At 49.1% G+C, this 72,089-nt stretch overlaps 1 protein-coding gene across 2 annotated transcripts; it reads right to left on the bottom strand.

The window, feature by feature from the left end:
- Positions 1 to 14,726: 14,726 nt before the first annotated feature.
- On the bottom strand, positions 14,727 to 45,092 carry LOC141113798 (uncharacterized). Of its 2 annotated transcripts, XM_073607087.1 has the most exons (10): positions 44,878 to 45,088; positions 42,917 to 42,994; positions 41,042 to 41,074; positions 38,634 to 38,717; positions 36,806 to 36,903; positions 28,442 to 29,133; positions 21,085 to 21,159; positions 20,045 to 20,125; positions 19,118 to 19,561; positions 14,727 to 17,858 (listed from the first exon to the last, which is right to left on the bottom strand). In XM_073607087.1, the coding sequence occupies exons 1-10, from the start codon at positions 44,980 to 44,982 to the stop codon at positions 17,767 to 17,769; spliced, it is 1,782 nt and encodes a 593-aa protein (XP_073463188.1). In that variant the 5' UTR covers positions 44,983 to 45,088; the 3' UTR covers positions 14,727 to 17,766. The 2 variants fall into 2 exon arrangements, with proteins under 2 accessions (XP_073463188.1, XP_073463189.1); XM_073607088.1 differs by lacking the exon at positions 21,085 to 21,159 and having other exon boundaries at positions 44,878 to 45,092.
- Between the last annotated feature and the right edge of the window lie 26,997 nt (positions 45,093 to 72,089).

Genomic DNA, 72,089 nt, shown 5'->3' with positions numbered 1-72,089 from the left:
GAGTGGATTGGGGTATAATAAAAGAACAGAGGGAGGATTGGGGTATAATAGAAGGACAGAGGGAGGATTGGGGTATAATAGAAGGACAGAGGGAGGATTGGGGTATAATAGAAGGACAGAGGGGAGGATTGGGGTATAATAGAAGGACAGAGGGGGGATTGGGGTATAATAGAAGGACAGAGGGAGGATTGGGGTATAATAGAAGGACAGAGGGAGGATTGGGCTATAATAGAAGGACAGAGGGGGGGACTGGGATATAATAGAAGGACAGAGGGGGGATTGGGGTATAATAGAAGGACAGAGGGGGGATTGGGGTATAATAGAAGGACAGAGGGGGGATTGGGGTACAATAGAAGGACAGAGGGAGGATTGGGGTATAATAGAAGGACAGAGGGAGGATTGGGGTATAATAGAAGGACAGAGGGAGGATTGGGGTATAATAGAAGGACAGAGGGGAGGATTGGGGTATAATAGAAGGACAGAGGGGAGGATTGGGGTATAATAGAAGGACAGAGGGAGGATTGGGGTATAATAGAAGGACAGAGGGAGGATTGGGGTATAATAGAAGGACAGAGGGAGGATTGGGGTATAATAGAAGGACAGAGGGAGGATTGGGGTATAATAGAAGGACAGAGGAGGGATTGGGGTATAATAGAAGGACAGAGGGGAGGATTGGGGTATAATAGAAGGACAGAGGGAGGATTGGGGTATAATAGAAGGACAGAGGGAGGATTGGGGTATATTAGAAGGACAGAGGGAGGATTGGGGTATAATAGAAGGACAGAGGGAGGATTGGGGTATAATAGAAGGACAGAGGGGGGATTGGGGTATAATAGAAGGACAGAGGGGGGATTGGGGTATAATAGAAGGACAGAGGGGAGGATTGGGGTATAATAGAAGGACAGAGGGAGGATTGGGGTATATTAGAAGGACAGAGAGTGGATTGGGGTATAATAAAAGAACAGAGGGAGGATTGGGGTATAATAGAAGGACAGAGGGGAGGATTGGGGTATAAAAGAAGGACAGAGGGAGGATTGGGGTATAATAGAAGGACAGAGGGGAGGATTGGGGTATAATAGAAGGACAGAGGGGAGGATTGGGGTATAATAGAAGGACAGAGGGGGGATTGGGGTATAATAGAAGGACAGAGGGGGGGACTGGGATATAATAGAAGGACAGAGGGAGGATTGGGGTATAATAGAAGGACAGAGGGGGGGACTGGGATATAATAGAAGGACAGAGGGAGGATTGGGGTATAATAGAAGGACAGAGGGGGGGACTGGGATATAATAGAAGGACAGAGGGGGGATTGGGGTATATTAGAAGGACAGAGAGTGGATTGGGGTATAATAGAAGGACAGAGGGAGGATTGGGGTATAATAGAAGGACAGAGGGGAGGATTGGGGTATAATAGAAGGACAGAGGGGGGATTGGGGTATAATAGAAGGACAGAGGGAGGATTGGGGTATAATAGAAGGACAGAGGGAGGATTGGGCTATAATAGAAGGACAGAGGGGGGGACTGGGATATAATAGAAGGACAGAGGGGGGATTGGGGTATAATAGAAGGACAGAGGGGGGATTGGGGTATAATAGAAGGACAGAGGGGGGATTGGGGTACAATAGAAGGACAGAGGGAGGATTGGGGTATAATAGAAGGACAGAGGGAGGATTGGGGTATAATAGAAGGACAGAGGGAGGATTGGGGTATAATAGAAGGACAGAGGGGAGGATTGGGGTATAATAGAAGGACAGAGGGGAGGATTGGGGTATAATAGAAGGACAGAGGGAGGATTGGGGTATAATAGAAGGACAGAGGGAGGATTGGGGTATAATAGAAGGACAGAGGGAGGATTGGGGTATAATAGAAGGACAGAGGGAGGATTGGGGTATAATAGAAGGACAGAGGAGGGATTGGGGTATAATAGAAGGACAGAGGGGAGGATTGGGGTATAATAGAAGGACAGAGGGAGGATTGGGGTATAATAGAAGGACAGAGGGAGGATTGGGGTATATTAGAAGGACAGAGGGAGGATTGGGGTATAATAGAAGGACAGAGGGAGGATTGGGGTATAATAGAAGGACAGAGGGGGGATTGGGGTATAATAGAAGGACAGAGGGGGGATTGGGGTATAATAGAAGGACAGAGGGGAGGATTGGGGTATAATAGAAGGACAGAGGGAGGATTGGGGTATATTAGAAGGACAGAGAGTGGATTGGGGTATAATAAAAGAACAGAGGGAGGATTGGGGTATAATAGAAGGACAGAGGGGAGGATTGGGGTATAATAGAAGGACAGAGGGAGGATTGGGGTATAATAGAAGGACAGAGGGGAGGATTGGGGTATAATAGAAGGACAGAGGGGAGGATTGGGGTATAATAGAAGGACAGAGGGGGGATTGGGGTATAATAGAAGGACAGAGGGGGGGACTGGGATATAATAGAAGGACAGAGGGAGGATTGGGGTATAATAGAAGGACAGAGGGGGGGACTGGGATATAATAGAAGGACAGAGGGAGGATTGGGGTATAATAGAAGGACAGAGGGGGGGACTGGGATATAATAGAAGGACAGAGGGAGGATTGGGGTATAATAGAAGGACAGGGGGGAGGATTGGGGTATAATAGAAGGACAGAGGGGGGATTGGGGTATAATAGAAGGACAGAGGGGGAATTGGGGTATAATAGAAGGACAGAGGGGGGATTGGGGTATAATAGAAGGACAGAGGGGAGGATTGGGGTATAATAGAAGGACAGAGGGGGGATTGGGGTATAATAGAAGGACAGAGGGGAGGATTGGGGTATAATAGAAGGACAGAGGGAGGATTGGGGTATAATAGAAGTACAGAGGGGGAGGATTGGGGTATAATAGAAGGACAGAGGGGGGATTGGGGTATAATAGAAGGACAGAGGGGGGGATTGGGTTATAATAGAAGGACAGAGGGGAGGATTGGGGTATAATAGAAGGACAGAGGGAGGATTGGGGTATAATAGAAGGACAGAGGGAGGATTGGGGTATAATAGAAGGACAGAGGGAGGATTGGGGTATAATAGAAGGACAGAGGGAGGGTTGGGGTATAATAGAAGGACAGAGGGGAGGATTGGGGTATAATAGAAGGACAGAGGGAGGATTGGGGTATAATAGAAGGACAGAGGGAGGATTGGGGTATAATAGAAGGACAGAGGGAGGATTGGGGTATAATAGAAGGACAGAGGGAGGGTTGGGGTATAATAGAAGGACAGAGGGAGGATTGGGGTATAATAGAAGGACAGAGGGAGGATTGGGGTATAATAGAAGGACAGAGGGAGGATTGGGGTATAATAGAAGGACAGAGGGAGGATTGGGGTATAATAGAAGGACAGAGGGAGGATTGGGGTATAATAGAAGGACAGAGGGAGGATTGGGGTATAATAGAAGGACAGAGGGGAGGATTGGGGTATAATAGAAGGACAGAGGGGAGGATTGGGGTATAATAGAAGGACAGAGGGAGGATTGGGGTATAATAGAAGGACAGAGGGAGGATTGGGGTATAATAGAAGGACAGAGGGAGGATTGGGGTATAATAGAAGGACAGAGGGGGGATTGGGGTATAATAGAAGGACAGAGGGAGGATTGGGGTATAATAGAAGGACAGAGGGAGGATTGGGGTATATTAGAAGGACAGAGAGTGGATTGGGGTATAATAAAAGAACAGAGGGAGGATTGGGGTATAATAGAAGGACAGAGGGAGGATTGGGGTATAATAGAAGGACAGAGGGAGGATTGGGCTATAATAGAAGGACAGAGGGGGGGACTGGGATATAATAGAAGGACAGAGGGGGGATTGGGGTATAATAGAAGGACAGAGGGGGGATTGGGGTATAATAGAAGGACAGAGGGGGGATTGGGGTACAATAGAAGGACAGAGGGAGGATTGGGGTATAATAGAAGGACAGAGGGAGGATTGGGGTATAATAGAAGGACAGAGGGAGGATTGGGGTATAATAGAAGGACAGAGGGGAGGATTGGGGTATAATAGAAGCACAGAGGGGGGATTGGGGTATAATAGAAGGACAGAGGGGGGATTGGGGTATAATAGAAGGACAGAGGGAGGATTGGGGTATAATAGAAGGACAGAGGGGAGGATTGGGGTATAATAGAAGCACAGAGGGGGGATTGGGGTATAATAGAAGGACAGAGGGGGGATTGGGGTATAATAGAAGGACAGAGGGAGGATTGGGGTATAATAGAAGGACAGAGGGAGGATTGGGGTATAATAGAAGGACAGAGGGGGGATTGGGGTATAATAGAAGGACAGAGGGAGGATTGGGGTATAATAGAAGGACAGAGGGAGGATTGGGGTATATTAGAAGGACAGAGAGTGGATTGGGGTATAATAAAAGAACAGAGGGAGGATTGGGGTATAATAGAAGGACAGAGGGAGGATTGGGGTATAATAGAAGGACAGAGGGAGGATTGGGGTATAATAGAAGGACAGAGGGGAGGATTGGGGTATAATAGAAGGACAGAGGGGGGATTGGGGTATAATAGAAGGACAGAGGGAGGATTGGGGTATAATAGAAGGACAGAGGGAGGATTGGGCTATAATAGAAGGACAGAGGGGGGGACTGGGATATAATAGAAGGACAGAGGGGGGATTGGGGTATAATAGAAGGACAGAGGGGGGATTGGGGTATAATAGAAGGACAGAGGGGGGATTGGGGTACAATAGAAGGACAGAGGGAGGATTGGGGTATAATAGAAGGACAGAGGGAGGATTGGGGTATAATAGAAGGACAGAGGGAGGATTGGGGTATAATAGAAGGACAGAGGGGAGGATTGGGGTATAATAGAAGGACAGAGGGGAGGATTGGGGTATAATAGAAGGACAGAGGGAGGATTGGGGTATAATAGAAGGACAGAGGGAGGATTGGGGTATAATAGAAGGACAGAGGGAGGATTGGGGTATAATAGAAGGACAGAGGGAGGATTGGGGTATAATAGAAGGACAGAGGAGGGATTGGGGTATAATAGAAGGACAGAGGGGAGGATTGGGGTATAATAGAAGGACAGAGGGAGGATTGGGGTATAATAGAAGGACAGAGGGAGGATTGGGGTATATTAGAAGGACAGAGGGAGGATTGGGGTATAATAGAAGGACAGAGGGAGGATTGGGGTATAATAGAAGGACAGAGGGGGGATTGGGGTATAATAGAAGGACAGAGGGGGGATTGGGGTATAATAGAAGGACAGAGGGGAGGATTGGGGTATAATAGAAGGACAGAGGGAGGATTGGGGTATATTAGAAGGACAGAGAGTGGATTGGGGTATAATAAAAGAACAGAGGGAGGATTGGGGTATAATAGAAGGACAGAGGGGAGGATTGGGGTATAATAGAAGGACAGAGGGAGGATTGGGGTATAATAGAAGGACAGAGGGGAGGATTGGGGTATAATAGAAGGACAGAGGGGAGGATTGGGGTATAATAGAAGGACAGAGGGGGGATTGGGGTATAATAGAAGGACAGAGGGGGGGACTGGGATATAATAGAAGGACAGAGGGAGGATTGGGGTATAATAGAAGGACAGAGGGGGGGACTGGGATATAATAGAAGGACAGAGGGAGGATTGGGGTATAATAGAAGGACAGAGGGGGGGACTGGGATATAATAGAAGGACAGAGGGAGGATTGGGGTATAATAGAAGGACAGAGGGGGGGACTGGGATATAATAGAAGGACAGAGGGAGGATTGGGGTATAATAGAAGGACAGAGGGAGGATTGGGGTATAATAGAAGGACAGAGGGGAGGATTGGGGTATAATAGAAGGACAGAGGGAGGATTGGGGTATAATAGAAGGACAGAGGGAGGATTGGGCTATAATAGAAGGACAGAGGGGGGGACTGGGATATAATAGAAGGACAGAGGGGGGATTGGGGTATAATAGAAGGACAGAGGGGGGATTGGGGTATAATAGAAGGACAGAGGGGGGATTGGGGTACAATAGAAGGACAGAGGGAGGATTGGGGTATAATAGAAGGACAGAGGGAGGATTGGGGTATAATAGAAGCACAGAGGGGGGATTGGGGTATAATAGAAGGACAGAGGGGGGATTGGGATATAATAGAAGGACAGAGGGGGGATTGGGGTATAATAGAAGGACAGAGGGGGGATTGGGGTATAATAGAAGGACAGAGGGGGGATTGGGATATAATAGAAGGACAGAGGGGGGATTGGGATATAATAGAAGGACAGAGGGGGGATTGGGGTATAATAGAAGGACAGAGGGGGGGATTGGGGTATAATAGAAGGACAGAGGGGGGATTGAGGTATAATAGAAGGACAGAGGGAGGATTGGGGTATAATAGAAGGACAGAGGGAGGATTGGGGTATAATAGAAGGACAGAGGGAGGATTGGGGTATAATAGAAGGACAGAGGGAGGATTGGGGTATAATAGAAGCACAGAGGGGGGATTGGGGTATAATAGAAGGACAGAGGGGGGATTGGGGTATAATAGAAGGACAGAGGGGAGGATTGGGGTATAATAGAAGGACAGAGGGAGGATTGGGGTATAATAGAAGGACAGAGGGAGGATTGGGGTATAATAGAAGGACAGAGGGGGGATTGGGGTATAATAGAAGGACAGAGGGAGGATTGGGGTATAATAGAAGGACAGAGGGGAGGATTGGGGTATAATAGAAGGACAGAGGGGAGGATTGGGGTATAATAGAAGGACAGAGGGGAGGATTGGGGTATAATAGAAGGACAGAGGGGAGGATTGGGGTATAATAGAAGGACAGAGGGAGGATTGGGGTATAATAGAAGGACAGAGGGAGGATTGGGGTATAATAGAAGGACAGAGGGGGGATTGGGGTATAATAGAAGGACAGAGGGGGGATTGGGGTATAATAGAAGGACAGAGGGAGGATTGGGATATAATAGAAGGACAGAGGGAGGATTGGGGTATAATAGAAGGACAGAGGGAGGATTGGGGTATAATAGAAGGACAGAGGGGGGATTGGGGTATAATAGAAGGACAGAGGGGAGAATTGGGGTATAATAGAAGGACAGAGGGGGGATTGGGGTATAATAGAAGGACAGAGGGGGGATTGGGGTATAATAGAAGGACAGAGGGGAGGATTGGGGTATAATAGAAGGACAGAGGGAGGATTGGGGTATAATAGAAGGACAGAGGGAGGATTGGGGTATAATAGAAGGACAGAGGGGAGGATTGGGGTATATTAGAAGGACAGAGGGAGGATTGGGGTATAATAGAAGGACAGAGGGGGGATAGGGGTATAATAGAAGGACAGAGGGAGGATTGGGGTATAATAGAAGGACAGAGGGGAGGATTGGGGTATAATAGAAGGACAGAGGGGAGGATTGGGGTATAATAGAAGGACAGAGGGGAGGATTGGGGTATAATAGAAGGACAGAGGGAGGATTGGGGTATAATAGAAGGACAGAGGGGAGGATTGGGGTATAATAGAAGGACAGAGGGGGGATTGGGGTATAATAGAAGGACAGAGGGAGGATTGGGGTATAATAGAAGGACAGAGGGGAGGATTGGGGTATAATAGAAGGACAGAGGGGAGGATTGGGGTATAATAGAAGGACAGAGGGGGGGATTGGGGTATAATAGAAGGACAGAGGGGAGGATTGGGGTATAATAGAAGGACAGAGGGGGGATTGGGGTATAATAGAAGGACAGAGGGGGGGATTGAGGTATAATAGAAGGACAGAGGGAGGATTGGGGTATAATAGAAGGACAGAGGGGGGATTGGGGTATAATAGAAGGACAGAGGGGGGGATTGAGGTATAATAGAAGGACAGAGGGAGGATTGGGGTATAATAGAAGGACAGAGGGGGGATTGGGGTATAATAGAAGGACAGAGGGAGGATTGGGGTTTAATAGAAGGACAGAGGGGGGATTGGGGTATAATAGAAGGACAGAGGAGAGGATTGGGGTATAATAGAAGGACAGAGGGAGGATTGGGGTATAATAGAAGGACAGAGGGGGGATTGGGGTATAATAGAAGGACAGAGGGGAGGATTGGGGTATAATAGAAGGACAGAGGGAGGATTGGGGTATAATAGAAGGACAGAGGGGAGGATTGGGGTATAATAGAAGGACAGAGGGGGGATTGGGGTATAATAGAAGGACAGAGGGGAGGATTGGGGTATAATAGAAGGACAGAGGGGAGGATTGGGGTATAATAGAAGGACAGAGGGGAGGATTGGGGTATAATAGAAGGACAGAGGGGGGATTGGGGTATAATAGAAGGACAGAGGGGAGGATTGGGGTATAATAGAAGGACAGAGGGGAGGATTGGGGTATAATAGAAGGACAGAGGGGAGGATTGGGGTATAATAGAAGGACAGAGGGGGGATTGGGATATAATAGAAGGACAGAGGGAGGATTGGGGTATAATAGAAGGACAGAGGGGGGATTGGGGTATAATAGAAGGACAGAGGGGAGGATTGGGGTATAATAGAAGGACAGAGGGGGGATTGGGATATAATAGAAGGACAGAGGGAGGATTGGGGTTTAATAGAAGGACAGAGGGGGGGATTGGGGTATAATAGAAGGACAGAGGGGGGATTGGGGTATAATAGAAGGACAGAGGGGGGATTGGGGTATAATAGAAGGACAGAGGGAGGATTGGGGTATAATAGAAGGACAGAGGGAGGATTGGGGTATAATAGAAGGACAGAGGGGGGGATTGAGGTATAATAGAAGGACAGAGGGAGGATTGGGGTATAATAGAAGGACAGAGGGGGGATTGGGGTATAATAGAAGGACAGAGGGAGGATTGGGGTTTAATAGAAGGACAGAGGGGGGATTGGGGTATAATAGAAGGACAGAGGAGAGGATTGGGGTATAATAGAAGGACAGAGGGAGGATTGGGGTATAATAGAAGGACAGAGGGGGGATTGGGGTATAATAGAAGGACAGAGGGGAGGATTGGGGTATAATAGAAGGACAGAGGGAGGATTGGGGTATAATAGAAGGACAGAGGGGAGGATTGGGGTATAATAGAAGGACAGAGGGGAGGATTGGGGTATAATAGAAGGACAGAGGGGAGGATTGGGGTATAATAGAAGGACAGAGGGGGGATTGGGATATAATAGAAGGACAGAGGGAGGATTGGGGTTTAATAGAAGGACAGAGGGGGGGATTGGGGTATAATAGAAGGACAGAGGGGGGATTGGGGTATAATAGAAGGACAGAGGGGAGGATTGGGGTATAATAGAAGGACAGAGGGAGGATTGGGGTATAATAGAAGGACAGAGGGGGGATTGGGGTATAATAGAAGGACAGAGGGGGGATTGGGGTATAATAGAAGGACAGAGGGGGGATTGGGGTATAATAGAAGGACAGAGGGAGGATTGGGGTATAATAGAAGGACAGAGGGAGGATTGGGGTATAATAGAAGGACAGAGGGAGGATTGGGATATAATAGAAGGACAGAGGGGGGATTGGGGTATAATAGAAGGACAGAGGGAGGATTGGGGTATAATAGAAGGACAGAGGGGGGATTGGGATATAATAGAAGGACAGAGGGAGGATTGGGGTATAATAGAAGGACAGAGGGAGGATTGGGGTATAATAGAAGGACAGAGGGAGGATTGGGGTATAATAGAAGGACAGAGGGGAGGATTGGGGTATAATAGAAGGACAGAGGGGGGATTGGGGTATAATAGAAGGACAGAGGGGGGATTGGGGTATAATAGAAGGACAGAGGGGGGATTGGGGTATAATAGAAGGACAGAGGGGGTGATTGGGGTATAATAGAAGGACAGAGGGGAGGATTGGGGTATAATAGAAGGACAGAGGGGGGGATTGGGGTATAATAGAAGGACAGAGGGAGGATTGGGGTATAATAGAAGGACAGAGGGGAGGATTGGGGTATAATAGAAGGACAGAGGGGGGATTGGGGTATAATAGAAGGACAGAGGGAGGATTGGGGTATAATAGAAGGACAGAGGGGAGGATTGGGGTATAATAGAAGGACAGAGGGGGGATTGGGGTATAATAGAAGGACAGAGGGAGGATTGGGGTATAATAGAAGCACAGAGGGGAGGATTGGGGTATAATAGAAGGACAGAGGGGGGATTGGGGTATAATAGAAGGACGGAGGGAGGATTGGGGTATAATAGAAGGACAGAGGGAGGATTGGGGTATAATAGAAGGACAGAGGGGGGATTGGGGTATAATAGAAGGACAGAGGGGGGATTGGGGTATAATAGAAGGACGGAGGGAGGATTGGGGTATAATAGAAGGACAGAGGGGAGGATTGGGGTATAATAGAAGGACAGAGGGAGGATTGGGGTATAATAGAAGGACAGAGGGGAGGATTGGGGTATAATAGAAGGACAGAGGGGGTGATTGGGGTATAATAGAAGGACAGAGGGAGGATTGGGGTATAATAGAAGGACAGAGGGAGGATTGGGGTATAATAGAAGGACAGAGGGAGGATTGGGGTATAATAGAAGGACAGAGGAGGGATTGGGGTATAATAGAAGGACAGAGGGAGGATTGGGGTATAATAGAAGGACAGAGGGGGGGATTGGGGTATAATAGAAGGACAGAGGGAGGATTGGGGTATAATAGAAGGACAGAGGGGAGGATTGGGGTATAATAGAAGGACAGAGGGAGGATTGGGGTATAATAGAAGGACAGAGGGGAGGATTGGGGTATAATAGAAGGACAGAGGGGAGGATTGGGGTATAATAGAAGGACAGAGGGGGGATTGGGGTATAATAGAAGGACAGAGGGAGGATTGGGGTATAATAGAAGGACAGAGGGGGGATTGGGGTATAATAGAAGGACAGAGGGATGATTGTGGTATAATAGAAGGACAGAGGGGGGATTGGGGTATAATAGAAGGACAGAGGGGGGATTGGGGTATAATAGAAGGACGGAGGGAGGATTGGGGTATAATAGAAGGACAGAGGGGGGATTGGGGTATAATAGAAGGACAGAGGGGGGATTGGGGTATAATAGAAGGACAGAGGGGAGGATTGGGGTATAATAGAAGGACAGAGGGGAGGATTGGGGTATAATAGAAGGACAGAGGGGGGGATTGGGGTATAATAGAAGGACAGAGGGGGGATTGGGGTATAATAGAAGGACAGAGGGGAGGATTGGGGTATAATAGAAGGACAGAGGGGAGGATTGGGGTATATTAGAAGGACAGAGAGTGGATTGGGGTATAATAGAAGGACAGAGGGGGGATTGGGGTATAATAAAAGGACAGAGGGGGGATTGGGGTATAATAGAAGGACAGAGGGGGGATTGGGGTACAATAGAAGGACAGAGGGGGGATTGGGGTACAATAGAAGGACAGAGGGGAGGATTGGGGTATAATAGAAGGACAGAGGGAGGATTGGGGTATAATAGAAGGACAGAGGGAGGATTGGGGTATAATAGAAGGACAGAGGGGAGGATTGGGGTATATTAGAAGGACAGAGGGGGGATAGGGGTATAATAGAAGGACAGAGGGGGGATTGGGGTATAATAGAAGGACAGAGGGAGGATTGGGGTATAATAGAAGGACAGAGGGAGGATTGGGGTATAATAGAAGGACAGAGGGAGGATTGGGGTATAATAGAAGGACAGAGGGGAGGATTGGGGTATAATAGAAGGACAGAGGGAGGATTGGGGTATAATAGAAGGACAGAGGGAGGATTGGGGTATAATAGAAGGACAGAGGGGGGATTGGGGTATAATAGAAGGACAGAGGGGAGGATTGGGGTATAATAGAAGGACAGAGGGAGGATTGGGGTATAATAGAAGGACAGAGGGGGGATTGGGGTATAATAGAAGGACAGAGGGGGGATTGGGGTATAATAGAAGGACAGAGGGGGGATTGGGGTATAATAGAAGGACAGAGGGAGGATTGGGGTATAATAGAAGGACAGAGGGGGGATTGGGGTATAATAGAAGGACAGAGGGGAGGATTGGGGTATAATAGAAGGACAGAGGGAGGATTGGGGTATAATAGAAGGACAGAGGGGAGGATTGGGGTATAATAGAAGGACAGAGGGGAGGATTGGGGTATAATAGAAGGACAGAGGGGAGGATTGGGGTATAATAGAAGGACAGAGGGGGGATTGGGGTATAATAGAAGGACAGAGGGAGGATTGGGGTATAATAGAAGGACAGAGGGGGGATTGGGGTATAATAGAAGGACAGAGGGGAGGATTGGGGTATAATAGAAGGACAGAGGGAGGATTGGGGTATAATAGAAGGACAGAGGGAAGATTGGGCTATAATAGAAGGACAGAGGGAGGATTGGGATATAATAGAAGGACAGAGGGGGGATTGGGGTATAATAGAAGGACAGAGGGGGGATTGGGGTATAATAGAAGGACAGAGGGGGGATTGGGGTATAATAGAAGGACAGAGGGGGGATTGGGGTATAATAGAAGGACAGAGGGGGGGATTGGGGTATAATAGAAGGACAGAGGGGGGATTGGGGTATAATAGAAGGACAGAGGGGAGGATTGGGGTATAATAGAAGGACAGAGGGGAGGATTGGGGTATAATAGAAGGACAGAGGGAGGATTGGGGTATAATAGAAGGACAGATGGAGGATTGGGGTATAATAGAAGGACAGAGGGGGGACTGGGGTATAATAGAAGGACAGAGGGAGGATTGGGGTATAATAGAAGGACAGAGGGAGGATTGGGGTATAATAGAAGGACAGAGGGGGGATTGGGGTATAATAGAAGGACAGAGGGAGGATTGGGGTATAATAGAAGGACAGAGGGGAGGATTGGGGTATAATAGAAGGACAGAGGGAGGATTGGGGTATAATAGAAGGACATAGGGAGGATTGGGGTATAATAGAAGGACAGAGGGAGGATTGGGGTATAATAGAAGGACAGAGGGGGGATTGGGGTATAATAGAAGGACAGAGGGGAGGATTGGGGTATAATAGAAGGACAGAGGGAGGATTGGGGTATAATAGAAGGACAGAGGGGAGGATTGGGGTATAATAGAAGGACAGAGGGAGGATTGGGGTATAATAGAAGGACAGAGGGGAGGATTGGGGTATAATAGAAGGACAGAGGGAGGATTGGGGTATAATAGAAGGACAGAGGGGGGATTGGGGTATAATAGAAGGACAGAGGGAGGATTGGGGTATAATAGAAGGACAGAGGGAGGATTGGGGTATAATAGAAGGACAGAGGGAGGATTGGGGTATAATAGAAGGACAGAGGGGGGATTGGGGTATAATAGAAGGACAGAGGGGGGATTGGGGTATTATAGAAGGACAGAGGGAGGATTGGGATATAATAGAAGGACAGAGGGAGGATTGGGGTATAATAGAAGGACAGAGGGGAGGATTGGGGTATAATAGAAGGACAGAGGGGAGGATTGGGGTATAATAGAAGGACAGAGGGAGGATTGGGCTATAATAGAAGGACAGAGGGGGGATTGGGGTATAATAGAAGGACAGAGGGGGGATTGGGGTATAATAGAAGGACAGAGGGGGGATTGGGGTATAATAGAGGGGAAGAGGGAGGATTGGGGTATAATAGAAGGACAGAGGGAGGATTGGGGTATAATAGAAGGACATAGGGGAGGATTGGGGTATAATAGAAGGACAGAGGGAGGATTGGGGTATAATAGAAGGACAGAGGGAGGATTGGGGTATAATAGAAGGACAGAGGGGAGGATTGGGGTATAATAGAAGGACAGAGGGAGGATTGGGGTATAATAGAAGGACAGAGGGGAGGATTGGGGTATAATAGAAGGACAGAGGGGAGGATTGGGGTATAATAGAAGGACAGAGGGGAGGATTGGGGTATAATAGAAGGACAGAGGGGGGATTGGGGTATAATAGAAGGACAGAGGGAGGATTGGGGTATAATAGAAGGACAGAGGGGAGGATTGGGGTACAATAGAAGGACAGAGGGGAGGATTGGGGTATAATAGAAGGACAGAGGGGAGGATTGGGGTATAATAGAAGGACAGAGGGAGGATTGGGGTATAATAGAAGGACAGAGGGAGGATTGGGGTATAATAGAAGGACAGAGGGAGGATTGGGATATAATAGAAGGACAGAGGGGGGATTGGGGTATAATAGAAGGACAGAGGGGGGATTGGGGTATAATAGAAGGACAGAGGGAGGATTGGGGTATAATAGAAGGACAGAGGGGGGATTGGGGTATAATAGAAGGACAGAGGGGGGATTGGGGTATAATAGAAGGACAGAGGGAGGATTGGGGTATTATAGAAGGACAGAGGGAGGATTGGGGTATAATAGAAGGACAGAGGGGAGGATTGGGGTATAATAGAAGGACAGAGGGGGGATTGGGGTATAATAGAAGGACAGAGGGGAGGATTGGGGTATAATAGAAGGACAGAGGGAGGATTGGGGTATAATAGAAGGACAGAGGGGGGATTGGGGTATAATAGAAGGACAGAGGGGGGATTGGGGTATAATAGAAGGACAGAGGGGGGATTGGGGTATAATAGAAGGACAGAGGGGGGATTGGGGTATAATAGAAGGACAGAGGGGGGATTGGGGTATAATAGAAGGACAGAGGGAGGATTGAGGTATAATAGAAGGACAGAGGGGGGATTGGGGTATAATAGAAGGACAGAGGGGGGATTGGGGTATAATAGAAGGACAGAGGGGAGGATTGGGGTATAATAGAAGGACAGAGGGAGGATTGGGGTACAATAGAGGGGCAGAGGGAGGATTGGGGTATCCAAATAAAGAACATCTGGAAGTTATGAAGATACAATCGTATTGTTTATTGAGTGATTGGAAGTATAATACATGTGAAGTGAAAGTTGCTGTTAAACAATAATACAAATTAGAAAACAATGAAATACCGATCTGCCTGGCTCCCTCTCTCCTGTGCCTTCCTCATACTCTCCTCTGGATTTCTGTGCCCTGTATATGACATGTACAGTAGATCCTCAGAGGGGGGTATCTGGTGCTGAGGAGTTGGAGATATCACATGAGGACCCCTGAGCTTGGACAATGGGGGGATTATATGACATGAGGACCCCTGAGCTCGAAAAATGGGGGGATTATATGGCATGAGGACCACTTAGCTTGGACATTGGGAGGGGGGATTGTATGACATGAGCACCCCTTAGCTCGGACAATGTGGGGGTTATATGACATGAGGACCCCTGAGCTCAGACAATCGGGGGAGTTGTATGACATGAGGACCCCTTAGCTCGGACAATGGGGGGAGTTGTATGACATGAGGACCCCTGAGCTCCGACAATGGGGGGATTATATGACATGAGGACCCCTTAGCTTGGACAATGGGGGAATTGTATGACTTGAGGACCCCTTAGCTTGGACAATGGGGGAATTGTATGACATGAGGACCCCTGAGCTCGGACAATGGGGGGATTATATGACATGAAGACCCCTGAGCTCAGGCAATGGGGGGAGTTGTATGACATAAAGACCCCTTAGCTCGGACAATGGGGGGATTATATGACATGAGGACCCCTGAGCTCGGACAATGGGGGGATTATATGACATGAGGACCCCTGAGCTCGGACAATGGGGGAGTGGTATGACATGAGGACCCCTGAGCTCGGACAATGGGGGATTGTATAACATGAGGACCCCTGAGCTCGGACAATGGGGGAATTGTATGACATGAGGACCCCTTAGCTCGGACAATGGGGGAATTATATGACATGAGGACCCCTTAGCTCGGACAATGGGGGAATTGTATGACATGAGGACCCCTGAGCTCGGACAATGGGGGGGAATTGTATGACATAAGGACCCCTGAGCTCGGACAATGGGGGGATTGTATGACATGAGGACCCCTGAGCTCGGACAATGGGAGAGTTGTATGACATAAAGACCCCTTAGCTCGGACAATGGGGGGATTATATGACATGAGGACCCCTGAGCTCAGACAATGGGGTGATTATATGACATGAGGACCCCTGAGCTCGGACAATGGGAGAGTTGTATGACATAAAGACCCCTTAGCTCGGACAATGGGGGGATTATATGACATGAGGACCCCTGAGCTCGGACAATGGGGGAATTATATGGCATGAGGACCCCTGAGCTCGGACAATGGGGGGAGTTGTATGACATGAGGACCCCTTAGCTTGGACAACGGGGGGATTATATGACATGAGGACCCCTGAGCTCGGACAATGGGGGGAGTTGTATGACATGAGGACCCCTTAGCTTGGACAACGGGGGGATTATATGACATGAGGACCCCTGAGCTCGGACAATGGGGGAATTATATGGCATGAGGACCCCTGAGCTCGGACAATGGGGGGAGTTGTATGACATGAGGACCCCTTAGCTTGGACAACGGGGGGATTATATGACATGAGGACCCCTGAGCTCGGACAATGGGGGAATTGTATGACATGAGGACCCCTGAGCTCGGACAAAGGGGGGATTATATGACATGAGGACCCCTGAGCTCGGAAAATGGGGGGATTGTATGGCATGAGGACCCCTGAGCTCGGACAATGGGGGGATTATATGACATGAGGACCCCTGAGCTCGGACAATGGGGGAATTGTATGATATGAGGATCCCTGAGCTCGGACAATGGGGGATTGTATGGCATGAGGACCCCTGAGCTCGGACAATGGGGGAATTGTATGATATGAGGATCCCTGAGCTCGGACAGTGTGGGGATTATATGACATGAGGACTCCTGAGCTCGGACAATGGGGGGATTATATGACATGAGGACCCCTGAGCTCGGACAATGGGGGAATTGTATGATATGAGGATCCCTGAGCTCGGACAATGGGGGGATTATATGACATGAGGACCCCTGAGCTCGGACAATGGGGGAATTGTATGACATGAGGACCCCTGAGCTCGGACAATGGGGGAATTGTATGACATGAGGACCCCTGAGCTCGGACAATGGGGGAATTGTATGATATGAGGATCCCTGAGCTCGGACAGTGTGGGGATTATATGACATGAGGACTCCTGAGCTCGGACAATGGGGGGATTATATGACATGAGGACCCCTGAGCTCGGACAATGGGGGAATTGTATGACATGAGGACTCCTGAGCTCGGACAATGGGGGGATTATATGACATGAGGACCCCTGAGCTCGGACAATGGGGGAATTGTATGACATGAGGACCCCTGAGCTCGGACAATGGGGGGATTATATGACATGAGGACCCCTGAGCTCGGACAATGGGGGAATTGTATGATATGAGGATCCCTGAGCTCGGACAATGGGGGATTGTATGGCATGAGGACCCCTGAGCTCGGACAATGGGGGAATTGTATGATATGAGGATCCCTGAGCTCGGACAGTGTGGGGATTATATGACATGAGGACTCCTGAGCTCGGACAATGGGGGGGGAGTTGTATGACATGATGACCCCTGAGCTCGGACAATGGGGGAATTGTATGATATGAGGATCCCTGAGCTCGGACAATGGGGGGAATGGTATGGTGGAGAAGGTGCAGTCACAGGGGAGAGGACCGGGGGGGAAGCAGGGGGGATTTATATGATGATCTTGAAGAGAAGGTTTGTATCCTTTCTGGACGTTCTTTATATAAGAATGGTCATCTGTTTTTCCATGTCAGGGAGGCGGGGTTATAACTCTCAGCGGGGCGATTGGGTATGTAAAGAAAGAAAGCTGCACCTGGAGGTGAACAGGAGGGGGCTGGTCCGGGACAGTTCTTGGGCCATTGTCACCCTCCTTCATCTTCTTTTCTCTCGGCCAAACAGAAGACAGTTTAGTGGTCATCGGGTTGTCGCTCGCTGTACGACTCCAGAAGCCAAGCTCAGTCAGGTGAGCTCTCCTCTGCAGGACTCTCCGGAACGCAGGCGGGCGAGGAAACGTCCGGAACTTCTGTAGACACCTTCAGCACCACTCCTGAAAGTTCAAGAGCAAAACACCACGTTTCTGTGACATCATGACTACATAACCCACTACTGGCTGTGAGTGACCACATGATATTGTAAAGTGACAGTTTTCACTACACTGGCTGTGAGTGATCATGTGACAGCGGCAGCACTGTCACCACAAAAAGGAACACAAGGGGGCGCCAGCTAAGTGCAGCATCCATGGGTTTATTATGATTAAAAAGCCAAATGCAAATTCATAGAAATATAAAATCAAAGAGCTTATCTGCAGCCAGGCCACATTGGATGGAAGCCGACCACCAGAAGAGATGCTGGTGACAGCAAACCATGTGTTGTCGGTGAGGAAACCAAGTCCAATGTTCCAGGAAATGAGGAGAGACACTGGGGACACAGAGCAGGATGTGACATCACACCTGGGTTGGGCTGATTGTTACCACATCCTGCTCTGTGTCCCCAGTGTCTCTCCTCATTTCCTGGAACACTGGACTTGGTTTCACCATTTCACTCTTCCGGTGGTCGGCTTCCATCCAATGTGGCCTGGCTGCAGATAAGAGCTTTGATTTTATATTTCTGTGAGTTTGCATTTGGCTTTTTAATCATAATAAACTCATGGATGCTGCACTTTTAGCTGGCGCCCCCTTGTGTTCCTTTTTGTGGTGACAGTGCTGCCGCTGTCACATGATCACTCACAGCCAGTGGCAGGATGTGACATCACACCTGGGGCAGGCCAATTGCTACCATATCCCACCCATTGATGCTGCACTTAGCTGGCGCCTCCTTGTGTTCCTTTTTGTAATTTCAGAGATTGGTTCCTGTCTCAGGTGGAGATGCCTACTGAAGTACAACACTCTTCTTATGGGGTTTTTATGAACTTCTTAGGAACAGTTTATGGAGTAGCTATGTTACACGAGTGTATCTTCATATTTATTGTATCTAAATGGGGGGGTGGGGGGCGGGGTTAGAGGCTCCCTCATGTATTAGCATTTGTTTGCACCTCTCTTTAATTTGTTGTTTCACCGCTGTCACCCCATATTGTTAGATACAGGAAGGGGGCGCACCGTCTGTAGTACGCAGTGAAGAGAACCTGTCATGTAGTATTTAGAAGTCTTTCAACGTGACAGAAGAAAGAAAACAAAAAAGTTAGTTTGAAACCCAAAGCGATAATGAAACTTTCCGCGTAGGGCTGTCCCTGTAGCACTTTATGGCGTACAGTTCAGTGATGTCATAAAGCAATCCGAAAAAAAAGGTTCTCTATGGTAACAAACTGACCTGAGACGTCTGTGTTGGCAGCGTCTGAAGAAGGGGGGTCGTGCAATTGGAGGTGACTCAGGGCTGTGCGTTGCTGCTTCTCCTCCCCTGCGGTGCGTTGCTGCTCCTCCTCCCCCGCGGTGCGTTGCTGCTTCTCCTCCCCCGCGGTGCGTTGCTGCTCCTCCTCCCCCGCGATGCGTTGCTGCTCCTCCTCCCCCGCGGTGCGTTGCTGCTCCTCCTCCCCCGCGTTGCGTTGCTGCTCCTCCTCCCCTGCGTTGCGTTGCTGCTCCTCCTCCCCCGCGATGCGTTGCTGCTCCTCCTCCCCCGCGGTGCGTTGCTCCTCCTCCCCCGCGGTGCGTTGCTGCTCCTCCTCCCCCTTGGTGCGTTGCTGCTCCTCCTCCCCCGCGGTGCGTTGCTGCTCCTCCCCCACGATGCGGTGCTGCTCCTCCACCCCCGTGGTGCGCTCTGCAGACACAAGACGGAAGAACTTTAGTAAGGTCCCTCATCATCCTGAATACACAGCCATTGTTCTCTCATCATTTCCCCATTTCTGACACAACCAGAGCAGGGGAGAAGGTGGGAGAAGGTGACCCGCATACACATCCAGGTCTTCCTAATTGTTTCATTGAGGACAGTAAAGGCAGGACTAATCACCAGACACGAGCAGGTTGTCTGCTCTATATATACCTTCATTGGTTGCTGATTATTGCTCCTGGATCAGTGCTGGGACAAATCAAACACAAAAAGGTCAAAGTGTACCGCACTCCCCCCTAAACCGTTTTTTGTGCCCACCTCTAATGAAGTGCCCAAGGCAGCTGCCTGTTCTGCCTACCCCTTTGTCCAACCCTGGTTTGGATATCTCTATACACAGCCCGGAGGAAGGTCTGTGCACCGGGCAGCTAATCAGAGTACAGGAGGGGGATGGGGTACAGGAGTCTTCTGTATTACCCGAATAAGCAGTTAAGTTCATGGCCTGTGGGCGAGGAACGTCATAGATGTCTTCATCAGAACTCTGATCGCTGTTCTCACCTAAAACAGAGAAAATGTATGATTCAGAGGGGTCTTCAGGTCCCAATTTGCACCCCTCCCCCCCTTCGCAACCAGGACATATACAAATATCTGGTTTTGGTAGATGATAAGCTCAATAATAACATGCAATGCCAAGCTGCGGTTTCCAAAGCGAGCAAAGTCCTTTCTTGTATAAGAGAGGTATGGACTCCAGAAAGAGAGACATCATCTGTACAAATCATTAGTAAGACCTCATCTGGAATATGAAGTTCAGTTTTGGGCTCCAGTTCTCAAAAAAGATATCAGGGAACTGGAGAAAGTGCAGAGAAGAGCAACCAAACTGATAAGAGGCATGGAGGAGCTCAGCTATGAGGAGAGATTAGAGGGACTGAATTTATTCTCTCCTGAGAAGAGGAGAATAAGGGGGGATATGATCAACATGTTCAAATATATAAGGGGTCCATATAGTGAACTTGGTGTTGAGTTATTCTCTTTACGGTCAACACAGAGGACAAGGGGGCACTCTTTACGTCTAGAGGAAAAAAGATTTCATCTCCAAATACGGAAAGGTTTCTTCACAGTAAGAGCTGTGAAAATGTGGAATAGATTCTCCCGCCAGAGGTGGTTCTGGCCAGATCAGTAGATTGCTATAAGAAAGGTCTGGATTCTTTCCTAAATGTACAGAATATAACTGGGTACTGACATTTATAGGTAAAGTTGATCCAGGGAAAATCCGAATGCCTCTCGGGGGATCAAGAAGGAATTTTTTCCCCTGCTGTAGCAAATTGGATCATGCTCTGCTGGGGGTTTTTTGCCTTCCTCTGGATCAACTGAGGGTATAAAATTGGGTATATTGGATTGTACAATATTTTTTATTTTATTTATTTATTGTTTTTAAGGTTGAACTGGATGGACTTGTGTCTTTTTTCAACCTGACTATGTAACTATCTGGTAAAACCCATCCGTATGATTCCTCTTACCAGTGTAGAGCGGCTGCGCAGAGCAGAGGAATTGTGGAAGGACATTTGCAGCATCAGGACCGCCATCATCAATCCCTACAGAAAGAGGAGAGCAGACATCAGTCCACAGATCACACACTGAACGGGACCAATGTGGGGCTTCCCGAGAAAGGATCACTGGGGTTTATGGGGTCTGTACTTGGACCCATTGTCTTAGCGGCAGCTCAGTTAGGCAGCCCATAGATTATGCAATTCTCTTTCTTTCCTCAATGGATGAAAGGACAGAAATTTGCTCAGTTCCCCCATCAGTTAGAGGACTCCTTCACGCATTGATATTGTGTTCTGCCGGCAGGCTGCCTTCCCTTTCAGCAGAGCCCAATGATAAGTGTTACAAATAATAAGTGTACTTGGACAATTTTTTTGAAGCAGGAAGAAGTCCACTCACCCAACTCATTTACCAACACGTTTTGTCATAAACAAACGTCTTCCAACGAAACGCGTAGGGAAGAGCTTCCCTGTGATGTCATCAAGTACAGGAAGTAAACCGGAAGTTGCTGTTTTGCTAGCTGGTGATTATACTGATATCCGCAGTGCGGTTTTATGTATAATAAACGTTCTAAATATTAAATGATCAGGGATTTCTACATTTTGAGAAGCGTAGATTTGTTTACTTTTTGCATGATCCTAATTGCTTGGGGACAATAAACAACTTGTTTGAGGTATAGCACAAATGGATGGTTCCAAGACGCATATGAAGAGATATCATTGATCCTGGGCTTGTAGACCACTCTAAATAAGGGGGGCGTTTTTATCTGGTAAGCCGGCATCCTATCTACTACTCCTGGTGACGGGTGACGCTGGTGATACTTGGACACTTTTTTTGAAGTCCACTCATTCGATATGTTTAAAGGGGACATGTTTTCACTTGCACTTTATTTGTGTTAAATACTTGTTGTATGGATAGCTCTTAAACTTAATTTGTTTGTTTTTTTATCTTTTTTCTTGTGTTTGAAGATTTATTAGTGCAGCACTATATTAGAGAGGATATCCTCTTTTGTGTTTGCAGCTCACTATTATTTTATGCACAACTTTGCGCGGTTTCCAGTTTGTGTTTAATAATTATTTGTGTTGCTGGCTATAGCCAGCGGCAATAATCATTTGAGGAAAACCTGACAGGCTGGTTGTACACAAGTTGATCAATAAACTTGTGTACAACCAGGGTGTCCATACATGGATCGAAATCCCCCTATCACCCTAATGAACCAGCTGAATTTCAATCCATGGATGGCCGGCTTAAGTGGAAAGCTTGTGCTTTACAGAGCAGTGCGACATAAATACCGATATCTTGGTTAGTAGATTAGTGATGTGTGAAGAGACTGAGGAGGTGAGGAGTAGAGAGATAGATCTGGAGGTGAGGAGCAGAGAGATAGATCTGGAGGTGAGGTGAGGAATAGAGAGATAGATCTGGAGGTGAGGAGCAGAGAGATAGATCTGGAGGTGAGGAACAGAGAGATAGATCTGGAGGTGAGGATCAGAGAGATAGATCTGGAGGTGAGGAGCAGAGAGATAGAAGGAGGTGAGGAGCAGAGAGATAGATCTGGAGGTGAGGAGCAGAGAGATAGATCTGGAGGTGAGGAGCAGAGACATAGAGCTGGAGGTGAGGAGCAGAAAGATAGATCTGGAGGTGAGGAGTAGAAAGATAGATCTGGAGGTGAGGAGTAGAAAGATAGATCTGGAGGTGAGGAGCAGAAAGATAGATCTGGAGGTGAGGTGAGGAGTAGAAAGATAGATCTGGAGGTGAGGAGCAGAAAGATAGATATGGAGGTGAGGAGCAGAGAGATGGATCTGGAAGTGAGGAGCAGAGAGATAGATCTGGAGGCGAGGAGCAGAAAGATAGATTTGGAGGTGAGGAGCAGAAAGATAGAAGGAGGTGAGGAGCAGAGAGATAGATCTGGAGGTGAGATGAGGAGCAGATAGATAGGTCTGGAGGTGAGGAGCAGAGAGATAGATCTGGAGGAGGAGCAGAGAGATAGATCTGGAGGTGAGGAGCAGAGAGAAAGATCTGGAAGTGAGGAGCAGAGAGATAGATCTGGAGGTGAGGAGCAGAGAGATAGATCTGGAGGTGAGGAGCAGAGAGATAGATCTGGAGGTGAGGAGCAGAGAGATAGATCTGGAGGTGAGGAGCAGAAAGATAGAAGGAGGTGAGGAGCAGAGAGATAGATCTGGAGGTGAGGAGCAGAAAGATAGAAGGAGGTGAGGAGCAGAGAGATAGAAGGAGGTGAGGAGCAGAGAGATAGATCTGGAGGTGAGGAGCAGAGAGACAGATCTGGAGGTGAGGAGCAGAGAGAAAGTCTGGAAGTGAGGAGCAGAGAGATAGATCTGGAGGTGAGGAGTAGAGAGATAGATCTGGAGGTGAGGAGTAGAGAGATAGATCTGGAGGTGAGATGAGGAGCAGATAGATAGGTCTGGAGGTGAGGAGCAGAGAGATAGATCTGGAGGAGGAGCAGAGAGATAGATCTGGAGGAGGAGCAGAGAGATAGATCTGGAGGTGAGGAGCAGAGAGAAAGATCTGGAAGTGAGGAGCAGAGAGATAGATCTGGAGGTGAGGAGCAGAGAGACAGATCTGGAGGTGAGGAGCAGAAAGATAGAAGGAGGTGAGGAGCAGAGAGATAGATCTGGAGGTGAGGAGCAGAAAGATAGAAGGAGGTGAGGAGCAGAGAGATAGATCTGGAGGTGAGGAGCAGAGAGATAGAAGGAGGTGAGGAGCAGAGAGATAGATCTGGAGGTGAGGAGAAGAGAGATAGATCTGGAGGTGAGGAGCAGAGAGATAGATCTGGAGGTGAGGAGCAGAGAGACAGATCTGGAGGTGAGGAGCAGAAAGATAGAAGGAGGTGAGGAGCAGAGAGATAGATCTGGAGGTGAGGAGCAGAAAGATAGAAGGAGGTGAGGAGCAGAGAGATAGATCTGGAGGTGAGGAGCAGAGAGAAAGTCTGGAAGTGAGGAGCAGAGAGATAGATCTGGAGGTGAGGAGCAGAGAGAAAGATCTGGAGGTGAGGAGCAGAGAGATAGATCTGGAGGTGAGGAGCAGAGAGATAGATCTGGAGGTGAGGTGAGGAGCAGTGAGATAGATCTGGAGGTGAGGAACAGCGAGATAGATCTGGAGGTGAGGAGCAGAGAGATAAATCTGGATGTGGGGAACAGAAAGATAGATCTGGAGGTGAGGAGCAGAGAGATAAATCTGGATGTGAGGAACAGAAAGATAGATCTGGAGGTGTGGAGCAGAGAGACAGATCTGGAGGTGAGGAACAGAGAGATAGAAGGAGGCGAGGAGCAGAGAGATAGATCTGGAGGTGAGGAACAGAAAGATAGATCTGGAGGTGAGGAGCAGAGAGACAGATCTGGAAGTGAGGTGAGGAGTAGAGAGATAGATCTGGAGGCGAGGAGCAGAAAGATAGATCTGGAGGTGAGGTGAGGAGTGGAGAGATAGATCTGGAGGTGAGGGGCAGAGAGATAGATCTAGAGGTGAGGAGCAGAGAGATAGATCTGGAGGTGAGGAGCAGAGAGATAAATCTGGAGGTGAGGTGAGGCGCAGAGAGATAAATCTGGAGGTGAGGTGAGGAGCAGAGAGATAAATCTGGAGGTGAGGAGCAGAGAGATAAATCTGGAGGTGAGGAGCAGAGAGATAAATCTGGAGGTGAGGAGCAGAGAGATAAATCTGGAGGTGAGGAGCAGAGAGATAAATCTGGAGGTGAGGTGAGAAGCCTAGAGATAAATCTGGAGGTGAGGAGCAGAGAGATAAATCTGGAGGTGAGGTGAGGAGCAGAGAGATAAATCTGGAGGTGAGGTGAGGAGCAGAGAGATAAATCTGGAGGTGTGGAACAGAGAGATAGATCTGGAGGTGAGGAGCAGAGAGATAGATCTGGAGGAGGAGCAGAGAGATAGATCTGGAGGTGAGGAGCAGAGAGATAGATCTGGAGGCGAGGAGCAGAGACATAGATCTGGAGGCGAGGTGGGGAGTAGAGAGATAGATCTGGAGGTGAGGTGAGGACTGGAGCAGAGAGATAGATCTGCAGGTGAGGTGAGGAGCAGAGAGATAGATCTGGAGGTGAGGAGCAGAGACATAGATCTGGAGGCGAGGAGCAGAGACATAGATCTGGAGGCGAGGAGCAGAGACATAGATCTGGAGGCGAGGAGCAGAGACATAGATCTGGAGGCGAGGTGAGGAGTAGAGAGATAGATCTGGAGGCGAGGAGCAGAAAGATAGATCTGGAGGTGAGGTGAGGAGTGGAGAGATAGATCTGGAGGTGAGGGGCAGAGAGATAGATCTAGAGGTGAGGAGCAGAGAGATAGATCTGGAGGTGAGGAGCAGAGAGATAAATCTGGAGGTGAGGTGAGGCGCAGAGAGATAAATCTGGAGGTGAGGTGAGGAGCAGAGAGATAAATCTGGAGGTGAGGTGAGGAGCAGAGAGATAAATCTGGAGGTGAGGAGCAGAGAGATAAATCTGGAGGTGAGGAGCAGAGAGATAAATCTGGAGGTGAGGAGCAGAGAGATAAATCTGGAGGTGAGGAGCAGAGAGATAAATCTGGAGGTGAGGAGCAGAGAGATAAATCTGGAGGTGAGGTGAGGCGCAGAGAGATAAATCTGGAGGTGAGGTGAGGAGCAGAGAGATAAATCTGGAGGTGAGGTGAGGAGCAGAGAGATAAATCTGGAGGTGAGGAGCAGAGAGATAAATCTGGAGGTGAGGAGCAGAGAGATAAATCTGGAGGTGAGGAGCAGAGAGATAAATCTGGAGGTGAGGTGAGAAGCCTAGAGATAAATCTGGAGGTGAGGTGAGGAGCAGAGAGATAAATCTGGAGGTGAGGTGAGGAGCAGAGAGATAAATCTGGAGGTGAGGTGAGGAGCAGAGAGATAAATCTGGAGGTGTGGAACAGAGAGATAGATCTGGAGGTGAGGAGCAGAGAGATAGATCTGGAGGAGGAGCAGAGAGATAGATCTGGAGGTGAGGAGCAGAGAGATAGATCTGGAGGCGAGGAGCAGAGACATAGATCTGGAGGCGAGGTGGGGAGTAGAGAGATAGATCTGGAGGTGAGGTGAGGACTGGAGCAGAGAGATAGATCTGCAGGTGAGGTGAGGAGCAGAGAGATAGATCTGGAGGTGAGGAGCAGAGACATAGATCTGGAGGCGAGGAGCAGAGACATAGATCTGGAGGCGAGGAGCAGAGACATAGATCTGGAGGCGAGGAGCAGAGACATAGATCTGGAGGCGAGGAGCAGAGACATAGATCTGGAGGCGAGGAGCAGAGACATAGATCTGGAGGCGAGGTGGGGAGTAGAGAGATAGATCTGGAGGTGAGGGGCAGAGAGATAGATCTAGAGGTGAGGAGCAGAGAGATAGATCTGGAGGTGAGGAGCAGAGAGATAAATCTGGAGGTGAGGTGAGGCGCAGAGAGATAAATCTGGAGGTGAGGTGAGGAGCAGAGAGATAAATCTGGAGGTGAGGTGAGGAGCAGAGAGATAAATCTGGAGGTGAGGAGCAGAGAGATAAATCTGGAGGTGAGGAGCAGAGAGATAAATCTGGAGGTGAGGAGCAGAGAGATAAATCTGGAGGTGAGGAGCAGAGAGATAAATCTGGAGGTGAGGAGCAGAGAGATAAATCTGGAGGTGAGGTGAGGCGCAGAGAGATAAATCTGGAGGTGAGGTGAGGAGCAGAGAGATAAATCTGGAGGTGAGGTGAGGAGCAGAGAGATAAATCTGGAGGTGAGGAGCAGAGAGATAAATCTGGAGGTGAGGAGCAGAGAGATAAATCTGGAGGTGAGGAGCAGAGAGATAAATCTGGAGGTGAGGTGAGAAGCCTAGAGATAAATCTGGAGGTGAGGTGAGGAGCAGAGAGATAAATCTGGAGGTGAGGTGAGGAGCAGAGAGATAAATCTGGAGGTGAGGTGAGGAGCAGAGAGATAAATCTGGAGGTGTGGAACAGAGAGATAGATCTGGAGGTGAGGAGCAGAGAGATAGATCTGGAGGAGGAGCAGAGAGATAGATCTGGAGGTGAGGAGCAGAGAGATAGATCTGGAGGCGAGGAGCAGAGACATAGATCTGGAGGCGAGGTGGGGAGTAGAGAGATAGATCTGGAGGTGAGGTGAGGACTGGAGCAGAGAGATAGATCTGCAGGTGAGGTGAGGAGCAGAGAGATAGATCTGGAGGTGAGGAGCAGAGACATAGATCTGGAGGCGAGGAGCAGAGACATAGATCTGGAGGCGAGGAGCAGAGACATAGATCTGGAGGCGAGGAGCAGAGACATAGATCTGGAGGCGAGGAGCAGAGACATAGATCTGGAGGCGAGGAGCAGAGACATAGATCTGGAGGCGAGGTGGGGAGTAGAGAGATAGATCTGGAGGTGAGGTGAGGACTGGAGCAGAGAGATAGATCTGCAGGTGAGGTGAGGAGCAGAGAGATAGATTTGGAGGTGAGGAGCAGAGAGATAGATCTGGAGGTGAGGAGCAGAGAGATAGATCTGGAGGTGAGGAGCAGAGAGATAGATCTGGAGGTGAGGAGCAGAGAGATAGATCTGGAGGTGAGGAGCAGAGAGATAGATCTGGAGGTGAGGAGCAGAGAGATAGATCTGGAGGTGAGGAGCAGAGAGATAGATCTGGAGGTGAGGAGCAGAGAGATAGATCTGGAGGTGAGGAGCAGAGAGATAGATCTGGAGGTGAGGAGCAGAGAGATAGATCTGGAGGTGAGGAGCAGAGAGATAGATCTGGAGGTGAGGAGCAGAGAGATAGATCTAGAGGTGAGGTGAGTAGAGAGATGGAGCTGGGTGTCATCAGCATAGAGATGCATTGAAAGGTTATTAACTGGCCTAGGGAGGAGGTGTGCAGGTAGAATAAAAAGGTTCCAAGGAGGAACAGAGCCTGCCCCCCAGCCCCACAGAAAGAGGAATAGAAGAGGAGGAGGTAGAGTTGTAGGTGACATTGATGCAGCTCTTAGGTAGGTAGGAGGAGAACCAGCAGAACAGAGTCTAGGAGGCCGAGAGAGTGGAGGTTTTTTTTGAAGAGGAGCTAGAGCTGACAGAGGGACTTTCTTTTTTGGGGATCTGGTCTGAAGTCTTCACAGGTGAGGGCTATAATAAAATAAAGCATCAAAAAGAGACTGATCATTGAGCCGGAAGAGTGACTATGACAGTTTTCCTGGCTGCTGGTACACATACTGGGAAAGAACCTCGGGACCCAAACAGTGGGCTACATGTCTATGGAACAGAAGGAAGCAAAATGTCAAAGTAAAACGTAAATGTTACAATAACTTGGAATAGAGCCGATAGTGGTTATGTGTGTAGTGTTAGTGTAAACAGCAGTGCTGGAAGTACTCAGTTTTATATGCTTACCAGCAGCCTGTACTGCTCCTGGAGGCTGTTCAGAGATGTCATCGGTGACCACCACAGGCTGACCATTGTCTTTCATATTGTTTTCATTGGTGACCACCACAGGCTGACCAACACTCCTAAGACTCTTGTCATCAGTGACCACCACAGGCTGACCAATCTTCAGATTGTTGTCATCAGTGACCACCACAGGCTGACCGATCTTTAGACTGTTGTTCTCAGTGACCACCACAGGCTGACCGATCTTCAGATTGTTGTCCTCAGTGACCACCACAGGCTGACCGATCTTCAGATTGTTGTCCTCAGTGACCACCACAGACTGACCGATCTTTAGATTGTTGTCCTCAGTGACCACCACAGGCTGACCGATCTTCAGATTGTTGTCATCAGCGACCACCACAGGCTGACCGATCTTCAGATTGTTGTCCTCAGTGACCACCACAGACTGACCGATCTTTAGATTGTTGTCCTCAGTGACCACCACAGGCTGACCGATCTTCAGATTGTTGTCATCAGCGACCACCACAGGCTGACCGATCTTCAGATTGTTGTCCTCAGTGACCACCACAGGCTGACCGATCTTCAGATTGTTGTCCTCAGTGACCACCACAGGCTGACCGATCTTCAGATTATCATCAGGTTTATCATCTTTGGAGGAGAAGCTGAACTTCTTGATCAGTTGTGGGATGTCGTACCTAAAATGAGGCCTCACTGGTCAGTGCTGAGTCTATCAGGGAATGTGAATGTTAGAATCAGAATTTATATACATTTTAAATGGTGTGTCTGTGATTTCAACTGTCCTCCATTGTAAATATACAGTGGGTAAAATAGGTATTGAACCTGTCACCATTTCTCTAGGTAAATCTATTGGTAAAGGTGATCTTGACATGAAATGTTCCCCACATGTCGGTAACAATCCATGCAATCTATACATACAAAGACACCAAAACAAATCCCTTCAGAAATGAAGTTCTGTGTAATAAAATGGAAGGACACAGAAAATGTATTGAACCCGCTAACTGAAATGTACTTGGTACAAAATCCTTTGTTGGAAATGATGGCTTCAAGACGCCTCCTGTATGAAGGAACGAGTCGCATGCGTTGCTCAGGTGTGATTTTGGTCTTCAAATCTTGAAGGTTCCGTGGGCCTCTTCTATGAACTGATCTTTAGTTCTTTCCATAGATTTTCTATTGGATACAAGTCAGGTGATTGGATGGGCCATTCTAGCAGCTTTATTTTCTTTCTCCTTGGCTTTGTGTTTGGGATCATTGTCCTCCTGAGATGTCCTCCCGAGATGTCCTCCAGAGGTGTCCTCCCGAGATGTCCCCCCGAGATGTCCCCCCGAGATGTCCGCCCTCGTTTCATCTTCATCATCCTGGTAGATGGCTGCAGATTTTTATCACCACTCATCCTTCCTTCAATGATATGAAGTTTGCTGAAAAACAGCCCCGCCCACACCATGATGTTTCCGCCTCCAAACCTCACTGTTGGTATGGGGGTGTTTTTGGGGTGATGTGACCTCCAAACATGGGGTGTATTATGGCATCCAAAGAGTTCCATTTTGGTCTCCTCTGACCAGACTATATTCTATAGGCCATCAGGTGAGACTGAACCAGCTGATATCTTGGCTTTCCAAGCCTTTGTGCACCTCTCTTTCTTCATGTGTTCAATACTTTTTCTGTGTTCTTCCATTTTATTACACAGAACTTCATTTCTGAACGGATTTGTTTCGGTGTCTTTGTATGTATGGATTGCATGGATTGTTACCGACATGTGGGGAAAGATTTCATGTCAATATCACCTTTACCAATAGATTTACCTAGAGAAATGGCGACGTGTTCAATACTTATTTTACCCACTGTATATGACACTTTGGGGGAGATTTACTAAAAGTGGAGTGTGCAAAATCTGACACAATGTTCCACAAAAACCAATCAGCTTCCAGTATTTATTTTAAAAGCTTAACTGAACAAGCTGAAGGTAGAAGCTGATTGGCTGCCATGCAGAGCTGCACCAGATTCTGAGTGCTCCAGTTTTAGTAAATCTCCCCCTTTTAGTTCTCAGACATGAGCTATGGAGACGTCGGGAACAATGACCTTTCATCTAGTTAACCTCTTCCAGACCACCCCACGCACATATACTGCGGCAGGGCAGCCCTCCTACATACGTACCGGTACGTGATTTCCTGCACTGGGTCTGGGGCGCGTGAGCGCAACGCCGCCGCCGACACACTCCTTCTGTGATTGGACACATCGGGAGCCAATCAGCGGGTCCAGCAGACCCGATGTAGGCCGGCACCCAGTGATCGTTCTCAGGAGAGGCAGATCGCCGCTCTGCCAGGGAGGAAAATGGAGATCTTGTGTTTCTGCTAAGCAGTCTTCCCACAGTTATAGCACCTCCCCCACACTTAGCAACCACTCCCCTAGGAGCACATTTAACCCTTTGATCGCCCCTGATGTTACCCCCTTCCCTGCCAGTGTCATTAGTACAGTGACAGTGTATATTTTTAGTTCTGATCACTGGTCCCCAAAAAGTGTCTAAAGTGTCAGTTAGTGTCCGATTTGTCCGCCGCAATGTCGCAGTCCCACTAAAAATCACTGATCGCCGCCATTACTAGTGAATAAAAAAAAAAATCCGTAAAATTATCTCATAGTTTGTAGATGCGATAACTTTTGTGCAAACCAATCAATATACACTTATTGGGATATTTTTATATATATATATATATGGAGCAGAATACATATTGGCCTAAATTGATGAAGAAATTTGATTATTTTACATTTTTTTATTGGATGTTTTATAGCAGAAAGTAAAAAAAAAAAAAATGTTGTTTTTTTTCAAAATTGTCTGACTTTTTTTGTTTATAGCGCAAAAAATAAAAACCGCAGAGGTGATCAAATACCACCAAAAGAAAGCTCTATTTGTGGGGAAAAAAGGACATTAGTTGTATTTGGGTTCATCGTCGCACGACCGCGCAGTTGTCAGGAAGGCTGCAATCACACCTGAGGGTTTCGTTTTTAGGCTCTGTTCACATCTAGGCGTTTTTAGGCGTTTTTGGGCGTTTTTCTGCTGTAAGCCTCAGCTCTAAAAACGCTCAACAAGACAAATCCCATTCATTTCAATGGCCCCCGTTCACATCTGAGCGTTTTGTCATCTGAAGCAATACGCCTGAAGCTCAAAAAAAGTACAGGGGCTTCTTTTTTGGGCAGATTACAGGCGTTTTCTGCTTATTAATGGAAAGGCGTGGATCCTCTGATTTTTTAGAATTAGTAATAAATAAATGGAAACCAGATAATAGGGACCTGCAGCAGAATCCCCGTGAAAAATCCTTTTTAAAGAGAAAAAAAAGTGCTAATTCAAGTGCTACTGTTGTGGGGTGTTTAAAGTGCGAAGTGTTCCGCCTAATGCAATTGGGTCTTGATAATAAAAAAATAAAAACGAAACCAGAATGAATTGCGTGCTGAAGTGTGTTACACCCTCTGTATTGTTCAGGGTGTCAGAGGTGTATGGTGTGGTGTATGGTGTGTTGTTAGCGGTGTATTGATGTGTACGAGGGAACAAATACAATATTGGTAAATCCTATTGTATGCCAAACAACATGTGTGTTTGACCCTCTGCTACAAAAGCTCACTGCATAACCGTGCAATCAGGCGTGTAGCAGGAATATGATAAACCAAAAACCAGATAATAGAATAAATAGCGTACCACTGTATAAAACAGAGTTTAGCTGTGAAAATGCTTTTTACATTGGTGACCTTTTGACCTGTACAAAAACACAGCAAAAAATGCGGCACAAAACGTGCGACTTCCCGCCTGAAAAAAAAACGCCTAGGTGTGAACAGAGCCTAAAGTAATGCAGTGCCATATTGTAAAAAATGGTCTGGTCATGAAGGGGGTTACTTAAATCTTCCGGGGCTGAAGAGGTTAAAGTGTTCCTGTGCCCGGATCATGCACACTAGATTCCCCGATCATGCACACTAAAGTGATCCTGTGCCCAGATCATGAACACTAGAGTGATCCTGTGCCCGGATCATGAACACTAGAGTGATCCTGTGCCCAGATCATGAACACTAAAGTGATCCTGTGCCCGGATTATGAACACTAAAGTGATCCTGTGCCCGGATCATGAACACTAGATTCCCCGATCATGCACACTAAAGTGATCCTGTGCCCGGATCATGAACACTAGAGTGATCCTGTGCCCGGATCATGAACATTAGAGTGATCCTGTGCCCAGATCATGAACACTAAAGTGATCCTGTGCCCGGATCATGAACACTAAAGTGATCCTGTGCCCGGATCATGAACACTAGAGTGATCCTGTGCCCGGATCATGAACACTAGAGTGATCCTGTGCCTGGATCATGAACACTAGATTCCCCAATCATGCACACTAAAGTGATCCTGTGCCCGGATCATGCACACTAGAGTGATCCTGTGCCCAGATCATGCACACTAGAGTGATCCTGTGCCCGGATCTTGCACACGAGAGTGATCCTGTGCCCGGATCTTGCACACTAGAGTGATCCTGTGCCCGGATCATGCACAATAAAGTGATCCTGTGCCCAGATCATGCACACTAGATTCCCCGATCATGCACACTAAAGTGATCCTGTGCCCAGATCATGAACACTAGAGTGATCCTGTGCCCGGATCATGCACACTAGATTCCCCGATCATGCATACTAAAGTGATCCTGTGCCCGGATCATGCACACTAAAGTGATCCTGTGCCCGGATCATGAACACTAAAGTGATCCTGTGCCCAGATCATGGACACTAAAGTGATCCTGTGCCCGGATCATGAACACTAGAGTGATCCTGTGCCCGGATCATGAACACTAGAGTGATCCTGTGCCCGGATCATGCACACTAGATTCCCCGATCATGCACACTAAAGTGATCCTGTGCCCGGGTCATGAACACTAGAGTGATCCTGTGCCCAGATCATGCACACTAGAGTGATCCTGTGCCCAGATCATGCACACTAGAGTGATCCTGTGCCCGGATCATGAACACTAGAATGATCCTGTGCCCAGATCATGAACACTAGAATGATCCTGTGCCCGGATCATGAACACTAGAATGATCCTGTGCCCAGATCATGTACACTAGAGTGATCCTATGCCCGGATCATGAACACTAGAATGATCCTGTGCCCGGATCATGAACACTAGAATGATCCTATGCCTGGATCATGAACACTAGAATGATCCTGTGCCCGGATCATGAACACTAGAATGATCCTGTGCCCAGATCATGCACACTAGAGTGATCCTGTGCCTGGATCATACACACTAAAGGGATCCTGTGCCCGGATTGTGCACACTAGAGTGATCTTGTACCCGGATTGTGCACACTAGAGTGATCCTGTGCCAGGATCATGCATGCACACTAAAATGATCTTGTGCCTGGATCATGCACACTAAAGTGATCCTGTGCCCAAGTCATGCACACTAAAGTGATCCTGTGCCCGGATCATGCACACTAAAGTGATCCTGTGCCCCGATCGTGCACACTAAAGTGATCCTGTGCTCCGATCGTGCACACTAAAGTGATCCTGTGCCCGGATCGTGCACACTAAAGTGATCCTGTGCCCGGATCGTGCACACTAAAGTGATCCTGTGCCCGGATCGTGCACACTAAAGTGATCCTGTGCCCGGATCGTGCACACTAAAGTGATCCTGTGCCCGGATCGTGCACACTAAAGTGATCCTGTGCCCGGATCGTGCACACTAAAGTGATCCTGTGCCCGGATCGTGCACACTAAAGTGATCCTGTGCCCGGATCGTGCACACTAAAGTGATCCTGTGCCCGGATCGTGCACACTAAAGTGATCCTGTGCCCGGATCGTGCACACTAAAGTGATCCTGTGCCCGGATCGTGCAAACTAAAGTGATCCTGTGCCCGGATCGTGCACACTAAAGTGATCCTGTGCCCGGATCGTGCACACTAAAGTGATCCTGTGCCCGGATCGTGCACACTAAAGTGATCCTGTGCCCAGATCATGCATGCAAACTAAAGTGATCCTGCGCCCGGATCATGCATGCACACTAAAGTGATCCTGTGCCCGGATCATGCATGCACACTAAAGTGATCCTGTGCCCGGATCATGCACACTAAAGTGATCCTGTGCCAGGATCATGCAAACTAAAGTGGACCTGTGCAGGAAATAAGATTTTTGTACTCACTGTATAATCCTCATCTTGCAGTCTTTCACCTTCATGTTATACCAGAGGGTCCCCAACCCCTGGGCTGTGGACTGCTACAGTCTGTGGCCTGTTGATAAGCAGCCCGCCGCCGATGCACAGGAGGTGAGTGCAGTCTGACAGTTCAGTCACAGACCATGGCCGTGCCATTTGGCACCCTGTGTGCATTCTCTCAGGCCTCCAATGCCATCCTATCAGCATGGCAGAGGGCAGAAGGAGCTGCAGATCGGGATAGAGAGTGGGAGACTTTTCATATTAACAAGCCACCTGCTTGGTAACATGATAGTTTAGCAGCTCCCGCCCTCCGTCCCGATCTGCAACTCCTCCTGCCCCCTGCCCTAGTAATAGGATGGCATTGGAGGCCTGAGAGAATAGACACAGGATGATAACTGTCTCTGCCAAAGGGGAAGCAGAGATTGGAGGGGGCACTGTGTTGTTAAAGAGGAAAGGGGACACCATGACTACAAGGGGCACTGTAATAGGGGGGCCTGTGACTGTGAAGGGCGGCCCATGACTACAAGGGGCACTGTGATAGGGGGGCCTGTGACTGTGAAGGGTGGCCCATGACTACAAGGGGCACTGTGATAGGGGGGCCTGTGACTGTGAAGGGCAGCCCATGACTACAAGGGGCACTGTGATAGGGGGACCTGTGACTGTGAAGGGCGGCCCATGACTATAAGGGGCACTGTGATAGGGGGGCCTGTGACTGTGAAGGGCGGCCCATGACTATAAGGGGCACTGTGATAGGGGGGCCTGTGACTGTGAAGGGTGGCCCATGACTACAAGGGGCACTGTGATAGGGGGCCTGTGACTGTGAAGGGCGGCCCATGACTACAAGGGGCACTTTGATAGGGGGGCCTGTGACTGTGAAGGGCGGCCCATGACTATAAGGGGCACTGTGATAGGGGGGCCTGTGACTGTGAAGGGCGGCCCATGACTATAAGGGGCACTGTGATAGGGGGGCCTGTGACTGTGAAGGGTGGCCCATGACTACAAGGGGCACTGTGATAGGGGGCCTGTGACTGTGAAGGGCGGCCCATGACTACAAGGGGCACTTTGATAGGGGGGCCTGTGACTGTGAAGGGCGGCCCATGACTATAAGGGGCACTGTGATAGGGGGGCCTGTGACTGTGAAGGGTGGCCCATGACTACAAGGGGCACTGTGATAGGGGGGACTGTGACTGTGAAGGGCGGCCCATGACTACAAGGGGCACTGTGATAGGGGGACCTGTGACTGTGAAGGGCGGCCCATGACTATAAGGGGCACTGTGATAGGGGGACCTGTGACTGTGAAGGGCGGCCCATGACTATAAGGGGCACTGTGATAGGGGGACCTGTGACTGTGAAGGGCGGCCCATGACTAGAAGGGGCACTGTGATAGGGGGACCTGTGACTGTGAAGGGCGGCCCATGACTAGAAGGGGCACTGTGATAGGGGGGCCTGTGACTGTGAAGGGCGGCCCATGACTATAAGGGGCACTGTGATAGGGGGAGCTGTGATTGCTACGGGCAACGTGATATAAAAGGGGACTGCACTGTAAAGGGCCCCTATAATCATTACAGTGCAGTACCCTTTATATGACAGTGCTGTCCCCGTGGGACTGCTTTAAAGGGGGACTGTGGACATTGATATAAAGGGGGGTGGTGAGACTCCGTGAACATGTGCTGTGTGTGTCCTGTGCACCTTGTATGTTATGTGTGCTGTGTGTGTCCTGTGTTTCATGTATGTTATGTGTGCTGTGTGTGTCCTGTGTTTCATGTATGTTATGTGTGCTGTGTGTGTCCTGTGTTTCATGTATGTTATGTGTGCTGTGTGTGTCCTGTGTTTCATGTATGTTATGTGTGCTGTGTGTGTCCTGTGTTTCATGTATGTTATGTGTGCTGTGTGTGTCCTGTGTTTCATGTATGTTATGTGTGCTGTGTGTGTCCTGTGCACCATGTATGTTATGTGTGCTGTGTGTGTCCTGTGCGTCATCCATCTTTGTTTCTGGCAGACGGATAAGGAAAGTCTCTCCCGGAGTTGCAGTCAATGAACGATTCACTTTCATTCCAGTGATTGGACGGCTGTGATTGACTCAGTGTTCTTTGTACTGCACACAGGAATATGTCAGAGCTATACAAAGGGATGATAATAATTTAACCGATAAAGAATGGTGTACCAGGTACAGGAGGACTTGTATCGGCCGGGTCCGGGCAGCTGCATGGATTTCCACAGGATATTTACCCAAACGTCTCGCAGTTCTGCAGACTCAGCGCTCTGAAAGATATATATACCTGTATATTAATCTGCTGCCGGAGTGCCCCTTTATTGCTTCATCCATGACAGACAACATAGCCGTGTCCCGGGCCCCCAACACAGCGTACACCCCTCCGCAGTACCTGTATATGACAACACAGTGTACACCCCTCTGCAGTACCTGTATATGACAACACAGTGTACACCCTTCCGCAGTACCTGTATATGACAACACAGTGTACACCCCTCCGCAGTACCTGTATATGAGAACACAGTGTACACCCCTCCGCAGTACCTGTATATGAGAACACAGCGTACACCCCTCCGCAGTACCTGTATATGAGAACACAGTGTACACCCCTCCGCAGTACCTCTATATGACAACACAGTGTACACCCCTCTGCAGTACCTGTATATGAGAACACAGTGTACACCCCTCCGCAGTACCTGTATATGAGAACACAGTGTACACCCCTCCGCAGTACCTCTATATGACAACACAGTGTACACCCCTCCGCAGTACCTCTATATGACAACACAGTGTACACCCCTCCGCAGTACCTGTATATGAGAACACAGTGTACACCCCTCCGCAGTACCTCTATATGACAACACAGTGTACACCCCTCCGCAGTACCTGTATATGAGAACACAGTGTACACCCCTCCGCAGTACCTCTATATGACAACACAGTGTACACCCCTCCGCAGTACCTGTATATGAGAACACAGTGTACACCCCTCCGCAGTACCTCTATATGACCACACAGTGTACACCCCTCCGCAGTACCTCTATATGACCACACAGTGTACACCCCTCCGCAGTACCTGTATATGAGAACACAGTGTACACCCCTCCGCAGTACCTGTATATGACAACACAGCATATACCCCTCCGCAGTACCTGTATATGACAACACAGTGTACACCCCTCCGTAGTACCTGTATATGAGAACACAGTGTACACCCCTCCGCAGTACCTGTATATGAGAACACAGTGTACACCCCTCCGCAGTACCTGTATATGAGAACACAGTGTACACCCCTCCGCAGTACCTCTATATGACAACACAGCGTACACCCCTCCGCAGTACCTCTATATGACAACACAGTGTACACCCCTCCGCAGTACCTGTATATGAGAACACAGTGTACACCCCTCCGCAGTACCTGTATATGAGAACACAGTGTACACCCCTCCGCAGTACCTGTATATGAGAACACAGTGTACACCCCTCCGCAGTACCTGTATATGACAACACAGTGTACACCCCTCCGCAGTACCTGTATATGACAACACAGTGTACACCCCTCCGCAGTACCTGTATATGAGAACACAGTGTACACCCCTCCGCAGTACCTGTATATGAGAACACAGTGTACACCCCTCCGCAGTACCTGTATATGACAACACAGTGTACACCCCTCCGCAGTACCTGTATATGAGAACACAGTGTACACCCCTCCGCAGTACCTCTATATGACAACACAGTGTACACCCCTCCGCAGTACCTCTATATGACAACACAGTGTACACCCCTCCGCAGTACCTCTATATGACAACACAGTGTACACCCCTCCGCAGTACCTGTATATGACAACACAGTGTACACCCCTCCGCAGTACCTGTATATGAGAACACAGCGTACACCCCTCCGCAGTACCTGTATATGACAACACAGTGTACACCCCTCCGCAGGTCTGCTCTGTGATTGGATCACAGGCCTGGAGGGGACGTCTGGAATGTCTCACCAGTAATTTCCGTTTGCCGTTCTTCATGACAATCTCAAAGGTGAAATCTCCATCTGCATCACTCATACTTCTCACTGACTGCACCTGTAGGGAAGAGAAGTCATTTTCCAGCAGGGGGCGCAGTACTAGAGAATATACAGAGGTGCTGGGATTATACAGGGCCGGAAAGGTATATCAGCCCATAACAATTTATACCCCCGCCGCCCCACCTCTGCCATATCCCCCTCTCTGGGACACCTCCCCGTCACCCTGCATATGACAACACTTTCTCCCCATCACCCCTCACACCTGGATACCTCAGCACCCTGTTATCACTCCATACTGGGGCCTGTCACCTCCCCATCATCCTTCATTCAGACCTCATCACCTTGGCTCATCTAGCCTTCCCTTTAACTCTCACATGAGTCTAGTCACCTTTCCCCCAGGTGTAACCACCTCCCTGTTCCTCCTTACCTGGGTCTAGTCACCTCCCTGTTCCTCCTTACCTGGGTCTAGTCACCTCCCTGTTCCTCCTTACCTGGGTCTAGTCACCTCCCTGTTCCTCCTTACCTGGGTCTAGTCACGTCCCTGTTCCTCCTTACCTGGGTCTAGTCACCTCCCCGTTACTCCTTACTTGGGTCTAGTCACCTCCCCGTTCCTCCTTACCTGGGTCTAGTCACCTCCCCGTTCCTCCTTACCTGGGTCTAGTCACCTCCCCGTTCCTCCTTACCTGGGTCTAGTCACCTCCCCGTTACTCCTTACCTGGGTCTAGTCACCTCCCTGTTCCTCCTTACCTGGGTCTAGTCACCTCCCTGTTCCTCCTTACCTGGGTCTAGTCACTTCCCTGTTCCTCCTTACCTGGGTCTAGTCACCTCCCCGTTCCTCCTTACCTGGGTCTAGTCACCTCCCCGTTCCTCCTTACCTGGGTCTAGTCACCTCCCCGTTACTCCTTACCTGGGTCTAGTCACGTCCCTGTTCCTACTTACCTGGGTCTAGTCACCTCCCCGTTACTCCTTACTTGGGTCTAGTCACCTCCCCGTTCCTCCTTACCTGGGTCTAGTCACCTCCCCGTTCCTCCTTACCTGGGTCTAGTCACCTCCCCGTTCCTCCTTACCTGGGTCTAGTCACCTCCCCGTTCCTCCTTACCTGGGTCTAGTCACCTCCCCGTTACTCCTTACCTGGGTCTAGTCACGTCCCTGTTCCTCCTTACCTGGGTCTAGTCACCTCCCCGTTACTCCTTACTTGGGTCTAGTCACCTCCCTGTTACTCCTTACTTGAGTCTAGTCACCTCCCTGTCACTCCTTACCTGGGTCTTTTCACCTCCCTGTTCCTCCTTACCTGAGTCTAGTCACTTCCCTGTTCCTCCTTACCTGAGTCTAGTCACCTCCCTGTCACTCCTTACCTGGGTCTAGTCACCTCCCTGTTCCTCCTTACCTGGGTCTAGCCACCTCACTGTTACTCCTTACCTGAGTCTAGTCACCTCCCTGTCACTCCTTACCTGGGTCTTTTCACCTCCCTGTTACTCCTTACCTGGGTCTAGTCACCTCCCTGTTACTCCTTACCTGGGTCTAGCCACCTCCCTGTTATTCCTTACCTGGGTCTAGCCACCTCCCTGTTCCTCCTTACCTGGGTCTAGTCACCTCCCTGTTACTCCTTACCTGGGTCTAGTCACCTCCCTGTTACTCCTTACCTGGGTCTAGCCACCTCCCTGTTACTCCTTACCTGGGTCTAGCCACCTCCCTGTTACTCCTTACTTGGGTCTAGCCACCTCCCTGTTACTCCTTACCTGGGTCTAGCCACCTCCCTGTTATTCCTTACCTGGGTCTAGCCACCTCCCTGTTACTCCTTACCTGGGTCTAGTCACCTCCCTGTTACTCATTACCTGGGTCTAGCCACCTCCCTGTTACTCCTTACCTGGGTCTAGCCACCTCCCTGTTACTCCTTACCTGGGTCTAATCACCTCCCTGTTACTCCTTACCTGGGTCTAGTCACCTCCCTGTTATTCCTTACCTGGGTCTAATCACCTCCCTGTTACTCTTTACCTGGGTCTAGTCACCTCCCTGTTACTCCTTACCTGGGTCTAGCCACCTCCCTGTTACTCCTTACCTGGGTCTAGCCACCTCCCTGTTACTCCTTACCTGGGTCTAATCACCTCCCTGTTACTCCTTACCTGGGTCTAGTCACCTCCCTGTTATTCCTTACCTGGGTCTAATCACCTCCCTGTTACTCTTTACCTGGGTCTAGTCACCTCCCTGTTACTCCTTACCTGGGTCTAGCCACCTCCCTGTGACCCACCACTTGAGCCTAGTCGCCCCCCTAATCACCTTCATATAACACTTCAACTTCATTACCAGCTTGTCCTTTTTATTACAGAGATATCTGCATTACACAATCATGTAATCTACACGCCATCAGGCTATGTTACTTACAGAGAACATGTAGTACTGACCACGCAGAGAAGTCTGAAAGAGAAAGACAAAAATTGTGAGTCAAGAAAAGCACCCCAATGACACTTCAGCCATTTCACCATACATTATAGACATACTAGATGCTCGGCCACTAAATCACTGTGCTGGGTACTCCTAACCCCTGCGCTCTGTTCATGACTTATTCCTGCCCCTGCACTCTGTTCATTGATTACTCCTGACCCCTGCACTCTGTACATTGATTACTCCTGACCCCTGCACTGTTCATGACTTATTCCTGCTCCTGCACTCTGTTCATTGATTACTCCTGACCCCTGCGCTCTGTTCATGGCTTATTCCTGCTCCTGCACTCTGTTCATTGATTACTCCCGACCCCTGCGCTCTGTTCATGGCTTATTCCTGCTCCTGCACTCTGTTCATTGATTACTCCTGACCCCTGCGCTCTGTTCATGACTTATTCCTGCCCCTGCACTCTGTTCATTGATTACTCCTGACCCCTGCGCTCTGTTCATGACTTATTCCTGCCCCTGCACTCTGTACATTGATTACTCCTGACCCCTGCACTCTGTTCATGACTTATTCCTGCCCCTGCACTCTGTACATTGATTACTCCTGACCTCTGCGCTCTGTTCATTACTTATTCCTGCCCCTGCACTCTGTACATTGATTACTCCTGACCCCTGCACTCTGTTCATTACTTATTCCTGCCCCTGCACTCTGTTCATTGATTACTCCTGACCCCTGCACTCTGTTCATTGATTACTCCTGACCCCCTGCGCTCTGTTCATGACTTATTCCTGCCCCTGCACTCTGTACATTGATTACTCCTGACCCCTGCGCTCTGTTCATTACTTATTCCTGCCCCTGCACTCTGTACATTGATTACTCCTGACCCCTGCGCTCGGTTCATTACTTATTCCTGCCCCTGCACTCTGTTCATTGATTACTCCTGACCCCTGCACTCTGTTCATTGATTACTCCTGACCCCTGCGCTCTGTTCATTACTTATTCCTGCCCCTGCACTCTGTACATTGATTACTCCTGACCCCTGCGCTCTGTTCATGACTTATTCCTGCCCCTGCACTCTGTACATTGATTACTCCTGACCCCTGCGCTCTGTTCATTACTTATTCCTGCCCCTGCACTCTGTACATTGATTACTCCTGACCCCTGCGCTCGGTTCATTACTTATTCCTGCCCCTGCACTCTGTTCATTGATTACTCCTGACCCCTGCACTCTGTTCATTGATTACTCCTGACCCCTGCGCTCTGTTCATTACTTATTCCTGCCCCTGCACTCTGTACATTGATTACTCCTGACCCCTGCGCTCTGTTCATGACTTATTCCTGCCCCTGCACTCTGTACATTGATTACTCCTGACCCCTGCGCTCTGTTCATTACTTATTCCTGCCCCTGCACTCTGTACATTGATTACTCCTGACCCCTGCGCTCGGTTCATTACTTATTCCTGCCCCTGCACTCTGTTCATTGATTACTCCTGACCCCTGCACTCTGTTCATTGATTACTCCTGACCCCTGCGCTCTGTTCATTACTTATTCCTGCCCCTGCACTCTGTACATTGATTACTCCTGACCCCTGCGCTCTGTTCATGACTTATTCCTGCCCCTGCACGCTGTACATTGATTACTCCTGACCCCTGCGCTCTGTTCATTACTTATTCCTGCCCCTGCACTCTGTACATTGATTACTCCTGACCCCTGCACTCTGTTCATTGATTACTCCTGACTCCTGCCCCTGCACTCTGATTACTCCTGACCCCTGCGCTTTGTGTGTTATGCACTCGGTACCCAGAGCAGAGTAAGCTCAGTTGTCTCAGGTGCTCCTGATAATACTTAGGTATGTTCCCTTTTCTCACCTCCTGCTGGTCCTTGTTGGTGTAGAAGTAGAGTGTCGTGTTCTGAAGTTTGAACCAATATTTCGCCCAATTAAATTTCTGTAAAAGAGAAAACTAAGCAATGAAGAAAAAAATAGTGAGGGAGGGGGAGGGGCGGGAAGAGGATTATTCCTCCTCTTCATTCAATCAGAGATCCGTTACCTAGGAGGCTGCAAGTGTGTCAGAGATCCGTGATTTCACAGATATGACCCGGTGCTACGGGAGGGGAAATGAAGATGAGCAGAAGAACTCTGGACAGCCGCACTCTGAACAGAAATAAACTGACGCGTTTCACACTATAATAGCTATGAGTAAGCACTTATTATAGTGTGAAATGCGTCAGTTAATTTCTGTATCACTGTGCTGTGGTTTGTTCTATGTGATCCCAAGTTTTCAATAAAAGGCATAAGAACCTTTCTTCAGGGTGCGGCTGTCCAGAGTTCTTCCGCTCATCTTCATTTGTACAGCACCCGGGGCTCTCTGATTCTAGAGGAGAAGTATTTGTCTCCGTGGATCTGCCTGGAGCTTTGGTGTTTTCTTCTCGCTACGGGAGAGGACACGAAACATACAACACGGGAGAGGAGACAGAACATACAACACGGGAGAGGACACGGAACACACAACACGGGAGAGGACACGAAACACACAACACGGGAGAGGAGACGAAACATACAACACGGGAGAGGAGACAGAACATACAACACGGGAGAGGAGACAGAACATACAACACGGGAGAGGAGACAGAACATACAACACGGGAGAGGAGACAGAACATACAACACGGGAGAGGAGACAGAACATACAACACGGGAGAGGAGACAGAACATACAACACGGGAGAGGAGACAGAACATACAACACGGGAGAGGAGACAGAACATACAACACGGGAGAGGAGACAGAACATACAACACGGGAGAGGACACGAAACATACAACACGGGAGAGGAGACAGAACATACAACACGGGAGAGGAGACAGAACATACAACACGGGAGAGGACACGAAACATACAACACGGGAGAGGAGACAGAACATACAACACGGGAGAGGAGACAGAACATACAACACGGGAGAGGACACGAAACATACAACACGGGAGAGGACACGAAACATACAACACGGGAGAGGACACGAAACATACAACAGAGGAGAGGACACGAAACATACAACACGGGAGAGGAGACAGAACATACAACACGGGAGAGGAAACAGAACATACAACACGGGAGAGGAGACAGAACATACAACACGGGAGAGGAGACAGAACATACAACACGGGAGAGGAGACAGAACATACAACACGGGAGAGGACACGAAACATACAACACGGGAGAGGACACGAAACATACAACACGGGAGAGGACACGAAACATACAACACGGGAGAGGACACGAAACATACAACACGGGAGAGGACACGAAACATACAACACGGGAGAGGACACAAAACATACAACACGGGAGAGGACACGAAACATACAACACGGGAGAGGACACGAAACATACAACACGGGAGAGGACACGGAACATACAACACGGGAGAGGACACGGAACATACAACACGGGAGAGGACACGAAACATACAACACGGGAGAGGATACGAAACATACAACACGGGAGAGGAGACGAAACATACAACACGGGAGAGGAGACGAAACATACAACACGGGAGAGGAGACAGAACATGGAAGAGTCCATGGAATACAAAACATGGAAACACAGAACAGAACATCACTCCCTCCCCTCCCCCTCCTGACAGATCCATATTGATATATTTTGCAGAACATCACTCCCTCCCCCTCCTGAGAGATCCATATTGATATATTCTGCAGAACATCGCTCTGTCCCCTCCCCCTCCTGACAGATCCATATTGATATATTCTGCAGATTATCTCACCACTCCCCACAGATCTGCAGAGCATCGTTCCATAGAGATGGTCTTACCAGGGTGTCCTTCCTCTTGCGGAGGTAGCTCTGGAAGGACAGGTTCTCTTGGACAGGGATCAGCGTATCGGGGGAGCTTTCTGCCGGGGGATCCTCTGAAGCCATTATCAGAAAAGTCTCTGAACTTCCTTGTGAATTTTAACTTCCCCATCTCCCTGTCCACATTCCTAAACACACCTGACGCCTCCAGCCCCGCCCACTATTAACCTCTTATTACCTCTGGACACCTGTAGCCATTAGGACTGTGTGTCTACTGGAATCACACGGCTCTCCTGGGCACCTCATCGGGAAGTTTATCTTCTCCTAAATATTTCTGTTAATGAATGTGAGAGGAATGGAAGGCACACAGCTGACCTTTATACCCACCGAGATCAGTCCCTCGGAATGGGTCAGGTGTTGTGTGATCAGTCCCTCGGAATGGGTCAGGTGTTGTGTGATCAGTCCCTCGGAATGGGTCAGGTGTTGTGTGATCGGCCCCTCGGAATGGGTCAGGTGTTGTGTGATCAGACCCTCAGAATGGGTCAGGTGTAGGTGATCAGTCCCTCGGAATGGGTCAGGTGTTGTGTGATCAGTCCCTCGGAATGGGTCAGGTGTTGTGTGTTCGGCCCCTCAGACTGGGTCAGGTGTAGGTGATCGGCCCCTCAGACTGGGTCAGGTGTTGTGTGATCGGCCCCTCGGAATGGGTCCGGTGTAGGTGATCAGTCCCTCGGAATGGGTCAGGTGTTGTGTGATCAGTCCCTCGGAATGGGTCAGGTGTTGTGTGATCAGTCCCTCGGAATGGGTCAGGTGTTGTGTGATCGGCCCCTCGGAATGGGTCCGGTGTAGGTGATCAGTCCCTCGGAATGGGTCAGGTGTTGTGTGATCAGTCCCTCGGAATGGGTCAGGTGTTGTGTGATCGGCCCCTCATACTGGGTTAGGTGTTGGTAATCAGTCCCTCAGAATGGGTCAGGTGTTGTGTGTTCGGCCCCTCGGAATGGGTCATGTGTTGTGTGTTCGGCCCCTCAGAATGGGTCAGGTGTTGTATGTTCGGCCCCTCAGAATGGGTCAGGTGTTGTGTGTTCGGCCCCTCGGAATGGGTCAGGTGTTGTGTGATCAGTCCCTCGGAATGGGTCAGGTGTTGTGTGATCGGCCCCTCATACTGGGTCAGGTGTTGGTAATCAGTCCCTCAGAATGGGTCAGGTGTTGTGTGTTCGGCCCCTCGGAATGAGTCATGTGTTGTGTGTTCGGCCCCTCAGAATGGGTCAGGTGTTGTATGTTCGGCCCCTCAGAATGGGTCAGGTGTTGTGTGTTCGGCCCCTCAGAATGGGTCAGGTGTCGGTGATCAGTCCCTCGGAATGGGTCAGGTGTTGTGTGATCGGCCCCTCGGAATGGGTCAGGTGTTGTGTGATCAGTCCCTCAGAATGGGTCAGGTGTAGGTGATCAGTCCCTCGGAATGGGTCAGGTGTTGTGTGATCAGTCCCTCGGAATGGGTCAGGTGTTGTGTGTTCGGCCCCTCAGACTGGGTCAGGTGTTGGTGATCGGCCCCTCAGACTGGGTCAGGTGTTGTGTGATCGGCCCCTCAGACTGGGTCAGGTGTTGTGTGATCGGCCCCTCAGACTGGGTCAGGTGTTGGTGATCAGTCCCTCAGAATGGGTCAGGTGTTGTGTGATCGGCCCCTCAGACTGGGTCCGGTGTAGGTGATCAGTCCCTCGGAATGGGTCAGGTGTGTGTGATCGGCCCCTCAGACTGGGTCAGGTGTTGGTGATCGGCCCCTCATACTGGGTCAGGTGTTGGTAATCAGTCCCTCAGAATGGGTAAGGTGTTGTGTGTTCGGCCCCTCGGAATGGGTCATGTGTTGTGTGTTCGGCCCCTCAGAATGGGTCAGGTGTTGTATGTTTGGCCCCTCAGAATGGGTCAGGTGTTGTGTGTTCGGCCCCTCAGAATGGGTCAGGTGTTGGTGATCAGTCCCTCGGAATGGGTCAGGTGTTGTGTGATCGGCCCCTCGGAATGGGTCCGGTGTAGGTGATCAGTCCCTCGGAATGGGTCAGGTGTGTGTGATCGGCCCCTCGGAATGGGTCAGGTGTTGTGTGATCAGCCCCTCGGAATGGGTCAGGTGTTGTGTGATCAGCCCCTCGGAATGGGTCAGGTGTTGTGTGATCGGCCCCTCATACTGGGTCAGGTGTTGGTAATCAGTCCCTCAGAATGGGTCAGGTGTTGTGTGTTCGGCCCCTCGGAATGGGTCATGTGTTGTGTGTTCGGCCCCTCAGAATGGGTCAGGTGTTGTATGTTCGGCCCCTCAGAATGGGTCAGGTGTTGTGTGTTCGGCCCCTCAGAATGGGTCAGGTGTTGGTGATCAGTCCCTCGGAATGGGTCAGGTGTTGTGTGATCGGCCCCTCAGAATGGGTCAGGTGTAGGTGATCAGTCCCTCGGAATGGGTCAGGTGTTGTGTGATCGGCCCCTCGGAATGGGTCAGGTGTGTGTGATCGGCCCCTCAGAATGGGTCAGGTGTTGTCTGTTCAGCCCCTCAGAATGGGTCAGGTGTGGGTGATCGGCCCCTCAGAATGGGTCAGGTGTGGGTGATCAGTCCCTCGGAATGGGTCAGGTGTAAGTGATCAGTCCCTCGGAATGGGTCAGGTGTAGGTGATCAGTCCCTCGGAATGGGTCAGGTGTAGGTGATCGGCCCCTCAGAATGGGTCAGGTGTGGGTGATTCGTCCCTCAGAATGGGTCAGGTGTAGGTGATCAGTCCCTCGGAATGGGTCAGGTGTAGGTGATCAGTCCCTCGGAATGGGTCATGTGTTGTGTGATCAGTCCCTCGGAATGGGTCATGTGTTGTGTGATCAGTCCCTCAGAATGGGTCAGGTGTAGGTGATCAGTCCCTCGGAATGGGTCAGGTGTAGGTGATCAGTCCCTCGGAATGGGTCAGATGTAGGTGATCGGCCCCTTGGAATGGGTCCGGTGTAGGTGATCAGTCCCTCGGAATGGGTCAGGTGTGTGTGATCGGCCCCTCGGAATGGGTCAGGTGTTGTGTGATCGGTCCCTCAGAATGGGTCAGGTGTAGGTGATCAGTTCCTCGGAATGGGTCAGGTGTAGGTGATCAGTTCCTCGGAATGGGTCCGGTGTAGGTGATCAGTCCCTCGTAATGGGTCCGGTGTAGGTGATCAGTCCCTCGGAATGGGTCAGGTGTGTGTGATCGGCCCCTCAGAATGGGTCAGGTGTTGAGTGATCGGTCCCTCAGAATGGGTCAGGTGTAGGTGATCAGTTCCTCGGAATGGGTCAGGTGTAGTTGATCAGTCCCTCGGAATGGGCCAGGTGTTGTGTGATCGGCCCCTCGGAATGGGTCAGGTGTGGGTGATCAGTCCCTCAGAATGGGTCAGGTGTAGGTGATCAGTTCCTCGGAATGGGTCAGGTGTAGTTGATCAGTCCCTCGGAATGGGCCAGGTGTAGGTGATCAGTCCCTCGGAATGGGTCAGGTGTGGGTGATCAGTCCCTCGGAATGGGTCAGGTGTAGGTGATCAGTCCCTCGGAATGGGTCAGGTGTAGGTGATCAGTCCCTCGGAATGGGTCAGGTGTTGTGTGATCGGCCCCTCAGACTGGGTCAGGTGTAGTTGATCAGTCCCTCGGAATGGGCCAGGTGTAGGTGATCAGTCCCTCGGAATGGGTCAGGTGTGGGTGATCAGTCCCTCGGAATGGGTCAGGTGTGTGTGATCAGTCCCTCGGAATGGGTCAGGTGTAGGTGATCAGTCCCTCAGAATGGGTCAGGTGTAGTTGATCAGTCCCTCGGAATGGGTCAGGTGTAGGTGATCAGTCCCTCGGAATGGGCCAGGTGTTGTGTGATCAGACCCTCAGAATGGGTCAGGTGTGTGTGATCAGTCCCTCAGAATGGGTCAGGTGTGTGTGATCAGTCCCTCGGAATGGGTCAGGTGTAGTTGATCAGTCCCTCGGAATGGGCCAGGTGTAGGTGATCAGTCCCTCGGAATGGGTCAGGTGTTGGGTGATCAGTCCCTCGGAATGGGTCAGGTGTTGTGTGATCAGTCCCTCGGAATGGGTCAGGTGTTGGGTGATCAGTCCCTCAGAATGGGTCAGGTGTGTGTGATCAGTCCCTCGGAATGGGTCAGGTGTAGTTGATCAGTCCCTCGGAATGGGCCAGGTGTAGGTGATCAGTCCCTCGGAATGGGTCAGGTGTGGGTGATCAGTCCCTCGGAATGGGTCAGGTGTTGGGTGATCAGTCCCTCAGAATGGGTCAGGTGTGTGTGATCAGTCCCTCGGAATGGGTCAGGTGTTGGGTGATCAGTCCCTCGGAATGGGTCAGGTGTTGTGTGATCAGTCCCTCGGAATGGGTCAGGTGTGGGTGATCAGTCCCTCAGAATGGGTCAGGTGTGTGTGATCAGTCCCTCGGAATGGGTCAGGTGTAGTTGATCAGTCCCTCGGAATGGGTCAGGTGTGGGTGATCAGTCCCTCGGAATGGGTCAGGTGTAGGTGATCAGTCCCTCGGAATGGGTCAGGTGTAGGTGATCAGTCCCTCGGAATGGGTCAGGTGTTGTGTGATCGGCCCCTCAGACTGGGTCAGGTGTAGTTGATCAGTCCCTCGGAATGGGCAGGTGTAGGTGATCAGTCCCTCGGAATGGGTCAGGTGTGGGTGATCAGTCCCTCGGAATGGGTCAGGTGTGTGTGATCAGTCCCTCGGAATGGGTCAGGTGTAGGTGATCAGTCCCTCGGAATGGGTCAGGTGTAGTTGATCAGTCCCTCGGAATGGGTCAGGTGTAGGTGATCAGTCCCTCGGAATGGGCCAGGTGTTGTGTGATCAGACCCTCAGAATGGGTCAGGTGTGTGTGATCAGTCCCTCAGAATGGGTCAGGTGTGTGTGATCAGTCCCTCGGAATGGGTCAGGTGTAGTTGATCAGTCCCTCGGAATGGGCCAGGTGTAGGTGATCAGTCCCTCGGAATGGGTCAGGTGTGGGTGATCAGTCCCTCGGAATGGGTCAGGTGTTGGGTGATCAGTCCCTCGGAATGGGTCAGGTGTTGTGTGATCAGTCCCTCGGAATGGGTCAGGTGTTGTGTGGATTTATACAGGATTTATATAGCGCCAACAGTTTGCGCAGCGCTTTACAACATGGGGCAGACAGTACACTTACAATACAAATCAATACAGGAGGGATCAGAGGGCCCTGATCCTCAGAGCTTACAATCTAGATGGGAAGGTCAAGTGGAAACAAAAGGTAATAATTGTGGGGGATGAGCTGATGGAGAAAATGATAATACAGTTGTTAGGTGTGGGTAGGATAGGCTTCTCTGAAGAGAAGGGTTTTCAGGGATCTTCTGAAAGCTAATAAAGTAGGAGATAAGCGGACATATTGAGGTAAGGAGTTCCATAGGATTGGAGAGGCTTTGGAAAAGGCCTGGAGGCGAGCATGGGAGGAGGTGATGAGGGAGCTAGAGAGCAGGAGGTCTTGAGAGGAAAGAAGAGAGCGAGTAGGTTGGTATTTAGAGACTAAGCTAGTGATGTAGCTGGGGGCGAAATTGTGGATGGCTTTATACATAGTTGTTAGAATTTCGAATTTAATTCTTTGGCCGAGCGGAAGCCAGTTGAGGGATTGACAGAGAGGGGTGGAGGACACAGAGTGATTGGTAAGGTGGATGAGTCTGGCAGCGGCATTCATAATGGATTGAAGAGGTGATAGACTATGTAGAGGTAAGCCAATGAGAAGGGAGTTGCAGTAGTCGAGGCGAGAGATGACCAGCGAGTGAATTAAGAGCTTTGTTGTGTCATTGGTTAGAAAGGGGCGTATTTTGGAGATGTTGCGGAGGTTGAGGCGGCAGGTTTTGGACAGTGATTGGATGTGTTGCTTGAAGGAGACTTCAGAGTCTAGGACTACACCTAGAACCTTGGCATGTGGGGGATGGGCTTATAGTTATGCCATCGATTTTGACAGAGAGATCAGGGGAAGAGGCATATGGGGGAGGAAAAATTAGAAGTTCGGTTTTGGCTAGATTGAGTTTAAGGAAGTGGTGAGACATCCAGACTAATATATCTGAGAGTAAATTACTGATACGTGAGAAGACAGTGGGAGTGAGCTGAGGGGTAGAGAAATAGATTTGGGTGTCATCAGCGTAGAGGTGGTATTGGAAGCCATGGGAGGCTATCAGCTGACCCAGGGAGGAGGTGTAGATTGAAAATAGTAGAGGTCCAAGAACAGAACCCTGAGGGACCCCAACAGAAAAAGGAAGAGGAGAGGAGGAAGTAGAGTTATAAGAAACGCTAAAGGTGCGGTTGGATAAGTAGGAAGAGAACCAGCGAAGTGTACAATCACGGAGACCAAAGCCGTATAGTTTTTTGAGGAGGAGGGGGTGGTCAACCGTATCAAAGGCAGCAGGGAGGTCCAGGAGTAGGAATACAGAATAGCGTCGATTGGTTTTGGCCGTTAGTAGATCGTTTGTTAGTTTTAGGAGAGCAGTTTCTGTGGAGTGTTGAGGAAATCCAGACTGAAGGGGATCGAGAAGGCCATTATCAGCGAGGTGGACGCTCAGCCGGTTGTAGACCAGATGTTCAAGGAGTTTGGATAAGAAGGGGAGCAAGGAGATGGGGCGTAGGTTGTTAAGATTGGATGGGTCCAGTGAGGGCTTTTTAAGTATGGGTCTGACAAGTGCATGTTTTAGAGAGTTAGGGAAGATGCCAGAAGAGAGGGAGAGATTGAAGATGTGGGTTAGAGAGTGTAGTATAGGGCCAGAGGGTGAATGTAGCATTTGTGAGGGAACAGGATCCAGAGGGCAGGTGGTAAGGTGGACATTAGCAAGTAGTTTAGCAACTTCGTCTGTAGTGGTGGGGTTGAAAGATGGAAATAATGATTGTGCCTGTGGGCATGAAGTGTAAAGCGTGGAGGGTGTCGGCACGGTAGAGATCTCAGCGCGAATAGTATCAATCTTCTGTTTGAAGTGATTGGCGATCTCCTGTGCAGTGAGTGAGTTGGCGGGTGGAGGCGGTGGAGGACGAAGTAGAGAGTTGAAGGTGGAGAAGAGTTGACGGGGACAGGATGATAAGTTGCTAATGAGAGTGGTAAAGTAGGTCTGCTTGGCAGAGAGGAGGCTGGAGTTGTATTTTTGGAGGGCAGATTTATATTGGTAGAAATCTCTCTGGGACTTAGTCTTACGCCACAGGCGCTCCAGAGCACGACTACGTTTTTTCAGACTTCTAGTATCATCTGTGTGCCAAGGTTGAAGGGGTCTGGGCTTGATTCTGTGTGTAGTGAGGGGGGGCAAGTGAGTTCAGTGAGGCTAGAAGTGAAGCGTTGTACACAGAAGTGGCTAGGTTGGTGCAGGATAAGGGTGAGATTTTGTCGTAGAGGTTGTTGATAGCAGAGTAGAGAAGAGAAGGATTGAGATGACGTAGGTTTCTGCGGGTAACTTTAAGGTGGTTGGAGGGAGAGGAGGTGAAGGAGAGGGAGAGAGTGAAACTAATAAGGTGGTGATCAGAGAGAGGGGATGGATAGTTAGAGAGGTTGCAATGGGCCAGGTGTTGTGTGATCAGCCCCTCGGAATGGGTCAGGTGTGGGTGATCAGTCCCTCAGAATGGGTCAGGTGTTGTGTGATCAGCCCCTCGGAATGGGTCAGGTGTAGGTGATCAGTCCCTCGGAATGGGTCAGGTGTAGGTGATCAGTCCCTAAGAATGGGTCAGGTGTTGTGTGATCAGCCCTCAGAATGGGTCAGGTGTTGTGTGATCAGCCCCTTGGAATGGGTCAGGTGTTGTGTGATCAGCCCCTCGGAATGGGTCAGGTGTAGGTGATCAGTCCCTCAGAAAGGGTCAGGTGTTGTATGATTGGCCCCTCAGAATGGGTCAGGTGTAGGTGATCAGTCCCTCAGAATGGGTCAGGTGTAGGTGATCAGTCCCTCAGAATGGGTCAGGTGTAGGTGATCAGACCCTCAGAATGGGTCAGGGGTTGGGTGATCAGTCCCTCAGAATGGGTCAGGTGTTGTGTGATCAGTCCCTCAGAATGGGTCAGGTGTTGTGTGATCAGACCCTCAGAATGGGTCAGGTATTGTGTGATCAGACCCTCAGAATGGGTCAGGTGTTATGTGATCGGCCCCTCAGAATGGGTCATGTGTTGTATGATCAGACCCTCAGAATGGGTCAGGTGTTGTGTGATCGGCCCCTCAGAATGGGTCAGGTGTTGTGTGATCAGTCCCTCAGCATGGGTCAGGTGTAGTGTGATCAGTCCCCCAGAATGGGTCATGTGTTGTGTGATCGGACCCTCAGAATGGGTCAGGTGTGGGTGATCAGTCCCTCGGAATGGGTCAGGTGTAGTGTGATCGGCCCCTTGGAATGGGTCAGGTGTAGGTGATCAATTCATCAGAAAGGGTCAGGTGTAGGTGATCAGTCCCTCGGAATGGGTCAGGTGTAGGTGATCAGTCCCTCAGAATGGGTCAGGTGTAGGTGATCAGTCCCTCAGAATGGGTCAGGTGTTGGTGATCAGTCCCTTAGAATGGGTCAGGTGTTGTGTGATCAGCCCCTCGGAATGGGTCAGGTGTAGGTGATAAGTCCCTCAGAATGGGTCAGGTGTAGGTGATCAATCCCTCAGAATGGGTCAGGTGTGGGCGATCAGTCCCTCGCAATGGGTCAGGTGTGGATGATCAGTCCCTTAGAATGGGTCAGGTGTGGATGATCAGTCCCTTAGAATGGGTCAGGTGTTGTGTGATCGGCCCTTCAGAATGGGTCAGGTGTAGGTGATCAGTCCGTCAGAAAGGGTCAGGTGTGGGTGATCAGTCCCTCAGAATGGGTCAGGTGTAGGTGATTAGTCCCTCAGAATGGGTCAGGTGTAGGTGATCAGTCCCTCAGAATGGGTCAGGTGTGGGTGATCAGTCTCTCGGAATGGGTCAGGTGTAGGTGATTAGTTCCTCAGAATGGGTCAGGTATAGGTGATCAGTCTGTCGAAATGGGTCAGGTGTAGGTGATCAGCCCTCAGAATGGGTCAGGTGTGGGTGATCAGTCCGTCATTTTGAGTCAGGTGTGGGTGATCAGTCTGTCAGAATGGGTCAGGTGTAGGTGATCAGCCCCTCAAAATGGGTCAGGGGTTGTGTGATCATTCCCTCAGAAAGGGTCAGGTGTTGTGTGATCATTCCCTCAGAAAGGGTCAGGTGTTGTGTGATTGGCCCCTCGGAATGAGTCATGTGTGGGTGATTAGCCCCTCAGAAAGGGTCAGATGTTGTGTGATCGGCCCCTCGGAATGGGTCAGGTGTGGGTGATCAGCCCCTCAGAAAGGGTCAGGTGTAGGTGATCAGTCTGTCGGAATGGGTCAGGTGTGGGTAATCAGTCCCTCAGAATGGGTCAGGTGTTGTGTGATCATTCCCTCAGAAAGGGTCAGGTGTTGTGTGATTGGCCCCTCGGAATGGGTCAGGTGTTGGGTGATTAGTCCCTCAGAATGGGTCAGGTGTGGGTGATCAGCCCCTCAAAATGGGTCAGGTGTGGGTGATCAGCCCCTCAAAATGGGTCAGGTGTTGGGCGATCAGCACCTCAGAATGGGTCAGGTGTTGTGTGATCAGTCCCTCAGAATAGGTCAGGTGTTGTGTGATCAGTCCCTCGGAATGGGTCAGGTGTAGGTGATCAGTCCCTCGGAATGGGTCAGGTGTGGGTGATCAGTCCCTCAGAATGGGTCAGGTGTGGGTGATCAGTCCTTCGGAATGGGTCAGGTGTGGGCGATCAGACCCTCAGAATGGATTAGGTGTTGGGTGGTCAGTCCCTCAGAATGGGTCAGGTGTGGGTGATCAGTCCCTCAGAATGGGTCAGGTGTGGGTGATCAGTCCCTCAGAATGGGTCAGGTGTAAGTGATCAGCCCCTCAGAATGGGTCAGTGGTTGGGTGGTCAGACCCTCAGAATGGGTCAGTTGTAGGTGATCAGACCCTCAGAATGGGTCAGGTGTTGTGTGATCAGTCCCTCAGAATGGGTCAGGTGTAGGTGATCAGTCCCTCGGAATGGGTCAGGTGTGGGTGATCAGTCCCTCAGAATGGGTCAGGTGTGGGTGATCAGTCCCTCGGAATGGGTCAGGTGTGGGCGATCAGACCCTCAGAATGGATTAGGTGTTGGGTGGTCAGTCCCTCAGAATGGGTCAGGTGTGGGTGATCAGTCCCTCAGAATGGGTCAGGTGTAAGTGATCAGCCCCTCAGAATGGGTCAGGGGTTGGGTGGTCAGACCCTCAGAATGGGTCAGTTGTAGGTGATCAGACCCTCAGAATGGGTCAGGTGTTGTGTGATCAGTCCCTCAGAATGGGTCAGTGGTTGGGTGATCAGTCCCTCAGAATGGGTCAGGTGTGGGTGATCAGTCCCTCAGAATGGGTCAGGGGTTGGGTGATCAGTCCCTCAGAATGGGTCAGGGGTTGGGTGATCAGACCCTCAGAATGGGTCAGGTGTGGGTAATCAGTCCCTCAGAATGGGTCAGGTGTTGTGTGATCATTCCCTCAGAAAGGGTCAGGTGTTGTGTGATCATTCCCTCAGAATGGGTCAGGGGTTGGGTGATCAGTCCCTCAGAATGGGTCAGGTGTAGGTGATCAGTCCCTCGGAATGGGTCAGGTGTAAGTGATCAGCCCCTCAGAATGGGTCAGGGGTTGGGTGGTCAGACCCTCAGAATGGGTCAGTTGTAGGTGATCAGACCCTCAGAATGGGTCAGGTGTTGTGTGATCAGTCCCTCGGAATGGGTCAGGTGTAGGTGATCAGTCCCTCGGAATGGGTCAGGTGTGGGTGATCAGCCCCTCAGAATGGGTCAGGTGTTGTGTGATCAGTCCCTCGGAATGGGTCAGGTGTAGCTGATCAGTCCCTCGGAATGGGTCAGGTGTAGCTGATCAGTCCCTCAGAATGGGTCAGGTGTGGGTGATCAGTCCCTCGGAATGGGTCAGGTGTGGGCGATCAGACCCTCAGAATGGATTAGGTGTTGGGTGATCAGTCCCTCAGAATGGGTCAGGTGTGGGTGATCAGTCCCTCAGAATAGGTCAGTTGTAGGTGATCAGACCCTCAGAATGGATTAGGTGTTGGGTGGTCAGTCCCTCAGAATGGGTCAGTTGTAGGTGATAAGTCCCTCAGAATGGGTCAGTTGTAGGTGATCAGTCCCTCAGAATGGGTCAGGTGTGGGTGATGAGCTGAGAAACAAGCTGCAGCGACACGTTTGGTTTCACATACTGCCCCTTTGGATGTCATACGGCAGTCCCGTGTTGTGTCTCCAGCCGAGTCTGCAGGTGGAAGCATTCTTCTTTGTATAGTAAACTCATCCAAGTCCCAGATATCTTCCAGTGTATGTTGTACTGAGCACCTGGCTACCATCCCAATTTCTAGAATACTGATAGGGAGCTGAGCTTCCAACAATAACCAAGTCTCTTTTACTGAGAAGGTACCCAGATCTCCCCTTCAGCCCCCCAGGCTGGCATCCATCGTGTGCACCTTACATTGGGAGAAAGCAACTTTCTTATTCCAGTGAAAAACTTGTGAGCCACCACCCTGCCAGGGCAAGTCCAGTCCCTCTGGTGAATGGGACAATTCAGAGGCTGCACCCTCTATACCAAATATGTCAAGCACGAGGCCCTCCGGCTAAATCCAGCCCACCAGGCCTTGTCATGTGGCCCTCGCACCCATTTTTACATCTGAGATGTGGCGGAACTCCATTCTGCTACCTCTCGCTCTCACCCTCTACTCCAGCTCCCACTTCCCGCTGTCACTTCTAAACACCGAAGCCTTCTATGTTTATGTCTAAGGGATAGCTTTGCTTTCAGAAGTTCCCGGATCTAACAGATCCCTGCATGCGCTCACGGTGGGGACAGATCTCCAAAGAGAGAGTGATCTCTATGCAAGGTGAGGCAGAGTCGCCTACACAGGTAGGTAACAGAGCTGGGTCAGGTAGTAGAGAGAGGTGGAAGGAAGCTTTGGGGTTAAGGGATTGGCGCTGCACACCCATAAACTCTGCATTCTCTATATAGCTCACTCCATGTTCTGTACACAGGGGAACCCCTGAACCCTGCACTCTGTACGTAACAAACCCCTGAACCCTGCACTCTGTACGTAACGAACCCCTGAACCCTGCACTCTGCACGTAACGAACCCCTGAACCCTGCACTCTGCACGTAACGAACCCCTGAACCCTGCACTCTGCACGTAACGAACCCCTGAACCCTGCACTCTGCACGTAACGAACCCCTGAACCCTGCACTCTGCACGTAACGAACCCCTGAACCCTGCACTCTGTACGTAACGAACTCCTGAACCCTGCACTCTGTACATAACGAACCCCTGAACCCTGCACTCTGTACATAACGAACCCCTGAACCCTGCACTCTGTACGTAACACCCCTCGGAAGCCTGCACTATGTTCGTAACACACCCTGGAAGTCTTCACGCTGTACGTAACACACCCCTGAAGCCTGCACTCTGTACGTAACACACCCCAAAGCCCTGCACTCTGTACGTAACACACCCCGGAAGCCTGCACTCTGTACGTAACACCCCCCCCCCCCCGAAGCCTGCACTCTGTACGTAACACACCCCAAAACCCTGCACTCTGTACGTAACACCCCCTCTGAACCCTGCACTCTGTACGTAACATCCCCCTGAACCCTGCACTCTGTACGTAACACCCCCCTGAACCCTGTACTCTGTACGTAACACATCCCGGAAGCCTACACTCTGTACGTAACACATCCCGGAAGCCTACACTCTGTACGTAACACACCCCGGAAGCCTGCACTCTGTACTTAACACCCCCTCCGAAGCCTGCACTCTGTGCGTAACACACCCCAAAACCCTGCACTCTGTACGTAACACACCCCGGAAAGCCTGCACTCTGTACGTAACACACCCCTGCAGCCTGCACTCTCTATGTATCACACCCCTGAAGCCTGCACGCTGTACGTAACACACTCCTGAACCCCGCACTCTATACGCAACACACTCCTGAACCCTGCACTCTGTAGCATAATCCTGACCTCTGCACTCTACGTAACACATTCCTGAACCCTGCACTTTGTAAATAACACACTCCAGAAACCCTGCACTCTGTACGTAACACATTCCTGAAGCCTGCACTCTGTACGTAACACACTCCTGTACCCTGCACTCTGTACATAACACACTCCTGTACCCTGCACTCTGTACGTAACACATTCCTGAAGCCTGCACTCTGTACTTAACACACTCTTGAACCCTGCACTCTGTAGCATAATCCTGACCTCTGCACGCTACATAACACATTCCTGAACCCTGCACTTTGTAAATAACACACTCCAGAAACCCTGCACTCTGTACATAACACACTCCTGTACCCTGCACTCTGTACATAACACACTCCTGTACCCTGCACTCTGTACATAACACACTCCTGAACCCTACACCCTGTATGTAACACACTTCTGAACCCTGCACTCTGTACTTAGTACACCCCAGATGCAAAAGGCGCTTTGAGGGCAACCATACTACTGTTACAGCCTTCGATGAAATTGAGTTTGAAATCCCCGCTTTATACCCCAAACACTGCCAAAATGCTACGTTACAATGATCTGTAGGGAGATTGGGTGTCAGGGCTGGGCTTCTTCTATTACTAGCAGCTCTCTTCTCAGTGCACAGAGGCTGCTCAGCTGTCAGTTATTTACCAACCACTCATTGTGTCCATAGTGAATCACCTGGTTACCATTACCTGCTTCATTAGTCCAGTCTTCAGCCAGCCCCTTTTTGCTATTTAAACTGCCTTGCTCATTCACTCTGTGCCCTTGTGTGGTCAACATCTCCAGTGTATCTCTGCTATGTTCCTGTGTATGGAACCATGAATCAGACTGAGACAGAAGTGCAGTAAAAATCACGCTATTTAATAAAATGGTATAAACAGCGCAAACATAGTCAAAACATAGCCAGAGTTCGGTAACCAGGACAAGTAGTCAGAACAAGCAAGAGAGACAGGAGTCCAGAGATTAGCGAAGTCAGGTGCATCAAACAGGATCAGGAACCGGAAGGGAAGTCAGCCAAGCAAAAGTCTTTCACAGGAAAACACAGTAGAGAGTGTCTGGATATGCTGACCAAGGCAAAGGCACAGAAGATCTGATCCAAGGAGTTTAGATAACCAGCAGCTCTAGCTGCCGAGCAGGAAATGAAGACCAGGTGAGTCACTGTGAAAGGAAGAGTCTTTGGCAATTAACAGGCTGAGCCCAGCTTGACAGTATGACTTTGCCTGGCTGACAGCTTCTGATTTCTGATCTTCTGACATAACGGACTCCTGGCATCCTGATTCTGGCTAGTCTGATTACCTGCTGTGGCTTCCAAACCCTGGCTTCTGTTTTTGACTACGTTCCTGATCTGTGTTATTTTTGCTATTACTTTAAAGGTATGGTTTTAACTGCATTTTCTGCCTGGTTTATGGTTCCTATCAATGGGCTTATGTGTATTGCTTTCGAAGGAAGATGTGATTACACTCAAGACTCTCATGCAAAAATGGAGGGCCATTTAGCTGCTGGACTGCAGACTCCAAACATGAGAGTGGAGAAACTGTAGCTTATCCAGGATAAGGAAACCTTTTAACAGGTCCCATGACCAAGATAAGGCCCACATAGACGGGTCCAACGCTGATTTCTGAAGAAAAGGGATCACCAAAATCCATTGGACATTGGCTGGCAGATCCTGAGCTGACTGTTCCCTCTGTTGTGGAAATTTTATGAAGATGTATTTAATATGTATTGTCACAGTGTCTCCCAGTGTTAGTTCTCCTGCAGCCTGCACTAAAGAGCGGACCGGGGCAGATTGACGCTGGTTGAGACCCGTTTTGGTAGTGGAAAGCTTCTGAGGATGTAGAGAAGTGTTAGCAAAGTGGGGATATGTCCGCCAGGGAAGGACCCCTGTGCAATGCACAGAACGATCATCTGAGGGGGATGTATTCACTCTGCAAAGTGAATGGGGGGATGTACGCTCGTGTCTCTCATGTGTTTGATCAGCACATAGAGAGCCTATGGTGTGTTCCTGCAGATAATCTCCCATCCTCAGGAATGGTAGTATAATCCGGGTTTGCGTTGTTTTCTGAACAATGCAGAATAAGGATTCACGCCAACAGTGAAAACGAGAGTCTTTGTGTGCGTTGTGGTCGGGGACAGCGTCCATGATTTCAAGGCCAGCCATGCGGCTTCCTTTGTCTTACTGGAGAGTATGGCTTACAGGTACAGGGGGCGGGAAATCAATACACTGCCCCTGCCCAGACACGCCCATAGACCTAGTCATTGTTCATTGGTTGAGATTCGTATAACTCCTCCTGTTTGAAGGAATGCCTGTGCTTGATTGGCTGATTGTGAAACCATCAAGCTCTATTGTTAAGTACTCTAAATAAACAGAACACAGGCGCTCCAGAAGGAAGGTCGAGCTGTGGAGCTAAGGATGTAAGGATGGTGGTCATGTCTGTTTACTTGGGAAGATACGGGAAACAGGGGTAGACACAGATGCGTTATACCAAAAAGCTGAAAGGGCACTTATTCAGCGCAGGAGACATGGATTACGCGCAGCATATAGTGGAATTTCCACATCACCTCAGAAGGTGGTTGTGCAGATATCTCACTATGGGAATGTCCTAGGAGTGAAGCATCGAGGGAACAGGCAAACATACTCCAAGTGATGAGACAGTTCCAACGCCGATTCCTGAAGAGAAGGGATCCGCCGGAATCTCTATGGGATCGGCACAGTCTATCGGACATTGGCTGGCAGAGCTTAAGCTGACTGTTCCCCAGAAGGTGGTTGTGCAGATGTCTTACTATGAGAATGTCCTAGGAGTGAAGCAGAGAGAGAACAGGCAAACATACTCCAAGTGATGAGATGGTTCCAACTTGGATTTATGAAGAAAAGGGATCCACCCAAATCTCTATGGGGTTGGCAGTCTATTGTGCATTGGCTGGAAGAGCCTGAGGTGACTGTTCCCTCAGAAGGTGGTTGTGTAGATATCTTACTATGGGAATGTCCTGAGAGTAAAACAGAGTGGCAACAGGGGCTAGAACCTTGATGAATACCCGAGGTTTGGTGGACAGGCAACAAACTAATAATGCTACATGCCCAAAGCAGAACACAGGTACTGTTGATGCGCCAAGAAGATGGAGACATGCAAGTACATATGCTTATGTCCGGAGAGGCCTAGAAGAGGAGGGAACTGGGCAGATGTCATGTGGAAGTTTTGTACCCAGATGAAGCTGTTGAGGATTCAGTATGGGGCAGATGCACCCTTCTGCTTTTGTGGCTGTAAACAGGTTTTTTTTTTTTTTTTTGATCAAAACAATGTTTATTGAGCATATAAAATATTTGAACACACGGGTAGACAGCGCAACAGGCACTACAATCGCAAATCAATCCAATTGATAAGTAAACAGGTTTAAATAGAAACTCTGAAACCTCCCTATATCTGGGACAATGGCTATGACCCCCTGCGCTAGAGCAACGTGAAGGTCCATCAAAATTTGCAGGAATGTTAGTAAGTTAAATAACATAAAGCAGAGAAATTGTCCTGGCCGAGAGCCAACAGACATCCCCCCGCTCTGACAAGTGGGGACACCCCCTCATTGCGAGAAGGACATGCTCATAAACTTGGAGGCCTTGGGGGTCAAGGACTTATGGCCGAACTGAGTTCCATGCTTTGCCTTGGACCAGGAGGCCTGAGAGGAAAAAAAAAGAAGTCCATTTTAGCATCAGAAGTAGAGGGTTTGCACCAGGTTTTTAAACATTCAACTGGGTTTACAGGGGACAAACCACTTCTTTAAATACCCCTTCTCCATAGGGTATTGCTGGGCAAGATGCTTAGGAGAAGCAAAGACCTTTTCTGGGTTAGGCCAATCACTGCAGGTGTAGCTGAGGCAGGCAGCTACAAATCCAGGCATATGCCGAGTGTGTCAATAAGGACTGATAAAATATTCTTATGTTTTGTGGTAACATCTGCAGACTGCAATTCCTTGTGTACCAAGTCTTTAAACAAATCTAAAAGGTACAGTCTTCATCCTCGGGTGACAATGCAGAAGTGTAACCTCAGGGAATTCAGAGATGGACTCGGGGAGGTCTAGGTTAGCTATCATGGCTGCCCATAAATCTAGACACAGTAAATGAGAATTCTTCCCTAGACAGCATAGAGGAAGAGTCTACCTCTGAAGAGGGTAAGAAAGATTCAGAGGACTTCTACGACTCACGCAGGGACCAGCGATCAGGGCTTTCGGTGTCAGGTCCTTTGAATCAGAAATAGTTTTATTGTGTTATTTGTAGTAAATTACATGTTACATAAAAGATGATAAGAAAAGATGAGCAGTTTTCACAGACAAAGATTATGTGGATGGCAAGTCAAGAAAATACAACTATGACACAACATAAAGTGTAATGACATATCTTTAAAGGAAAAGAAAATAAATCTGTGCCGAGTGGGCAGGGTCTAACCCTCCGACTCAACCCAGCAAAACCGGGGGCCGACGGGCCAAACAGTAAACAAGAACTCCCTTATTGTACCTGCTCTCGTGGGAAGTTCCCCCCCTACAATCAGAAAGTGTGTACAGAGGTTACATTTTCCTGGTGAGGTAAAACAGTAGCATAGCCTGTCCTTATGCTCTTCCAAAGGGTTCAAGTCAGCTTTACACCTGACCGTTTGTTTTATACCTGTAGCAGCCGATGTAAAACCAGTTGCGGGGGGTGCTAGCCCTGGAGTTTCCAACCAGACCTGTCATATGGAATAAAATTTGCGAGTTGCCTTTCTATGCCGATGTGTTTGGTGCTCCCTGACAAGGATGTAATTAACCTGTTCTACCCATTGTTTTTTGGTGGGAATATGTGGGGAGAGCCAGAATCTGGCCACTAACTTTCTAGCAAGATATAATAATCTGATCACTGCTATATTAGCGGGTGAGGGATATATTTCTTCATCAATAGCTCCTAAAATATAAACCAGGTGATCCAATGGGACCCTAACCTGGTAGACTGTGGAGATGGCTTTGGTTTTTTCAGCCCAGTATCGGTGTAGTTTTGGACAGCGCCAGATTAAATGAATTAGAGATCCCTCCTTCCTATTGCATTTGGGGCACAGAGAGGAATCTCTCCTTCCCCAACGATGCAACTGGATGGATGTACGTTAGGCACGTTAGGCACTATGTAACAAGAATAAATGAGATGGCCTCTGCGATTGTGAGACTGATGTGATTGGCCCAGATTGCAAGCATAATTCCCAAGTTTCGTCAATGATCTCCCCTAGGTCCTCTGTCCAGCCCCTTCTACACGGCAGGGCTGTGGGGTCCTGTGTGGATGAGTAGATATGAGATGTCAGGACCTTTTTCTCCTGTCTATAGAAAATATCAGGGAATGACTCGAGAGTAGTAGCATAGATACGCGGCCCTGGGCCTGGAGAGCATGTCTCGATTGGAGTTATTTGTAGAATTGTTGCCTGGGTAGATTAAATTCCATTTGAAGGTCCAGGAAGGATTTTAATACATTTTAGTTATATAGTTGGGAGATATTACAAATACCAGCGGGGGCGTGGCCTGACCTGGCATGAAGATGGCTGCTTAGATCTGAAGCTCCTGCTACTACGCGACCTGAACTTAGCCTAACGGAGGTATAATCGGCCTAAACTCAGCTAATTAGATGGGAACTGCCTCGTGGAACTCATCTGCCTTCCGGTCCCATTCGCCCCTGGAACAACTGGGAAATTCAGGCCACAATATCCCTGAAATGTTCCGCTCAGGCAGAGGGAACATGGCGTCTTCCCGCCACAGGAATCCACAAACTGCAGCTCCCTCACCTCTGGGATCGCCACCTATCGCTCTCCCCTCAATCTCCGCGGACAGGGAAGCCATGGAGGACTCCCCACAACCTCACCTAAACATCCACGATCTGCGAGCGATTGCCACTGATATAAAGGATACCCTCTCGGCGGCCATTTCGGAACTTAGATTGGACATCCGTGCCCTCAATGATAGAGTACAGGCGGCTGAAAGAATGGCGGAACGTCAGGACACACAGCTTCGCAGGACCATACAGCATGTTGATAATCATACCCACCAAATGAGGGATATGCAAAGGCACATGGCAGACCTCGACAATAGGGGCAGACGCCATAACTTGAGGGTCAGAGGACTCCCCGAAACGATCGAAGGGGACCAACTATCACCTTGGGTCACAGGCTTATTCAATGGACTTTTGAACAGATCCCATCAGACCCCCATCGAAATAGAGAGGATCCACCGAGACCCAAAGGAAGGGGCATGGATCCCCCAAGGGATGTAGTCTGCGGTCTAGTCGACTTTAAAAACAAAGAAGAAATCCTCAGGCAGGCCAGAAGCAAACCACAAATCATACATGAGGGGAGGACCATTCAAATTTATCAGGACCTCTCAGGTATCACGCTACAACACCACAGAGACCTGAGACCCTTGCTGGACGCTCTCTGCACCAAGGGGATTACATACAAATGGAAGTTCCCTTTTTGCCTTTCGGCCACCGTGCAAGGTCACACGGCACTTCTGAGAGTGCCAGAAGATCTCCCTCATTTCTGTGACACGCTGAACATCCCGATGGTGGAGGTGCCTAACTGATACGTGGGCTTTCGCCGCTCTGCTGTGAGAAAGGAACACCCGCCTGAAGAGCCTATGGAGGCACAAGACACCAGATACCTGAGGAGACGTTCTTCCTCAGCCCCGGTTCATCACAATGCCCTTCACAGCATCCACCACAATTTCAGACCCTCCAACTCTCCCAGAGCGAGGAGAGCCAGACGGGACCGTTAAACTCCCCTACAGGTACTCAGTAATCTACCGTTGATGTTACACCATGTTCGGCTCTTCTATGCTTTAATAGATTAAGTGTGTTCAAGAGCGGACACTACTACGTTTCCTCAGACCTGCAGTGCCTTTCTGATTTGCTTGCCTCCACCTCACAGACTTCCCCCCGCACACTGCGGCTGGTGTGATAAACACTCCATTTGATTTAGGCAGTGACCGCACAAATATCTACCTAAAATTACAGTCCCCATAACGCCCTGCGTCAGACTTCCGGATTTACTCAGGAGGACTTGCAAACATTACCCTTGGCTTCCTTTTCCGGCTACATCTCATCCAGGAAGTAATGCGGACAGCAGACCTACTCCTGTACGTTACTACGATGGATTGTCGATCGTTACACCACTGGACCCTGGATATGATAGCCTCCGACGACCAACCTACAGACCCGGATTTGAACACTCCACGCTCCCACGGAAATGGAACTAAACCTCGTCCATAAACAGACCCTCTTTGGAGCCCAGCTCCGTTCTGACCAGCTTGCTGGCAGATCCCCTCCCACACCGGGGCCGGCTTACATCACGCCTGAAGCTCCCACATAGAATAAAGTGGCACTGCCAGCTGAGTCTCTTACTCCTGGAGTCACTACCGCAGCCAGAAAACCTGACATCGTTGACGAACAGTTATATATGAATGTACACTTCAGACCCTCAACAGTCGTACTTAGATACCCATTCCAATGGTCAATTGAGGTGAATACATGCTGTATACTGATCGGGACTATGCACTTCATTAATAAGCTATCTGCTGAGGACTGGAATCTGACACTTAGCAGAACACATACGAGTGATTACAGATCCGAACCGTCCTTACAGGTACACCGATAAGGTCTCCTCTTAGACGTTGCTCTTACTTGAAGTTACTTTAATCTTTCAGTTGCAATATTTGAATGTATATAATTCTGTTGAATGATATGCTAGTTATAAGGTTTAGGATTCAACTGCTTGCTATATGAATGCAACTCTATAACTCGCACTTTGGACTTTACAGTGGCAACTCCAGAAGTTCGTAATGTTCACCAACACGATGAAATGGCACGCTGATAAGACATTGCCACGCATGGGGTTGAATATACTTATGCATAATTGAATTTAAGTAATGTTCACGTCTCAATGTCTGTATCCCCCAACAAATTGGACATTGTCCCATCTCGCACTACACCTTCTGGAACTGTGCGTAACCTCCTTCATTCCTCTCCATGGTTAGATAGTGGCGGGACATCCTTGACTTTCCAGACACTCTCCCGTGTCAGGTTATAACCAACCCCCACACAGTAGCAGGGCAGGGTGCAGTTCTGTCGTGTGCGGTGTGCACGCTGTTCCCGATCTGTACATTACCGATTCCCCACTGATACTGAGGCGAGCGGATAGATTCCCCATGCTGCCTCATCGGTTACCCCGTAGAGTTTACTACGCCAAACTTCAGCCTATACATATTACAACAGAGTCCACTCTCCCAGATCCGATTGCCCTATAACCCCCATACCCACCCATTCTTGGCGGAGGAAATGGGACCCACCTACATACCACACGATAAGGCTCAACCTTACGCACAACTCAAACTTAGCTCTATAAACATACACGGTCTCAACACACCCGAAAAGTGATCACAATTACTATCCTCTTTGCGGAAATCTAAAGCTCATATTGCGCTTATTCAAGAAACACACTTCAGAACAGACACCATTCCTAAACTACATGACAAACACTTCCCGACGATATATCATGCATCCAATAAAGACTCCAAGTCAAAAGGAGTGTCCATTCTTATATCTAAATATTGCCCAATTAGCATAACAGACATACAAAGGGATCCACAAGGAAGGTTCCTTTTTATAAAAGGCAACCTTCACAACAGGCCTATTACCATTGCCAAGGTCTACGCCCTAAATACGCAACAAGTGGTCTTTTTCCATAAAACACTCCAACAAACTATTGACCTTCCGTTCGGGTACTCTAATCGTCGGCGGTGATTTCAACGTTGCCTTTAACCCTTCCCTTGACACGTCCAATGGTTTATCATCACTTACATACAGGGCACTACGCACAATAAAGGCACAATTCAGCGAAATGTTGCTACATGACACATGGCGCACATTACATCCTAATGGTAAGGATTTCACCTTTTTCTCCCCACCACATTCCAAATATTCAAGACTTGACCACTTTTTTGTTTCCCAAAACGATCTATCCTTTCTCACAAAAGCAACTATTGAGCCGATGATTCTATCGGACCACAATCCCATCACCATGACCCTAAATCTACCCACCACAATGGTTAGATCCCACATTTGGCGCCTTGGTAACTCCCTACTCACTGATCCAGAAATATCACAGACCATATCCCAGAACCTTACACATTACTTCTCAGAAAACGTACAAGGAGACTCCTCTCCGGAGGCAATCTGGGCTGCACACAAATGTGTAATTGGGGGTGCCTTCATCTCTATGGCCGCAAAAAGAAATAAACTTAGGAAAGCAAAGATAGAGGAACTAACTCAACGTATCTTCACTCTAGAACAAAAACACAAGGTGTCTCTAGCCACTGAGGCCCTGGTGGAATTGACTCAAACAAGAGAAGAACTCTTGGGAGAGTTAAATCAGACACTAAAACGTAAATACGCATTAACTCAAAGGGTCTTCTATGAATTTGGCAATAAATCAGGGAGACTGTTGGCCAGAGCCTTACAGGGTAAGAAAGCGGCACACACTATTCACACGATCAAAGAACCCACTGGTAACGCCTTAGCAACATCGGAAGAGATAGCAGACCAATTTGTGCAATATTTCTCTAAATTATACAACCTACATACCTCTCAGCTAACAACCACCTCTAATGACTGGACGGCAGCGATCCAAGAATTCCTAAAACAATATTCTCCTTCACGCCTCACGGCTGAAGAATCCACAAATCTAGACCTACCACTGACAGTGGCATTAAAACAATTGAAACCAGGTAAGAGCCCCGGTCCGGACGGACTGACGGTCAGCTATTACAAGTCCTTCCCCGACACACTTATCCCCCAACTAGTCAAGGCTTTTAATAGCTTCACGCCCTCCAGTATAGCCAGCAAAGATATCCTAGAAGCTCACATCACCCTAATCCCAAAACCAGGCAAGGACACCACACTGGTTTCCAACTATCGCCCCATATCTCTGCTAAATGTAGACGTAAAACTATATGCCAAAGCCTTATCCAACCGCATCCTCCCCCTAATCCCCAGACTGGTCTCTTTAGACCAAGTGGGTTTTGTCCCTGGCAGGGAAGCTAGGGACAACACTACGAAAGCTCTGAACATTCACCACTGGCTCTCCACTACATCTACGCAAGGCTTTTTTCTGTCCCTGGATGCGGAGAAGGCGTTCGACAGGGTAGCTTGGGATTTTATGGAAGCAACTCTACGAGCAATGGGAATACCACAGCACCTACTTCAAATGATTCTAGCTCTATATTCAGCCCCCACAGCTAAAATTAGGGTAAACGGTCGCCTTTCGGACGCCTTCTCCGTCTCCAATGGTACCAGACAGGGATGCCCATTATCCCCTTTGATTTTCATACTCACCATGGAACCCCTACTTCGTAAACTCAGAGAGAACCCAGACATCAAAGGCCTGGATATAAACCATAAACAATATAAAGTAGCAGCCTATGCGGATGATATCCTGCTCTTCCTAACCGACCCGATAAATACTATCCCTAACCTTCTCAAGGATTTCTCACTTTTCAAATCCCTCTCTAACCTACAAATAAACTTTTCGAAATCAAAAGCCCTAAACATTACCCTACTGAGCGCATTAGTTACACAATGTAAGAACAACTTCCCATTTTGTTAGGAATCCCACGCCATCGCATACCTTGGTATCAAAATCCCTACCAAACTGACAGACCTCTATATGCAGAATTTTCAACCTGTCCTTCAAACCATCCAAGACGACCTGCACAAATGGCATGCAGGACCATTCTCATGGTTTGGTAGTGCAGCCATTTTAAAAATGAACGTGTTACCCAGACTGCTCTATCTCTTTCAAACCATCCCCATAAACTCCCACCATCTTTCTATTCTGCATACAAACGGATGTGTAGAACACTAATATAGACCTCCAAAACGCCCAGGCTGAGTTGGTATAGACTGACACTCCCCAAATTACAGGGAGGCGTAAGCCTACCGGACATCCAAAAATACCACTGGGCATGCCACTTGACCAGAATTGTCGACTGGCATATACATGGACACAACAAGGATTGGATCCAGCTTGAACACGCATTTACCCAAATCCCACTAAAACATTTACCTTGGATCAATCCTAAAAAGCTTGCAAAAGAACTTAAATCACATCCAATTATCGACGCCACACTGCTACACTTTAAAGCGGCATGCAAACAACTACATTTGAGACCTACACACAGACCTAGGACTCCTCTAGAGGACAATCCAGAATTTAAACCGCGCCTGACCTTACGCAACCCAACGGTAGACTCACACAGGCCAGGACTTAGAGCACATCAATTCTTCGATAACGAAGAATTCCTGACACACCAAGCCATGACCTCTAAATTCCCAGAATACCACATTCCTTTCCATAAATATCTGCAAATTCGACACTTTCTTCATAGCTCTAAACCCAACACATTCTGGCACAGACAGCACACACCGTTTGAAATCCTTTGCAACAGCAAAGAAACCCAACGAAATTTAATCTCGAGTGTCTATGCGCTCCTATTCTCGACACACCACATCAAAGAAGACAAACTGGTCCGACAGTGGGAAGCGGACCTTAATATAGACCTAACTTCTGAAGAATGGGGGCACATATACAATCATATCCGCAGATGTAAAATTTTCACAAAATGGTACAGGACACCCGACAAAATTCACAAATTCCACCCTAGTCTCCCCCCGATATGCTAGAGATGTAACGCAGCGCACTGCACACTACTCCATATTTGTTGGGAGTTCCCGCTCATTCAACCCTATTGGACAGAAATCCATCGCCTAATCACTCACATTACGTCATATACCCCCAACTTTACTCCTGCTCAATTCCTATTGCACCTCACCTCCATCCCACGGTCAGCATACAAAAAATCCCTTGTACTCCACCTCATTAAACACAGAAAATCAATGTATCCCGGTGCACTGGAGAAGTATCTCTCCCCCCCACGATCACAGAATGGATACAAAGGGTGGACAGGGTGGCTGAGATGGAAAACCTCATTCACCAATCTAGAGACGCTCCATCCAAATACAGGGAAACATGGGCCTGCTGGTCACACTTTAGAGAATCGCAAACAGCAAACACTCCCAACAATACCTCCCCTAACATTACCTATAACAATTCGTAGCCAACAGTGACAGACGAACCATGGACCTCCGTGCCCCCCCCCTTCTCCCCATACCCTACTCTATTACAAAAGACGTTCTCTAAACTCATGCTCAATGTACTGAAAAACTCCTTCGATCACTTTTCCACACAAAGGCCCTCGGGGCCTACACAAACAGGTTCGCACCACTGGAGGACCGCCAGTGGTAACCTACTTCCCACAATCTTGGGCCTTCTGGGACATAGTACTTTCCCACACATAGCTTGGGCTCTTTATATCAGTAGAACGCACCGACCCGACGTGCTCCTTGGTTTCGCATTTGTACACCCTCCCACCGAGTGTCCGGAGGCGAGGGTTACTATGGTCGGTAGACGTCCTTAACACCCGCAGAACTCACCGAACACCTATACACCTACACCCCGATATAGAAAAATATAGATTACCTCTTATTCCTACCGATATTAACCAGGTTACCCAAATAGAGATACAGACAAAACTTGATGAATATAGGCCAAACCAAACGTCTTCTTCAAGGAAATGATACGTATTTGACCTACTTAGCTACCACTGTTTCTCGTAATGCACTTGTCAACCTGGTTATGCTTGATGACTATGTATTGTATATTATTGTTATGATTACTGTATACCTGTTAAAATTCAATAAAACATCTTTGAGAAAAAAAAAAAACAAACACCAGCTAATCTCCATACTTGCAAACTTTCCCGTTTGTATATTTCCGCAAGATTGCACCATAGCGGGGTTTCTTTAAGTAATCTCGACATTCTCAAGCTATTCTTGACAGTAGTCCAAAGTTTTTTTTTAGGAGAATAACAGTAGGCGCCATTTGTGGCAGATGAGGTAGGCCCACCTCCAAGCCCGCGTTCCAGTCCGCAGTAGGCCATCAATCGGGTCAGACTCTCCAGGTGATCCAAGACCACTCAGGTGTTGTAGTTGAGAGGCATAGAAATAAAGCCTAGGATTAGGCACTGCTGCTCCTCCCCGATCTTTGCGGTACTGCAGTGTGGAAAGACTGATCCTAGCTACTTGTTTTTTCCATATCAAAGATCTGAACAAGGTATCAACACGCATGAACCATCTCTGCAGGGTATCCACTGTGGGGAATTGTGCATAATGTATAACAGTTGGGGGGCCCAGACCATTTTAATTAGGTTTATCCTTCCTATTACAGTCAGTGGTAATTTACACCAAGTGTTACAAGTCATTTGGAATCTTTTGAATAGGGGTAGTAAGTTTTCTTCTAGATAGGTCAGCGGGTTTGCAGAAACCTGCACTCCCAAGTATTTAAACGAGGAGGAGACAACCTTGAGGGACTCCGCATCAATCGGTAGCAAAATCAGTGGATCATCTAGGAGGCAAAAGAACTAATTTGTTCCAATTGATGGAGAATCCCGACAAGGAGCCGAAGTGGCGAATCACCGCCATTGCGTTGGTGAGTGATGTGCCCGCGTCCCCCAAATAGAGAAGGGTGTCATCCGCGTAGAGGGAGATCTTTTCAATGCCCGATACTCTGTTAAAGCCTGCAATAGTTGGGGATGACCATATGGTAGCTGCCAACGGTTCCAGGGCTAATGCAAATAACAGGGGTGACAATGGACACCCCTAACTCGTGCCCCTAAAGAGGGGAAAATGGTCCGAGAGATCTCAATTTATGCATATCCTAGCTGTAGGGGCCGCATACAACACCCTCACCCAGGCAATAAAGTTATCTCCTAGTCCAAAGCGCTTCAGCGCCTCCCACAGGTAAGGCCACTCGAAGGCCTTAGCTGCGTCTAATGATAGAATCGCTCTCTGGCCTGGGTTATCGACAGGTAGCTGGAGGTTGAGAAATAATCGTCTGATGTTAAGGGCTGTGGACCTAGAGGGAATGAACCCCGGGTGTCAGGTCCTTTGGAGGAGACATTGTGAGACCTCTCAGCAATGTTAGTGGAGAACAGGCTGGTGAGGCTTCCAGGACCGCTGCTTTCAATACTAGTACAGCGTGAGAGACAACCCACAAAAGGTACTCATAAAATCGCTGCTGGAGTAGCAAGGGTTAATTTCTCATGTGATCAGGTCATCTGTAAGACAGCAGGGGGTCCAGGTACTGCCCAGAAGACCATAG

Source organism: Aquarana catesbeiana, linkage group LG12 (assembly GCF_042186555.1).
Source record: "Aquarana catesbeiana isolate 2022-GZ linkage group LG12, ASM4218655v1, whole genome shotgun sequence".
NCBI classification, from domain to species: Eukaryota; Metazoa; Chordata; class Amphibia; order Anura; family Ranidae; genus Aquarana; species Aquarana catesbeiana.
Note: the sequence above shows the minus strand (reverse complement) of the source record. Positions and strands in the feature narration are given on the sequence as shown.

Excerpts from the sequence above, each read along its gene's own strand:
- LOC141113798 (XM_073607087.1), bottom strand. The coding sequence starts at position 44,982 with ATGGCTTCAGAGGATCCCCCGGCAGAAAGCTCCCCCGATACGCTGATC. Across the intron at positions 41,075-42,916 it reads CCAACAAGGACCAGCAGGAG|ACTTCTCTGCGTGGTCAGTA; the intron begins GTGAGAAAAGGG and ends TTTCTCTTTCAG. Across the intron at positions 29,134-36,805 it reads TACAAGTCCTCCTGTACCTG|GTACGACATCCCACAACTGA; the intron begins GTACACCATTCT and ends GCCTCATTTTAG.